Source organism: Crotalus tigris, unplaced genomic scaffold (assembly GCF_016545835.1).
Source record: "Crotalus tigris isolate CLP2741 ecotype Arizona unplaced genomic scaffold, ASM1654583v1 scf7180000018504.2861643, whole genome shotgun sequence".
Taxonomy (NCBI): Eukaryota; Metazoa; Chordata; class Lepidosauria; order Squamata; family Viperidae; genus Crotalus; species Crotalus tigris.
Window position 1 is genome coordinate 935,577 of NW_024097043.1, and position 61,846 is coordinate 997,422.

Sequence of the window (61,846 nt, forward strand, 5' to 3'; positions counted from 1 at the left end):
CAGCGGCATGACAAAGTAGCAACAATGGTGCATTGGAAGATCTGCAAAAAATATCATTTGTCTGTAAGCAAAAACTGGTGGGATCATAAAATAGAGAAAGTCATAGAAAATGATAAAATTAAACTGCTCTGGGACATCAGAATTCAAACAGACAAGCACTTGCAACATAACACCCCAGACTTAACAATTGTCGATAAGAAAGACAAAAAAGTCTGGATAGTGGACGTGGCAGTGCCTGGAGACAGCAGAATAGACGAAAAAGAACTGGAGAAGATAACAAAATACAAAGACCTACAAATAGAAATAGAAAGACTGTGGCAAAAGCAAGCAAGGGTAGTACCAATAGGGATAGGCTCCTTGGGTGCAATCCCAAAACAACTGGAGCACCACTTGAACACCATTGGCATTGACAAATTCGCTATTAGTCAATTGCAAAAGGCGGCCTTGCTAGGAACTGCTTCCATCCTGCGACGATACCTGTAATACCATCAAACATCCACATCCGCCTATCCCAGGTCCTTGGTAAGGACTCGATAGGTAGACAAAATGCCAAATCCAGTCTGAACATCTGGCTGACTGTGTGATGATCCATAATAATAATAATAATAATAAAGTTGGAAAGGACCTTGGAGGTCATCTAATCCAACCCCCTGCTCAGGCAGGAAACCCTATATCATTTCGGACAAATGGCTGTCCAGTTTCTTCTTAAAAACTTCCAGTGTTGGAGCATTCACCGCTTCTGGAGGCAGGTTGTTCCATTGGTTAATTGTTCTAACTGTCAGGAAGTTTCTCCTTAGTTCTAGGTTGCTTCTCTCTTTGGTTAGTTTTCAAACATTGCTTCTTGTCCTGCCTTCAGGCGCTTTGGAAAATAGCTTCACTCCCTCTTCTTTGTGGCAACCCCTGAAATATTGGAACACTGCTATCATGTCCCCCCTCATCCTTCTCTTTGTTAAACTAGACATACCCAATTCCAGCAACCATTCCTTATATGTTTTAGCCTCCAGTCCCCTAATCATCTTTGTTGCTCTTCTCTGTACTCTTTCTAGAGTCTCAACATCTTTTGTACATCGTGGTGACCAAAACTGGATTCAGTGTGACCTTACCAAGGCATTGTAAAGTGGTATTAATACTTCACATGATCTTGATTCTATCTCTCTGTTAATGCAGACTAGCACTGTGTTGGCCTTTTTGGCAGCCGTAGCACACTGCTGGCTCATATTTAAGTGATTGTCCACTAGGACCCCAAGGTCCCTCTCACAGTTACTACTATTGAGCAAGGTACCCCTCATACTATACCTGTACATTTGGTTTTTCTTGCCTAAATGTAGAACCTTACTTTTTTCACGATTTGAATTTCATTTTGTTAGATAGCACCCAGTGTTCAAGTCTGTCCAGATCCTCCTGTATTTTAAGCCTGTCTTCTGGAGTGCTGGCTATTCCTGCCAGCTTGGTGTCGTCTGCAAATTTGATGAGTTCCCCATCTATCCCCTTTTTCAGATTGTTGATGAAGATGTTGAAGAGCACTGGGCCCAGAACAGAGCCCTGGGGCACCCCAGTACACACTTCCCTCCATGTAGATGCAGTTCCATTGAGGACCACATGCTGAGTATGGCTGGTCAGCCAGCTACGGATCCATCTGGTGGTGATGCTATGTAACCCGCATTTTTCTGTCTTGTCAAGTAGTAGGTTGTGATCTATTTTATCAAATGCCTTACTGAAGTCCAAGTAAATTATATCCACAGCATTCCTCTTATCCACTAATTTTGTCACTTGGTGAAAGAATGCAATAAGATTTGTCTGGCATGATCTGTTTTTGACAAATCCGTGTTGGCTTTTAGTAATGACTTTGTTTGTCTGTAGGTGTTCGCTGATTCATTGTTTGATTATCACAACCGTTGTTTGACCTATCACAAAATGAGAATGAGAGATGATGAAAGAGAAGACAGGTTTTCTATCTTTTTTTAACAGTAAATCATAGCTAGTTGTATATCATCTTGTAGGTCCTCCAAATATAAACTAGTGCCATTCTTTATTATATAATTATTGTTTGTACATCCTTGTGTTAGCCATGTATATATTTCATTTGGATTCTACCTTTTCTTTATGGGGTTTACTTCCAGTTTTTAAGGTGGTTCTAAAGTTGGTTTATTCATACACAGTTTTCCTGTTCTAATTTCTGTTTTGTTTTGTTTTATGTTTGTAGTAGCATGATATAACTCCTGGGGGTGGGAAGTTGTTAACTGCTAATGCATGTTTATATTATTATTTTTATTAAAATTAAAGGGTACATTAATTCATATGATTTTGTTATACCCAGTTTTGATTTCTGTTTGGAATAAAGTTAAAGCCTGTAAAAGTAGATTTATGAAGAAAAGTTTTATATTAAATATTATTTTGAATATATTCCAAAATCATGGAAGTGGTCTAAATCTGTTTGCTAATGGCTGGAGAATTGGATGCTACTGTCCTTGATCCTAAACTAATGTTCTAACTTTCACAGAAGTAATCACATAATATTTCCATGTTTACTTCTAAAGAAATAGTTCAATAAGGATGGCTCTCAGGGAAGTCATTTTGGATTTCATCCCATGCATATAGCATCAGTGGAGTAGTTGGCCTGGATTGCCTGGCCTGGATTCAGAAATATTTCTAATGTCTTTCTGGGCAGTGACCATATTAGAAATATATATAAAAAAAAACATTTGGAAATGAATGATGGTCTATAATACTGTAAATTGATAGAATTACTGTACTCTTGGTAGAAACTAGGAAGAAACATGAAGGAAGTCATTGGAAGTCTACATGTTTTAATTTCTCCCTTAGCTCACAGCAACATGTAATGTGGATCAATCTCTATTCAATGACTGGGCACTTAAATTTCCAGATTGAACATCAATAAGTACAAGCTATATGGGAAGATTGTACAGTTTATAATGCAGGTTTTGTACAGCTTTTATCCCCACTAAGGGATAATGTACTAAGCTGTACATTATGGCTCAAGGTTTAATCCAAACGATGGCTGTGGCCAAGAGTTTTGTCTATGTCTAAAGAAGGCAGATATCTTGTCCCAGTTATACATGCTGTGGCTATTCCAGACTAGACTTTGGGACCTATCATGTAAAAATGCCTAGAAGCAGTATTTCATACAAAATACAGCAATGAAACTGATGTCTAATGCTGGGACTTTCATATCTTACTTCAAGTTTTATAGCAGATCAAATGGTTGATAATTATAATTCATTTCTGGACCAAGTCAAATGCTGGGGTTTTTTTCAACCTTCAAAATTCTTAACTAGGTGTACAAAACCTGTGAGCACCTCCACAATATGGCTGAACTACAGCTCCTAGTAGCCTAATACAAAGAGTCTCATTAGGAAGGATTGTGGTTCAGCAATAATCCGAAGAACCTCAGCTGGTTCATCTCTGTCCAAAACTCTTTGGGAACCAGGCAGGTGAAAGATTATCTCTTGTATGAACCTGCCTGTATGTCCTGAGATGGGAAGGGCACTAATGACAGCAGGATCCGTATTACAGAAGTATCTTCTAGTCTGTCCTCTTGATATTTTCCACAGTCTTTTTCCAACCATGCCTCGTCACAATTATTACAAGGTGGCTCCCCTGGTGAAATCCCTGTGTGCCAAGCATAACATTAAGTATGAGTGCAAGCCTATGATCACTGCTTTTGGAGATATATGGCGGTAAGTGCGGGCCCACAGGAAAGTCCATTTGCAGGCATGTCATCATGGGTAGATCAATGGGCAAGAGAATATCTCAAGTGGACAGTGGCGGAAAAGAACTCACTACTGTGAAAATGTGCTTTTGGTGAACATGTCCCCTGTTCTCTTTCCCTCTGCAGCTCCCTCAAGGAATCAGGAAAGGTCTGGCACAATGCTTATTATCAGGAATAAAATAAATACCAGCGAGGAATTGGGATGGCTCCATTGTCATGAAGACCTGCTGTTCTCTCTTAGCCTTTGTGATTTTAAAATAATTTTAATAATAATAGTTTTAAATTTTAGAGAGGGAGAAAAAAAAAACATGACTTGTTGAGGTAAAAAAAAACAACAATTGCCAAGACTAGTTTTATTTTGCCTCCCCACCTCCTCTCTTTCTGAAATCAGACCTTCCCCCCACCCAACATTTTTTAAAAATAAAACTGAAAAAAGAGAAAACTTTTTTTGTACCGCAAAAAAAACAAAAACAACCAAAAATAAATAATAATAATAATAGTTTTTATCTATTGATTGGTTGGCATACAACAACATTATAAAACAGCCATGTACATTTGATGAATACATAAATAATCTTGAAAAAGAATCTCATGCTATCCTCCCAATCAACTTCACGGATGGATGGATGGATGGATGGATGGATGGATACAGGGGTGATGAACCTATGGCACGCATGCCAGAGGTGGCACTCAGAGCCTTCTCTGTGTGCATGCATGCCATCGCCCCAGCCCCGCCTCCCCCCATGGCCCCCTCCTCACCAGCAGCCCTCCTGGAGGAGAGGCACCCCTGCACGCAGCCCACACAAAGCAGAGCAGCCAAGGACATGGCAGCCAGATAGCAGGAACAAGACTCCACTCTCCCGCCTCGACATGCGCAGATGGTGCTGGAGGGTGTGGGTGGAGGCTGTGGCCACCATGGTGCTGCAGGGCCAAGGGGGTAGGTGGTTCTCTGGGCAGGTGGGGGCGGAGTGGGGACAGAGCAGGGGTAGGGCAGGGGCGGTGTGGGTTGGGAGGAGTGTGGGATGGAGAGAGGATGGAGCAGGGGGCAGGGCAGTTTTGGGCCCCTCGATGTCTAAAAGGTTCGCCATCACTGGATGGATGGATGGACAGATGGATGGATGGATGGACGGACAGACAGACAGACTAGAATAACAGAGGCCAAGATGTCAAATGACCTAGACTATTCAGAGTCACAGCAGCCCTTCTCCCAAAGGTATGTGAGCAACACCGATGATGATGTGATCACATTTTGGGTACTTGGCAACTTGCTCACCTTTTACAGCAAGGATGGGGAATAATGTCCCTTTTATGACCTGTGGACTTCAACTCCCAGGCTCAGGAATTCTGGGAGTTGAAGTCCACAAATCATAAATGAACTATAGTTCCCCACAAAAAATGCCCATTGGATAAAACGGATTTGCTACTGCATTCACTTAATGACTGCTGCAATGAAGGTTGCAAAATCAGGTGCGGTCATGTGGTGATTCGCTTAATGACTGTAACAACTTATTACCATAATTCTGGACACAAGCATGGTCATAAGTCAAGGACTACCTGTATGTACTTGATCGCATATACAAGCAAATATGTTTTTGCTACTAAACCTCAGTAACAAATAGCAGCTTCTTAATAAATAGTTTGAACAGTCATTTGCTGATCACAGATTGACATCTCCCATTAAAAGCAGTTGGACTGCTGTCCCCAAGGAACAGAAGCGGCACAATTCCGCATCTGTCTGCTCAGAATTAGGGTCCTATGAGTGAAAAAAGTTTTGTAGCTTAGCAAGGCATAAAGCCCAGACCAACTGTGATTTATTCAATAAACCATTGTTTAGCACACCCTGGCAGTCAACAAATAAATCTCTCAAAAGTGGCTGTTTAGCTTTTAGAGAGCATCTGAAGAGGTTTTTAGAAGATTTATTAACAGCTTCTCCTTCAAGAAATTCTTCTGAGCTCTTGTGCATGTTATCTAAAATTTGGTGAACTGTATAACTTTTTAAGTGTAAAGTGCTTTTTTTTCCCTACAAAGTCCCAAACCTAGTGCCAAAATATCTGAAGGGCTGACTGTCAGTTCCATGTGAGCCTACCCAGAGTCTCAAAAACTATGTCTAAAATCATAAGAGGGCGAGAGAGACAAAATTAGGGTGCCAGCAACTGTGACAGATTCACAAAGTCACTGGGAGTCAGGTGACCTATAATCATAATAATAGAGGTAATCCTCAACTTACAAACACAATGGAATCCAAAATTTATGTTGCTAGGTGAGTCATTTCTTAAGTGAGTTTTGCCTCATTGTACTACTTTTCTTGCCACAGTTGTTAAGTAAATCACTGTGGTTATTAAAATAGTAACCCCGTTGTAAAGTGAATCTGGTTTCCCCATTGACTTTGCCTGTCAGAAGGTTGCAAAATGTGATCATGTGACCCTGGGACATAGCAACCATTCTAAATGTGAGCCAGGTGTCAATCATCCGAACGTAAATCATCACCATGGGATGCTGCCACGGTCGTGTGAAAAATGGTCATAAGTCACTTTTTTCAGTGCCCTTGTAACTTTGAATGGTCACTGAGTGAACTGTAAGTCGAGAACTACCTGTATTAATAGGGACTGCAATCTCCTTTGGGCAGAAGCATATTTTCTCCCCCTTCTGTTACTTCATAAAGTATGATGTGTACATTAGATAACAATACCACTATTATTATGACCAATAATAACAAGGAAAAACACACTGAAGCATAAGACAACTGGTGTTCAAGGACAGACGCTTCCTTTACACATCAGCAAAGGAATAAGGTCCTCGGGTCCTTTGCATCCAATGCCCATTTCTGCAGACAGATAAAGTAGGCTTGATGGGCAATCAACTACAAAATTGCTGAGTTAAAGATGCCACAGCTCTTTTTATCATCTGTTGTACATTTATTTCCCTAGGAATAGGAACACCGTTTTAAACAAAAGTGAAATATTTCCACCTAGTGGCAAACCTCAGGAACTACAGTCCAATTTCATCTTAGACAGGTGAGTGTCTGGTGCAGGGGTGTCAAACTGCCAGCCCGCGGGCTGGACGCGTCACCAAGAAACCATGCCCACCCTATTGCCGGCAATGGAGAAAAAGTTCTGATACGTCATGTGACATCGCAAGTTTGACATGTCTGGTCTAGTGAGTCTCTTCTTAACAACCTCCAGTGATGAAGCTGTTCCACTGGTGGATTGTCCTCATTGTCAGGAAGTTTCTCCTTAATATCAGGTTGCTTCTCTCTTTGATCAGTCTCCAACCATTGTTTCTCATCCTTCCCTCTCGTGTTCTGGTGAACAAAGGAACCCCCTCTTCCTTGTAGCAGCCCTCAGATATTGGAATACTGCTATCATGTCTCCCCTATTTCTTCTTTTCTTTAGACTAGCCAAATCCAAGTCCCACAGCCGTTCTTCATATGTTTTAGTCTCCAGGTCTTTGATCATCTTAGTTGCTCTTTGATTTTTTTCCAAACTCTCAACATTTTTTTTTGTGATATGGTGATCAAAATTGGCTGCAGTATTCCAGGTGTGGTTTTACTAGGGTTTTATAAAGCGGCACTAATACTTTACGTGATCTTGATTCTATGCCTCTATTTATACAACCCATGATTTTATTAGCTTTTTTGGTTGCTGCTGCACAGTGCTAGCTCATAGTCAAGTGATCTTCCACTAGGACTCCAAGGTCCCTCTCACAGTTAGAGTTTTTAAGCCAGGTCTTGCCCAATCTGTACTTGTACCTTTTTTCTGCCTAAATGTAAAACTTTGCTTTTCTCCACATTGAAACTCATTTTGTTGGATAGAGCCTATTGTTCAAGTTTGTCTAGATCTTTTTGGATCCTGAGTTTGTTTTCTGGATGTTGGCTATTTGGTGTCATCTGTAAATTTGATGAGTTCCCCTTCAATTCTCTCATCTAAGTCATTGATGAAGATATTGAAGAGTACTGGGCCTAAGACGGAACCTTGTGGAACCCCACTGCTTATTTCTCTCCATGTGATGGAGTGTCATTGAGTATGGTTTGTCAGCCAGCTACAGATCCATCTGGTGGTGACGTTGTCAATTCCACCTTTTTCTAGTTTACCAAGGAGTAGGTTGTGGTCTACGTTATCAAATGCCTTACTGAAATCTAAGTATACCATGTCCACAGCAATTCGCAGGAGGTTCCAGAAAACATTGAGCCACAGGTTTCAAGGAACAGCGTTTTAAAAGACTATTATCTGCTTCCAAAGGATATTGTAGAAAATAATGGCCTTCCCTTTATCGAAGGATTTCAGTAAGACCACGCTGGTTATTGCAGGAAAATGCTACAAGTCATCACTGGAGGCTGAATCATGAACTAGCAAAAATGCTTAGGGGGGTTGAGCAGGGGGTTTGAGCTAGATGACCTTTAAGGTCTCTTCCAAATGTATTAGCCTCCCTTAATCCCCTAGAATTAAATACATGCAGCTTCAACACTAGCCATCACCAGTGGAGAGATATTTGGGAAAAAGAATGGCCACCCATCCAGTCTTACTTTTTAGCATATTTCTCAGGATCATAAATAGAACAACTACCATCAAGCCATTACAGGTAGACCTCAACTTATGACCACAATTGAGCCCCAAATTTCCACTGTCAAGCAAGACAGTTGTTAAATGAGTTTTGCCCCACTTTACAATCTTTCTTGCCACAGTTGTTAAGTGATGCAGGTGTTAAGTTAGTAACACAGTTGCTAACTGAATCTGGCTTCCCCATGGATTTTGTTGTCAGAAGGTTGCAAGAGGTGATCACATGTCTCCAAAATGCTGCAATCGTCATAAGTACATGCCAGTTGCCGAGCATCCAAATTCTGATCACGTGACCATGAAGATGCTGCAACTGATGTAACTGTGAAAAATGGTCAAAAGTCACTTTTTTCAGTGCAGTTGCAACTTTGAACAGTCACTAAACAAATAGTTGTAAGACCAGGATTACCTATTCTAGATTTCTGGTGTATGACTTTTGGTGGCCATATTTTTATATTCCCTGATGGTTAACCTAACCATGAAATATGCAAATGGCATTGCTCTGTCTTTGCATATTGCTTTGATTACATGTTTAGTGACGTGTGATATAAATAAGCTTCATCATTATAACAAACATAACTGCTGGACCCTCCACAACACAGATGTATGCAGAATAGCTGTGCTGGGGATGTAAGACACGCTATTAGAATATTCCTAGAATCTGGAAGCAGAACAGAGCTGGAAGGGACCGTGAAGGTCTTCTAGTCCTATTCCACAAAGAACCATCCAAGATGTACTCCCAACTGCAGTGCAAGTTACACAGTAACATGAAAACTGAACAATACTGGAAGAACATAATGGAGAAAGAGAAGACACACAACACCAGTGCAATGTGGCAGCAGGATCCGAGAACAAACCACAGCAAAATCCCAGAACAGGAACAGTCATATCATAGTAGCAGATGTACAACAATAGGTCAAGAACATGACGAGCTGGACAGCACATGGCCCAGATATTATTCACACCTAGTAGTTAAAGAAACTAACAGGAGAGCATGAATACCGAGCAGCACAGATGAATAAGTTTCTAGCCATGGGCTCTGGCCCAGGCTGGCTAATTCAAAAAGGGACAGTTCAACTCTGACCATAAGGGAACAGTATCATCCAATTATTGGTCAATAACCTGCCTCCCCACAACATGGAAGTCCTTTCGGGCACCATAGCTACCAGCTTACAACTCAATGCCTCACACATGGATCTGTGAATGCCTGGGATTGTACAAGATCAACAGGAGACTAAAGACCTTCCTTAGGAATTCAAGGGGTCTGTGGAAGACAATACTGGAAATCAACTCAAGAAAAGATCCACACTATCAACACATATGCCCTGTCTGTCATCAGATATCCTGCCAGCATAATGAGTTGAACAAAGCAGGGCATGGAAGCTGCTGATGTGAAGATTTAGAAACTCCTCAGAATGTATGGAGATTTCCATTCAAAGTCCAACATACAGAAACCGTACACCACTTGGAAAGAGGGTGAGCGAGGTCTGATAAGTGAAAAAATTATTGTCTTGGATGAAACCCAGAGCATCCTGAGGTAAATCAATAAGATGGTACCCAAAGGTGAGCCTCTGAGAGAATGCCTGATGCAGCAACAGACATGGGAGGAAGATGAAACAAAGGAAATGCCAGAAAAGACTCTACATGGGATATTCCATTGATAGATATTCCATTGAGGTGGCAGACATTGGGAAATCCTACCAGTGGCTGGAAAGGGATGAGCTAAAAGGCACCACGCTCCAGATCCATAGAAGCAGGGGTCTACCAGACTTGACAGGACCCAAGGTGCAGACTATGCAAAGTCAACTGAATCAAGGTCAACAGGGGAGACCAGTGGGGTAGCCATCCTCCAACTGGGCTCCGTTTTGTGGAATGTGGACTGTGAATGACCCATCTATATGAATGCTAGGAGCATAGATGTTTAAGGGGTTTCTCTCTCTTTCTCTACCTTCCTTTTAAAATAACCAACCACGCTGAGCATGTATAATGTGTTAACATTAAGCAACTAGTGCTTAAGCATTACAGAAGTTAGGTCCTTGGTGTTCTCTGAACTTGGTTGCTTTCTGCAAGACATTTCATTACCAAACTAGGTAATATCATCAATACCTTGGTAGGGGCTCAGAAGTGGGCAATTTCAGAAGTCACCCCACTTCTGGAAATTCCTTACCAGAAGATATTTGATCAGTTTCTTCCTGGATTTTAGAAAAATTGTGAAGTCCTATCTGTTCTGTCTTGTACAGGAAGAGGCTGTATTATGACTTGAGATAAAATTCACTGGCTTAGGACATTTTTATTGCCTGTTTTTAGTCTTTTTAAAAATATAAATGTGGGGTTTGGAGGGGGATGTTATTTTATTTTGAGATTATTAGCCACCCAGAGCCTCCAGGAATGGAAAGCGTACAAGCAATGTCAATCAGTTTTATTGTACATTGTGACAAGAATTTGGGTGTATTACTTGATCACAAATTCAACATGTCCCAGCAGCGTAATGAAACTTTAAAGAATCCCAATGACATGTTGAAGAGCTTTAACAATTGCAGTAGGTAATTATCCTCTCTACCTACCTTTGCCATATCTCTCTTGGAACATTGTGAACAAAGAGCCTTCGTGGCGTAGTGCTTAGAATGCAGTATTGCAAACAACTCTGCCCAACGTCTGGAGTTCGATCTTGACAGGGCTCAAGGTTGACTTAGCCTTTTATCCATCAGAAGTTGGTTAAAGGAGGACTCAGATTGTTGGGGCCAATAATAGAGATTGTTAACTGCCCAGAGAGTGCTATAAAAACTATACTTAGGGAGATATAAAAGCCTAAGTGCTCTTGCTATTGCATTCAGTTCTGTACATTCTATTTAAAGATAATAAACTGGAGCAAGTCCAGAAAAGAGCTATGAAGATTGTGAAAGCATTAGAACCAAGTCCTAAAAGGAACAGTTAAAAGACTTAGGAATGTTTATTTTGCACAAAAGAAAAGACAGACATGCTGGTTGTCTTCAAGTATTTGAAATGCTGTCCCACTATAAAGGATTTTCACTTGCTCTGAAGGATAAGGCTAGAACTAAAAGCATGAAGCTTCAAGGATATAGATACAGATTAGACATTAAGGAGAGCTTCTTGATAATAAGAACTATCAATTAGTGGAGACGCTGACCACATGGAATAGTTTTTTCCTCTTCATTGAAGCTGGATAAATCCTCTGCTGGTGATGGGATAGTGAATCCTGCAGTGTGCAAGGGACTGGATTTGATGGCCTCTTCTTTCCAGCTGTGTGATTCAATGATTCATGTGTGTCAGAGCATGCACAGTCTTATTGCACTGAGATAACCTAGGAGTAAACACAGTAAACAGTGGTCTATATTAAATGGTGGTTTATCTTTCACTATCTACAATATCATACAGCAGGAACAACATACATACACGTGTTAATACAGCAGTGTCCAACACACAGCAGGTACAGCAGGAAAACGGACGAGAGAGAGAGAGAGAGACACTCCAGAAAAGGCTCTTTAAGGGACACAGACTCTGCTGAGTCATTCCTATCATTGCCTCATCCACCTTATATTCCATTACATCATTATGTAAGCTGTTTGGATATTAAGTCATTACCTTGACAATGTGTTTAAACTTGCATTAGCTGTAACAGCTGCTTTTGATTTTGTTATTAAATTGGGTTTACAATTACTTCTTGTAATTATTGTGTCACTGATCTGCACCACATCATAGTTAAATTCCATAATAGCATGACTGATGATGATGAGGATGATGATGATGATGATGATGATGGAATGGTGATGATGATGATTCGTTTAAATTTTCTTATGTGGTTACCCCAGATTAGTAAATTTCCCGACCCAGGCTATTTACCACTCTTTGGTTGTTTCCCATTTTCCCAAAATGTATCTCACAGAGGGAGTGTAATAATGATTGTAGTTTTGCTTTACAGCAGCATCTTCCCTCCCTAACTGAATATCTACTTTGCTGTAACAGTAATGTTTCAGATAAAGGGGCTTTGGGAAACATCATTTCCTGGACTCCTAAAATACCAGTTCCTTTTTCTGGACTAAGGAGCTAAGCGGAGCTGTCTTCCTTGGATGATAGATCACTGGAGAATATTTTAAAATAAAAATAAAACAATATCCAGAATAATCAGGAGTAGAGCTAAACTTAAAGAAAACAACTTCTCCATTTTCTGCTGCCAGTTCTTCAATCACACATGGGACCATACCCCCTTCAATCACTCACTCATTTTCTCATTATATGAACCGGAGAAATAGCAGAGAATTGATTCTTTAGTGCCAGTCTTGTGTTCCCACAGAGTAATCAGACCCATGAAAAGAGGAGGGTGAGCAGAGATGTGTCACACAGAACAGCTTCTCTCTTTCCAGCTCTCTAATCTCACAGGATTAAGGAACTCGTCACCACGTATGATTGGCTTTTCTGCTGCTCGTAATTTGCATCAAATGAGATATTCTCCACCCTATCTTTCTCCTTCCCCAGCTTTGGGTGTGAACAGAACTTTAACTCTACCTTGTTGCCAAAAAAAGAGTAGAGTTGGGAATAAAGTCAGCCCTTCTTTCAGCTGGCACAACTTCCTGCAGGCTGCTGCTCTTGAGAGTGGCACTTAAGTGCTCCTCTGTGTGAGAACCAGTGGTGGGATTTAGCCAGTTCACACCACTTCGGCAGAACCAGTAGCTAATTTTTTGTTGTCCAGGCACAGAACAGACTTCCAGAAGCAGCATCCACACAGAGAACCAGTTGTTCACATATTTGAATCCCACCACTGGAGAGAACCCTAAGTGTCTTGGGGTGTGCAATTTTCATTATTCCTAGTTGAATTGAACCCCAGTTTCACTTTGTTTGCTGCTTAGGTAAAATTGATGTTGCACTGGTATCCATGTAAGCCAACCAGTGTAAAAGGACATTGTTTCTGTTATATCTTCGGTTCTTTAGGCATTGAATGAGGTAGAGTGTTGAAACAGCAAACAAGTTTATTAATTTGGAACAGAAACAGCCCTAAAGGTTGCTGTACAACTATTTATACAATACAGCAATGTAGGTCAGACATAAAGCAAGTGATTTTAAAACAGTTGTAGCCAACACATTACACCTCTTCCCCCTAGGTGGCCTTCTTGACTGTTCTGAACGTCTAAGGGTTGCAGGGGTCTCCTAGTCTACCCGCTCGCCTGTCCGGCTGGGTAGTCCAAGACTCTGAGGTCGAATGAAGTCAGGTTGACTCAGGTCCCTTTGGCTGGCCAGTCCTGGTCGCCCCAAACCGAAGTCCAATCTTGCAGCAAAGTCTGCAGGGTTGTCCCTCAGTGCAGTTTGCCGGTCCTGTTCAGCGGATACTGTCTGTCTGTCTGGGGGAAGCTCTCCTACAGACTTTTCCCCATCTCCTTGAGTAAGAGTTCTTCTGGAGCGTGCAAGCTCCTCTGTTGGGCCGTTGTCGCACAGCCCTTGCATGCGGCCCTCTTGAGAGGCCTGAGCCAGTGACTGGTTCACTAGTCTCTGCTGCAGCTGGTCAATGTACCAGCGAATGACTCGCCCAACTTCCAGGATCACTTCATAAGAGAGTGGTCCTGACACCTTAACAACCACAGCTGCCACCCACAAAGCCCCTTGCCCGTAATCCAAACCCCATTACCCACTTGCAAATTCTGAGGTGCCTTTGGCTGAGTAGAGTCTGAGACAACCCAGTTGGGGTGCAGCCTGTCCAGCTTGGTGATCAAACGTCGGCCCATCTGAGTTTGGCAGAGCTTCTGCCCATGGCAGTAGAGGGAGTTGTGCATTGGCAGAGTAGAAAATCTGCCAGTCTGTGGTGCCAATCCCCTGTGACAATCCGTTTTAGTGATTCCTTGGTTGTGCAGACCATGTGTTCTGCTTGGCCGTTCGAGACTGGGTGAAATGGAGCCGACATGGTGTGCCATATTAGATTTGCCCTGAGGAAAGATTGGAATTCAGAAGCGGTAAACTGAGCCCCATTGTCTGAGACTAACACGTCTGGAAGCCCATGTGTTGCAAAAACTCTGCGCAGTTCCTGGATGGTCCTGGCAGTAGTCATAGGAGAGACTGGTTTGACCTCTAACCATTTAGAATGGCTTTCTACCACTATTAGAAACAGCTGTCCATGAAAGGGCCCAGCTGTGTCACCATTGGTGACAGGGGCTTGCGGCATCTCCGGTCTGGATTGCTGGCCCATGTAGCAACCATGTACTTAGGTCTTGATGGCTTTATCTAGCCCTGGCCACCAAAGGTAGCTCCTTGCAAGTGCCTTCATCTGGACTATTTCCAGATGACCCTCGTGCAGAGACTCTAGGACCCTGGGCCTTAAAGAGCTCAGGACTATGACCCTACTTTCCCAAAGGATGCACCCCTTATAAGCTGAAAGCTCATCTTTTCTCATGAAGAAACTCTGAAATTCTGGCCCTGGACATTTGTCCAGCCATCCTGTGTGTACCCAGTTTAGCACAGGACTCAGCGTTTTGTCAGCTGCTGTCTCAGCAGCTATATCCCCAGAGTGAAGATGAGATTCCAGCAAATCCTGGATATCCAGAATGCATGCAGCCAGAGCTGGAGCTGGCTCCACATGTGGCAGGGGCAACCTGCTCAGGCTGTCTGCATGGCCCATTTCCTTGCCTGGTTTGTGAATCATCCTGTAGCTATAGGCTGACAGGAAGATAGACCACCTCAGCATTTGAGGAGACAGAATCTGAGGTGTATGTTTGTTTGTAGTGAACAACCCTAGGAGTGGCTTGTGGGCCATGAAGACCATGAACTGGCAGCCATACAAGTAGTCATGGAACTTTTTAACTCCAGCCACAATGGCCAGAGCCTCCTAGTCAATTTGCGCATAGTTGCGCTCTGTGGATGATAGGGTCCTGGAGTAATACATGATGGGCTTCTGCCTCCCATCAGCCATTACATAGTTTAACACAGCCCCACCCCATACAGGGATGCATCACATGCAATGCAGACAGGCAGCTGCTAATTGAAATGAGTGAGAACTGAGTTTGACGACAGCAGTGATTTGACTGCTTGGAAGCTACTCTCGTGGACACTGGTCCACTGTCACTGAGCTTGTCTATCAAAGACCCAGTGTAACGGCTCTGCCACTGCGGCCTTGTTTGGGAGGAAAGCATGGTAAAAATTCAAAAGGCCTAGGAAACCCTGAAGCTCTCCCTTTGATTTCGGCCTTGGAGCCTGCTGGATTGCTTTTAATTTGGATTCCGCCAGATGAATGCCTTCGGCATCGATGCAGAAACCAAGGGACTTGGTTGACTCTACCCCAGTCTTGCACTTTTCTTTCTTTAGTTTAAGTCCTGTGTCTCGGAACTGCTGAAGGACGGCCTTAAGCCATTCAGTCAGAATATCAACCGATTCCCCAGCAATAAGGACATCATTGAAGTAGGGGCAAACTCCTGGAATTCTCTTGAGCGTACTCTCCATCACTCCCTGGAACAGTCCTGGGGCTACACTCGAACTGTAGGCGCTTAACTTTAAAAGCACCCCCCATGGGTGACAATGGTCTGGGCTACCACCGTGGCCTCATCCACGAGTAGTTGTTGATAGGCCTGAACCAAATCTAATTTGGTGAATACGCGGCCTCCTTGCAATGACACCAAAATATGGCTGACAACTGGCACAGGGTACGTGTGCTGTTGAAATGCCCTGTTGAGGGTGCACTTATAGTCATTGCATATTTGCACTTCCCTGTTGGCCTTTAATGGCATTACCATGGGGGTCTCCCACACCCTACTGTCTACAGGCTGCATTACCCCTTGTTCCACTAGCTTATCCAACTCTGCATCGATTTTGGGTTTTAACGAGAAAAGCACTATACGAGGCTTGATCCGTATTGGAGTTACCATAGGATCCAGCTTGAGGGCAATCAGAGGACCCTTGTACTCCCCTAGACTAGAACTGAAAACATCCGCGAACTCTTGGCAGACTGCAGACAGATCTGCCGCTTGTGTTCGTTGGATGTCGGCGTGGTGGTTCCAGTATGGCTTGCTGGCAGACCGAGGGGGGGATCATAGTTCCTGTCAGGCTCTGTGATGACCTCACCTCCTAGTGACTTCAAGCTCTCTCAATGAAGCAGCACATTCCACCTTCGTCGCCACTGTTATATCTTCTGTTCTTTAGGCATTGAACTAGGCAGAGTGTTGAAACAGCAAACAAGTTTATTAACTTGGAACAGAAGCAGTTCTAAAGGCTGCTGCACAGCTATTTATACAGTTAGCCTCTAGGTGGCAACCAATAGGTTTAAAGCAGTGGTTCTTAACCTGGGCAATATTGTCCCCCAGGGGGCGATTTCATTTTTCAGGGGGGTGATGGAACAAAAAGGGGTGACATGGGGGTGAAGGAATGAAAAGGGGGCGATATGGAGGTGATGGAGCGAGAAGTTTTGGGGACACTTTTGAGACTTTTTCGTACAGTGAATCACTGTATATCTGTCGTACAAAAACATCAGATTGCTTGCTATTAGTGGATTGAATTGTGTTTTCAAATGTTCCTCCAGCTAGCTTCAGTACAGAATGCCATACATATGTGAATACGCATCGCTTATCTTCATGCACATTGCGCAGCAGCCCCTACCCATACAGTGGTGCGCCATTGGTCAGAATGGGCAGTGATGGAGGGGGGAGCACTTCTTTCAAAACATCGCATGCTGAGTGGCTGTCCCCTGTGACATCAGCTGTAATGTCAACATAACTGTTGAAACTAGGTTTATTGACGTCCACTTGTGTTTTTCTAGTGTTCCAGTGCAGTGGAAAATTTAATTTGCAGGTAGTTCCTTTCATTTTGAAGATCTCTCAACATGGCCAAGAAAAGGAAGTGTCGCCAACATCTGAAATATGACTGAAACCCAGTCACATTTTCAGAATTATGGTTACAAAGCTTTTTGGGTGAAAATGAGGAACACTTACCCAATATTGTGGGAGGAAGTTAAGTTGCTTCTTTTAGCCTTTCCTTCCACTTACTTAGTGGAGAGGGGCTTCAGTGCTGTCCAACAGATCCTTTCTAAGTCAAGGAACATGTTGAAGATCTCTGAGTGCGGTGATTTAAGAATGTGATTAACAAAAATGGTTCCAGACATCAAGAAATTGGCATCAGCTCACAAGCACAAGGCAGCCATTGATGTTAGAGGTTACACCAGTCCATACTATGACTACTGCAAGGACCATCCAGGAACTGCGCAGAATCTTTGCAACACACGGACTTCCAGATGTGTTAGTCTCAGACAATGGGGTTCAGTTTACTGCTTCTGAATTCCAGTCTTTCCTCAGGGCAAATTTAATATGGCACACCACATTGGCTCCCTTTCACCTGGCCTTGAATGGCCAAGCGGAAAACATGGTCCGCACAACCAAGGAATCACTAAAACGGATTGTCACAGGGGATTGGCACCACAGGCTGGCAGATTTTCTACTCTGCCAATGCACAACTCCCTCTACTGCCATGGGCAGAAGCTCTGCCAAACTCAGATGGGCCGACGTTTGATCACCAAGCTGGACAGGCTGCACCCCAACTGGGTTGTCTCAGACTCTACTCAGCCAAAGGCACCTCAGAATTTGCAAGTGGGTAATGGGGTTTGGACCCGGAATTACAGGCAAGGGGCTTTGTGGGTGGCAGCTGTGGTTGTTAAGGTGTCAGGACCACTCTCTTATGAAGTGATCCTGGAAGTTGGGCGAGTCATTCGCTGGTACATTGACCAGCTGCATCAGAAACTAGTGAACCAGTCACTGGCTCAGGCCTCTCAAGAGGGCCGCATGCAAGGGCTGTGCGACAACGGCCCAACAGAGGAGCTTGCACGCTCCAGAAGAACTTTTACTCAAGGAGATGGGGAAAAGTCTGTAGGAGAGCTTCCCCCAGACAGACAGACAGTATCCGCTGAACAGGACCGGCAAACTGCACTGAGGGACAACCCTGCAGACTTTGCTGCAAGATTGGACTTTGGTTTGGGCAGACCAAGACTGGCTAGCCAAAGGGACTTGAGTCAACCTGACTTCACTCGACCTCAGAGTCCTGATCTACTCAGCCGGGCAGGCGAGCAGGTAGACCAGGAGATCCCTGCAACCCTAGATGTTCAGAATGGTCAAGAAGGCTGCCTAAATATCTGCAGGACTATATCCAACAATTGAGAGTTTGAGCCATCTAGGAGGAAGAGGTGTAATGTATTGGCCACAACTGTTTTAAATCACTTGCTTTATGTCTGACCTACGTTGCTGTATTGTTCAACAGTTGCAGTTACTGAAAGCCAGACTGGCTGTCTCCAAGCTGATAATGAGGTTTTGGGCGGGAAACTGTTACTTTAAACCTATTGGTTGCCATCTAGAGGCTAACTGTATAAATAGCTGTGCAGCAGTCTTTAGGGCTACTTCTGTTCTGAGATAATAAACTTGTTTGCTGTTTCAACACTCTGCCTCATTCAATGCCTAAAGAACTGAAGATATAATAGAAACAATATCCTTTTACACTGGTTGGCTTACATGGATACCAGTGCAACATCAATTTTACCTAAGCAGCAAAGGAAGTGAAACTGGGGTGCAATGCAACTAGGAATAATGAAAATTGCACACCCCAAGACACTTAGGGTTTTCTCCAGTGGTGGGATTCAAATATGTGAACAACTGGTTCTCTGTGTGGATGCTGCTTCTGGAAGTCTGTTCTGTGCCTGGACAACAAAACATTAGCTACTGGTTCTGCCGAAGTGGTGCGAACCGGCTAAATCCCACCACTGGTTCTCACACAGAGGAGCACTTAAGTGCCACTCTCAAGAGCAGCAGCCTGCAGGAAGTTGTGCCAGCTGAAAGAAGGGCTGACTTCATTCCCAACTCTACTCTTTTTTTGGCAACAAGGTAGAGTTAAAGTTCTGTTCACACCCAAAGCTGGGGAAGGAGAAAGATAGGGTGGAGAATATCTCATTTGATGCAAATTACGAGCAGCAGAAAAGCCAATCATACGTGGTGACGAGTTCCTTAATCCTGTGAGATTAGAGAGCTGGAAAGAGAGAAGCTGTTCTGTGTGACACATCTCTGCTCACCCTCCTCTTTTCATGGGTCTGATTACTCTGTGGGAACACAAGACTGGCACTAAAGAATCAATTCTCTGCTATTTCTCCGGTTCATATAATGAGAAAATGAGTGAGTGATTGAAGGGGGTATGGTCCCATGTGTGATTGAAGAACTGGCAGCAGAAAATGGAGAAGTTGTTTTCTTTAAGTTTAGCTCTACTCCTGATTATTCTGGATATTGTTTTATTTTTATTTTAAAATATTCTCCAATGATCTATCATCCAAGGAAGGCAGCTCCGCTTAGCTCCTTAGTCCAGAAAAAGGAACTGGTATTTTAGGAGTCCAGGAAATGATGTTTCCCAAAGCCCCTTTATCTGAAACATTACTGTTACAGCAAAGTAGATATTCAGTTGGGGAGGGAAGATGCTGCTATAAAGCAAAACTACAATCATTATTACACTCCTTCTGTGAGATACATTTTGGGAAAATGGGAAACAACCAAAGAGTGGTAAATAGCCTGGGTCGGGATAATTTACTAATCTGGGGTAATCACATAAGACAATTTAAACGAACCATCATCATCACCATTCCATCCTCATCATCATCATCATCATCATCATCATCAGTCATGCTATTATGGAACTTAACTAAGATGTGGTACAGATCAGTGACACAATAATTACAAGAAGCAATTGTAAACCCAATTTAACAACAAAATCAAAAGCAGCTGTTACAGCTAATGCAAGTTCAAACACATTGTCAAGGTAATGATTTAATAGCTAAACAGCTTGTGTAATGATGTAATGCAGGGCTTTTCAACCAGTGGTACGGGTACCACCTGTGGTACATTGGCACCTGGCAGGTGGTACACGACCATCCTAGAAAAGTGGTAGCGGGGGAGGAGAATGAGCTGAACTGGTGGCAGCACCGCACAAGCCTGAGCGAGAGATGGCTGGAGCTGCAGGGCTGTCAGGCTCAGCGGAAGCACCAGGATCAATGCTGCTTTCCAGCTGATCGGTGCTTCTTTGGGGCTGTCAGGGTTCATTGGAAACACCAGGATCAGCTCCAGGCTCCAGCTGGAGCTCAGCGCTGATCCTGGTGCTTCTGCTGAACCCTGAAGAAGCACCAATCAGTTGGAAAGCAGCATTGATCCTGGCACTTCTGCTGAGCCCAGAAGAAGCACCGATCAGCTGGAATGTTGCAGCATCTCCAGGGTTGGCAATTGATTCATATTTATGGCGGTCACAGTGTCCCAGGATTATGTTAAGTGATCAAAACCTGCTGCAACCACCCAGCAGATGGGGGAAATAAAAACCAAACACCCCCCCACCCCACCCCCACTGTCAATTTTCAACAGAAATGCTCATAACAATGAAAACCTCGGACAGGAGAAAGAGCACCACAGGGTGGGCAGGCAGGTGTCTTGGTCGGCTGTGGCTTGGGGGGGACTTTTTTCAGTGCCATTGTAATTTTGAACAGTCACTAAGTGAACTGTTGTTAAGTCATGGACTACCTGTACTTTATAACTTTTTTCCTTTTTTTTTTTGGGTCATCACATTTTTGACATCTTGCTAGGCGACTGGTGGTACTCGGATATTGCCATATCCTAAAAGTGGTACAATGGGTGAAAAGGTTGAAAAGCCCTGATGTAATGGAATATAAGGTGGATGAGGCAATGATAGGAATGACTCAGCAGGGTCTGTGTCCCTTTAAGAGCCTGATATAAAAGGGAAGGCTTTGCTGGAATCTCTCTCTCTCTCTCTCTCTCTCTCTCTCTCTCTCATCCATTTTCTTGCTGTAACTGCTGTGTGTTGGACACTGCTGTATTAACACGTGCATGTATGTTGCTCCTAGTGTATGATATTGTAGATAGTGGAAGAAAAACCACCATATAATATAGACCACTGCTTACTGTGTTTACTCCTGGGTTATCTCAGTGCAATAAGACTGTGCATGCTCTGACACACATGACTCATTGAATCACACAGCTGGAAGGAAGAGGCCATCAAATCCAGTCCCTTGCACACTGCAGGATTCACTATCCCATCACCAGCAGAGGATTTATCCAGCTTCAATGAAGAGGAAAAAACTATTCCATGTGGTCAGTGTCTCCACTGATTGACAGTTCTTATTGTCAAGAAGTTCTCCTTAATGTCTAATCTGTATCTATATCCTTGAAGCTTCATTCTTTTAGTTCTAGCCTTATCCTTCAGAGCAAGTGAGAACCCTTTATAGTGGGACAGCGTTTCAAATACTTGAAGACAACCAGCATGTCTGTCTTTTCTTTTGTGCAAAATAAACATTCCTAAGTCTTTTAACTGTTCCTTTTAGGACTTGGTTCTAATGCTTTCACAATCTTCATAGCTCTTTTCTGGACTTGCTCCAGTTTATTATCTTTAAATAGAATATACAGAACTGAATGCAATAGCAAGAGCACTTAGGCTTTTATACCTCCTCATAGTTTTTATAGCACTCCCTGGACAGTTAACAATCTCTATTATTGCCCCCAACAATCGAGTCCTCCTTTTACCAACTTCTGATGGATGGAAGGCTAAGTCAACCTTGAGCCCTGTCAAGATCAAACTCCAGACTTTGCAATACTGCATTCTAAGCACTACACCACAGAGGCTCTTTGTTCACAATATTCCAAGAGAGATATGGCAAAGGTAGGTAGAGAGGATAATTACCTACTGCAATTGGTTTTTTTTATTTAAAAGTTTTATAAATATTTATTACAATATAAACCCCCCCACCCCTTCCCCCCTCCCCCACTTCCCAGAGCTGATTACAGGATAAAAAAATAAAATAAATATAATCTACAGTAAAAAAACATAAACCATCTATACTATCAATCAAAACCATAACACACTTTAACTCCTTCTCAAAACAAATATTAACAAATTAAGTCAAAAATAATAAGATAATTAAAACTAATAATAATTATCTAAAATCTACTCAAAAGCAAGATAATACTTTTCAATCTCATATTTCTTCTGAATGTACCTACTGCAATTGTTAATGCTCTTCAACATGTCATTGGGATTCTTTAAAGTTTCATTACACTGCTGGGACATGTTGAATTTGTGATCAAGTAATACACCCAAATCCTTGTCACAATGTACAATAAAACTGATTGACATTGCTTGTACGCTTTCCATTCCTGGAGGCTCTGGGTGGCTAATAATCTCAAAATAAAATAACATCCCCCTCCAAACCCCACATTTATATTTTTAAAAAGACTAAAAAACAGGCAATAAAAATGTCCTAAGCCAGTGAATTTTATCTCAAGTCATAATACAGCCTCTTCCTGTACAAGACAGAACAGATAGGACTTCACAATTTTTCTAAAATCCAGAAAGAAACTGATCAAATATCTTCTGGTAAGGAATTTCCAGAAGTGGGGTGACTTCTGAAATTGCCCACTTCTGAGCCCCTACCAGGGTATTGATGATATTACCTAGTTTGGTAATGAAATGTCTTGCAGAAAGCAACCAAGCTCAGAGAGCACCAAGGACCTAACTTCTGTAATGCTTAAGCACTAGTTGCTTAATGTTAACACATTATACATGTTCAACGTGGTTGGTTATTTTAAAAGGAAGGTAGAGAAGGAGAGAGAAACCCCTTAAACATCTATGCTCCTAGCATTCAGATAGATGGGTCATTCACAGTACACATTCCACAAAATGGAGCCCAGTTGGAGGGTGGCTACCCCTCTGGTCTCCCCTGTCGACCTTGATTCAGTTGACTGACAGAGTGTTAGGAGGTGAATTACTGTGGGAAAGCTTTTTTTTCTAAAAATATTAAATATAGATTCATTATAGATTCCCCCCCCATTACAGTCATAACTAACAAACTCATTGGAGTTGAAGAAAAGGGAATTCAGAATGCTTCTGGTTGCAAGTTCAGCTTCTGTTGAGAAATCTCCCAGTGATGCATTAGAGTAATTCTTATGGGAATACCATTTTATGCAATAGTTGTTTAATATATGCAGCTGTACTGATAACACAAGAAAGTTGATTGGAGAACTGATGTTGAAATCAGAGAAGGCAATGCTATTCACTTGTTCATGTGATGTATAAAGATAGCCAAACACAATTACTTTATAAATGAGTTATTTAATATATAGTAGCAAGTAAAAACCTGTTTTTATATACAAAGATCGTATAATTCCAGCAAGAAATTGGACTTTGGGAATTTCCTTTAAAGCTTTCTATAGGAAATAAAACTGAAAAAAGTTTAACTCCTTTTCATTACGGATATTTCAAAAAAACAAAGTGCATACATACATACATAATACATACATACATAATACATACATACATACATACATACATACATACATACATACTCTTTGGCAAAAGACTTTGAAGCAAATAGAAAAAGAAAACTCTTTTGATATTTTATACAGTAACACATTTATTTTTGTATATTCTTTCATGGATCACAGTCTACTAGTTGAGTGTTATTCTGAACAAATAATAAATAAATATGAATACCAGCTTTGTGCTGAAAACACCAGCCTGAAGATGACGAATGGGACTTCGTCGAAACGTCGCCAAGACACTTCTAATTTTACGCGGGAGAAAACCCGAACAACCAAAGACCTACATACAAATACCCGCGAAAACCTCAGAAAACATATATATATGTTTTTATAAGATCAACTGCAAAAACTGCGAAGGCAACTATGTGGGAGAAACAGCCAAACGCTTGAAAACTCGCCTCCATGAACACAAACTGGCCATAAAACGAGGCGAACCACACTCACAACTTTGGATGCCTATGGCACAACAAGGCCATCAGTTTGACTTCAATAACACCCTTATCATAGCCAGTGATGCCACGAAGGAAGGTCGGCTGCTAAAAGAAGCCTGGTTCTCGAATAACAACTCAATCAATCATCACATTGACTTGCACCCAGCACAACAAGCGCTACGAAAATGGAACTCAAACCATCATCCTTTATATCACAAACCTTACAATCAACATCCACAACATTCTAAACCAGGAGCTAAACCTCCTCCCTACCAGAAACAATCTGATATAGACTACCCAGAAACCCCCCAACAATATCAAGGGGAAACCACACCCCCTTTAATTGGAGAAAACAACAATAATGACATTGGAGCGCTTAAGAAATTTGAGGATAGAACCACTAAATTTAGCACTACCCATAATAATAATAAAGGTGGATATCCCATACAGAGAGGGGAGAAAAAACATGTGATGACGACCCGTTCGCTTGATAAAAGGGAAAGTAACATGAGCGGGGAATCTGCCCAAATACCAACAGACTTTTGCTCACAGAAATGGGGGGGATTTAACTTGAATATTGACCTACGAGGGAAGATGAGCATGGGGGACACCATGATGGAGGAGGATGATTCAAACATTGAAAAATACCACATCCAGTTGATGCTTGTACATGCGAGCGAAGATAAATACGGGAGCACGCAGCAGAGGAAAGATGTTAAATTGCAGCCGATGAAGCCCCGCCTCCATGGTAGGATACACAATGACATCAAACTAAATCCCCCCACTGCAACGAGAGCCAGTACTGCCGGGAGAGGGCGGAACATAACTTTAACAATAGCCCCTGAGGTCGACGGAAATGTGAACAAAAGTGCTCGAGAGAATGACAGAAGAAATCTTTACTCCGATTCCCCCTCCCACCTATCAGCTGTTCAGCAGGGAATGCTAGCACAGTCTAGGAACCACATGCAGACGTCTATGGAACCCGTTTGAATCACCTTGTTAGAAACGGTCTCTCAGCCCTGAAGATGTTGGGGAGTTTTCCCAATGAAAGCTTGGCAACCTTTTAATATAGTAAAATACTTTAATTAAAGTATTTTAACTTTAAACTCTCCTGGTGAACGCGCTTTATTCATTCCATTTATAATTATGCCCGGGAGTCGCATTTTCACCATCATTATTGAATATATATATATATATATATATATATATATATATATATATATATATATATATATATATATATATATATATATATATATATATATTCCTATAGTATTGTGTATTTGCTGCATAGCTGGTACACTCTGCTTGCTCTGATTTGTTTTCTGCACCTGGATGTGACAATACAACAGCTCAACTCTCATTTCTGTTGAAATATTTTGCTTCTCTAGGACATTGCTATGCAGTGCTTTTTTTGTAAAAAAAAAAAAAAGTGCTGGAACTCACACACGTCATACAACCTGCCTTGCCTACCCTATAAGATTCCATCCAAAAATGGTGCTGGAACTCCATTCTGGGCATTCTATGACAAAAAAAGTCCTGTTGCTATGTATTATTGCAAGAAAATACTCATACAATTTTCTTGGCAACAGCATGGAAGTGATTTTGAATTGCCTTCTCCGGAAATATTTTTTTCAACTCCATGATGTAACCTACACATATTTCTTCATGATGCCTTCCCCCCCCAAACTATTTATCTAGCCTGATCTTACTTAACTTTGAAATCAGTTGTGATGCATAAAAAACATTTGCACTATATTTGACTTTATTCTCTTTCTCTCTCCTCCCAAACTGTATTCTACTTTCTATTAATATCTTTCACACACACACATTCCATTCTCACTCCTATGGGTGGTGTAAGTCTTCCCCAATCTCAGGCCCTCTACTAGAGGCCTGAGAGTTTTAAGGTTCTATGCAGAATCTTAGCTGTTCCTAGTACTGCACTCTTCTTGACATAGAGCTCTGATGTTGTTCCTAGGATCTATCAGAGCCACTCTCCCAGCTTAGGAGTCACAGCCCCCAGTGTTCCTAATGTTACTGAAACTACTTTGACCTTTACTTTTCACATCCTCTCCAGTTCCTCCTTCATGTCCTGGTACTTCTCCAATTTCTCATACACCTTCTTCCTGATACTGCTGTCACTTGGCACTGCTACATCAATCATCACTGCTGTCTTCTGGTGTTTGTCTACTACCATGGTGTCTGGTTGATTGGACAGTACCTGCTTGTCAGTCTGGATCTAGAAGTCCCACAGGATCTTAGCCCTTTTATTCTTGACAATCTGCTATGGAGTCTCCCAACTGGCTCACCTTTTGCATGGCTGGCTCAGGAATTCTGGGAGTTGAAGTCCACAATTCCATAATTGCCCATCCTTGCTGTAAAAGGTGAGCAAGTTGCCAAGCACCCAAAATATGATCAAATCATCATGGGTGTTGGTTACATACCTTTGGGAGAAGGGCCACTGTGACTCTGAATAGTCTAGGTCATTTAATATCTTGGCCTCTGTTGTTCTAGTCTGTCTATCTGTCCATCCATCCAGTGATGGCGAAACTTTTAGACATCAAGTGCCCCCAAACAGCCCTGCCCTCTGCTCCACTCTCTCCCCACCCCACACTAGGCCCAACCCACACTGCCACTGCCCCACCCCTGCTCTGTCCCCACTCTGCCCCACCCACCTGCAGAGCCACCTATCACCTGTCCTGCAGCACCATGGCAGCCATGTCCTCCACCCACACTCTCCTCCAGGAGGGCTGCGGGGAGGAGGGGGCTGCAGGGGGAGGTGGGGCTGGGATGATGGCACATGTGCCCACAGAGAGGGCTCTGAGTGCCACCTCTGGCATGCATGCCATAGGTTCACCACCACTGCATCCATCCATCCACCCACCCATCCATCCATCAATCCATCCATCCATCCATGAAGTTGATTGGGAGGATAGCATGAGATTCTTTTTCAAGATAATTTATGTATGTATTCATCAAATGTACATGGCTGTCAAACTCATGAAAAACGGACTGTTTTATAGTGTTGTTGTATGCCACCCAATCAATAAGTAAAAACTATTATTATTAAAATTATTTTAAAATCACAAAGGCTAAGAGAGAACAGCAGATCTTTATAACAATGGAGCCATCCCAATTCCTCGCTGGTATTTATTTTATTCCTGGTAATAAGCATTGTGCCAGACCTTTCCTGATTCCTTGAGGGAGCTGCAGAGGGAAAGAGAACAGGGGACACGTTCACCAAAAGCACATTTTCACAGTAGTGAGTTCTTTTCCGCCACTGTCCACTTGAGATATTCTCTTGCCCATTGATCTACCCATGATGACATGCCTGCAAATGGACTTTCCTGTGGGCTCACACTTCCCGCCATATATCTGCAAAACCAGTGATCATGGGCTTGCACTCATACTTAATGTTATGCTTGGCACACAGGGATTTCACCAGGGGAGCCACCTTGTAATAATTGTGACGAGGCATGGTTGGAAAAAGACTGTGGAAAATATCAAGAGGACAGAATAGAAAATACTTCTGTAATATGGATCCTGCTGTCGTTAGTGCCCTTCCCATCTCAGGACATACAGGCAGGTTCATACAAGAGATAATCTTTCACCTGCCTGGTTCCCAAAGAGTTTTGGACAGAGATGAACCAGCTGAGGTTCTTTGGATTATTGCTGAACCACAATCCTTCCTAATGAGACCCTTTGTATTAGGCTACTAGGAGCTGTAGTTCAGCCATATTGTGGAGGTACTCACAGGTTTTGTACGCCTAGTTAAGAATTTTGAAGGTTAAAAAAACCCCAGCATTTGACTTGGTCCAGAAATGAATTATAATTATCAACCATTTGATCTGCTATAAAACCTGAAGTAAGATATGAAAGTCCCAGCTCTAGACATCAGTTTCATTGCTGTATTTTGTATGAAATACTGCTTCTAGGCATTTTTACATGATAGGTCCCAAAGTCTAGTCTGGAATAGCCACAGCATGTATAACTGGGACAAGATCTGCCTTCTTTAGACATAGTCAAAACTCTTGGCCACAGCCATCGTTTGGATTAAACCTTGAGCCATAATGTACAGCTAGTACCTAGTAAAATACATAAAAGATGTACAAAACCTGCATTATAAACTGTACAATCTTCCCATATAGCTTGTACTGACTGATGTTCAATCTGGAAATTTAAGTGCCCAGTGTACCAGTCATTGAATAGAGATTGATCCACATTACATGTTGCTGTGAGCTAAGGGAGAAATTAAAACATGTAGAGTTCCAATGACTTCCTTCATGTTTCTTCCTAGTTTCTACCAAGAGTACAGTAATTCTATCAATTTACAGTATTATAGACCATCATTCATTTCCAAATGTTTTTTACATTTCTAGTATGATCATTGCCCAGAAAGACATTAGAAATATTTCTGAATCCAGGCCAGGCAATCCAGGGCAATTACTCCACTGATGCTATATGCATGGGATGAAATCCAAAATGACTTCCCTGAGAGCCATCCTTACTGAACTATTTCTTTAGAAGTAAACATGGAAATATTCTGTGATTATTTCTGTGAAAGTTAGAACATTAGTTTAGGATCAAGGACAGTAGCATCCAATTCTCCAGCCATTAGCAAACAGATTTAGACCACTTCCACGATTTTGGAATATATTCAAAATAATATTTAATATAAAACTTTTCTTCATAAATCTACTTTTATGGGCTTTAACATTATTCCAAACAGAAATCAAAACTGGGTATAACAAAATCTTATGAATTAATGTACCCTTTAATTTTAATAAAAATAATAATATAAACATGCATTAGCAGTTAACAACTTCCCATCCCCAGGAGTTATATCATGCTACTACAAACACAAAACAAAACAAAACATAAATTAGAACAGGAAAACTGTGTATGAACAAACCAACTTTAAAGCTACCTTAAAAACTGGAAGTAAGCCCCATAAAGAAAAGGTAGAATCCAAATGAAATATATACATGGCTAACACAGAGATGTACAAACAATAATTATATAATAAAGAAGGGCACTAGTTTATATTTGGAGGACCTACAAGATGATATACAACTAGCAATCATTTACTGTTAAAAAAGATAGAAACCTGTCTTCTCTTTCATCATCTCTCATTCTCATTTTGTGATAGGTCAGGTTATCTATGCAGAAATCATCTGTTATTAATGTTACAACAACTATATGCTGTTTTTCTTGTTAACTTGCATCACTGTGATCAGATTTCAGGTATCACCTTTAAGTTCCCTAATGCTTGCCAGAGGACTGTTCATATAATCTGTTCATTTAGACTCATCCCTTAATTATCTTGCGTAAACCACAGTGTTAAATTGTAGTGTTACAAACATAGAATGTATCTAACATAATCTCCAGTCCCATAATATTTGGTGCAAAGCCCTAAAGAAAAAGGGCACCAAGAAAGCATGGAAAAAAATGCTTAAAAAATGAAAGAATCATTGGGTTGGTTTTTTTCCCCACATGTACACAGTCATTCTACACTTTCTGGGGAGATTGCTGTAACTACCACCAGGAGCATTAGACTTCCTCCAATATGTTCTTCCCTACAATATCAAGAGAAAATGGCAGTGTTTCTTCCCTCGCCATCAATGTTTGGCCACTCCTATCTGGAAACAATATGTTAGTTTTATGGCTCTATGTTCTCATTCTGTAGATCAGAGCTGTCAGACTTGCAACATCACGTGACGTGTTGCGACATATCACAACTTTTTCTCCATTGCTGACAATGGGGTATGGGTCGGCATGACGCATCCGGCCCACAGGCCTGCAGTTTCATACCCCTGCTGTAGATCAATGCATCTTACAAAGTTAATTTCTGATGCCACTGAAAATCTGGTTCATAACCACAAAAAGAACAATTATGTGAATTGGAGTATACTTGTGGGGACTTGGAATTGTACACTGTCCTTTTGGAGGATGAATAGTATTGGTGCTATTCCTGCCTTACTGAATTGTCATAAGAAGCAAGGCAATGTACTACATTGTTTATCATCTCATCATCTACCATGGACAATGAGATCATTGTTGGTCCCCCTAACTCTTCTCCATGAGAAGAAAAAGGGCCTCACTGAGCAATTGGGGTTTTCCCGGAAATTGCAATATGAGAAGAGATTTCTAGCTGCCAGCATAGACGTTCCATTTGCATTACTTGCTCTTTATAAGACCATGTTCCCATGAAGATAAGGGCATGAAATATTTAAGAAAATAGCAGCATAATCTCTCCCTATGTTTCAGAACTAAGGACCCAACATTTGAGAATAAGGTGTTGTGTCCTGAGCCTGCAAAGGAAGGCTCGGGATGTTGCAACAGTCCCGGGCAGTTGCAAGCTGCCCGGGACCAGACTGGCTGGCGCCGGCACTCGCACGCATGCGTGAAGTGCGAAGCGCGCCAAATGTTGCTGTTTGGCCCAGGGATTGCCTTTAAGAGAAGCAGAGAGGCTTGTGTGCCTCGGCATTGTAATGGGGCTACTGAACAACAATAAAGAGGCTCCTGAAACTACCAAAGGCTTTGTGACATTATTGCCATTCGCTGAGGACTCAACACTGGCGACGAAGGTGGGATGCCTTACAATTTACTCAAACAATTGTAAGCTTACCCTGGAGTCCTGAAGCAGCAGGAAACGGCGTTAAACTCAGCAACTGCCTGCCAATACAGCAAGCGTTGGAGGTAAGCTGGCTGATAGATCCTTCCTGTACTACTGGAAAATGGCAAAGATAGGAAGACTTTCCGAGTTCGATGTTACGCATCCGGAAAGATGGGAGTCTTATGTGGCCAGAGTAGAGAATTATCTCAAGGTAAATCAAGTGAGAGAAGATGGCTTAAAGGCCGCCACCCTGCTGTGTGTTTGTGGTCAAGATGCATTTGAGATCGCTGAAAATCTAGCAGCACCTGCACCTCTAGAATCTGTTACCTACACAGATTTAAAGAAATTGCTAAAGGAACATTTCCAGCCCAAGTTGTCTGTCATTGCTTGGCGCCATACTTTTGAACAGAGGGATCAACGGGCTGGTGAATCAGCTAAAGAGTACATTGCTGCATTGAGAAGAGCAGCTAAGCCTTGTGAGTTTAAAGATTTAGAAGAAAGGCTGAGAGACAGATTTGTATGTGGACTGAGACACAGAAACTTGCAACAGAGACTTTTTGCCAAAGAAGACTTATCATTCCAAGATGCCTTGAGAGAGGTTACTGCAGAAGAGGCAGCAGGTGGGGCAATCAAGAATATGAGGCCTATCAGAAGTACTCCAGAAGCTGTGTCCGTGCACCAGGAGGGAGTCCAAGGGAGCTCGGAAGAGGATCCTGATGAAGAAGTAGACCGTCTCTACCTAACAAAAGAAGGGAAGCAGAAGGAAGGCAAAGAAAGGTCTTCAGCTGTCCCCAAGTGCTTCGGGTGTGGAGGTCACCACAAGAGGACCGACTGCAGGTTTCGCTCTGCTATCTGTAGAGCATGTGGAAAGCAAGGCCACATTGCAGCTGTGTGTCTGGGCCGTCAGAAGGTACAATCCCGAGAAGAATTGCGCCTGAAAGGTACCAGTGTCCCCAGCCAAAACAGGGTGGGTTTCTGTGCTTCACGAAGAAGCATTTATAGGACAGGCACACACAAGCCTATCAAGAAGAAACTGTCACTTAAGGTGAAGTTGCAAGGAGTTCCATTGGTCATGGAACTAGACACTGGGTCTGCACTTTCAATCATTTCCATACACACATTCAGAAAGATTTGTTCTGGTAGTGGATTTCAGGCCAAGGTTAGGCCTTCTGATATAGTGTTAACAGACTTTCAAAACTCCAGAGTGTGTGTTAAGGGGGGAGGCCACCCTTAATGTACAGTATAAGGATTTTGAAGGTCCATTAGATGTATTGATAGCGAGGGGTGAGCGTACGAGTCTCATAGGACTCGATTGGTTTGAGGCCTTGGGAATACATGTTACAGGGCTCAATAGCTTGCAAACAGTAGATTACAGGAAGTCTGCAAAGAATTTGCAGATGTTTTCAGCCCACAGCTGGGCACATACAAAGGGCCCCCTGTGTCCTTAAAACTAGACCCCACTGTCACTCCTATCAGAGTAAAAGCAAGAAGGGTTCCTTTTGCTTTAAAAGGGAAAATTGATGCTGAATTGGACAAATTGATTCAGCAAGGAGTCTTAGAACCTGTTGATTCCAGTCCTTGGGAGACCCCCATAGTCACGCCTCTTAAGGCTAATGGGGACATTCACATCTGTGCAGATTACAAATGCACTCTAAATAAGGCATTGCAACAACATGCCTATCCTGTACCTGTAGTCAGTCATATTCTGACCTCCCTCAAGGGGGGCGTGTTTTTGCAAAGCTTGACCTAGCTCAGGCTTATCAACAGTTGCCTGTTGATGAAGCTGCTGCTGTAGCACAAACCATTGTAACCTACAGGGGGACATTCAAAGTAAAAAGGCTACAGTTTGGAGTAAATGTGGCTCCTGAAATTTTCCAAAGCATAATGGAAAATACACTGAGGGGTATACCAGGGGTTTGCCCCTATTTTGATGATGTCTTAATTGCTGGAGATTCCACTCAAAATTTAGCTGAGAGATTGAGGGCTGTTCTGCTGCGGTTCTGGAAAACGGGCCTCAAACTCAAGAAGGACAAATGTAAAATTGGAGTGCCTTCTACAGATTTTCTGGGATTCAAAATTGATGCCAATGGGATTCATCCTGCTGAGTCCAAATTAAAGGCTATCATGCATGCTCCTAGGCCTAAGTCCAAGGCCGAACTACAAGCTTTTCTGGGCCTTTTGAATTTCTATAATTCATTCATTCCTAACAAAGCTAATGCAGCTGAACCACTTCATAGGCTTCTGGACAAACAGGCAGTGTGGCAGTGGTCACAAACACATGAAGCAAGCTTCAATGAGGTTAAGGCCTTACTCACATCTAACAATGTGTTTGCACATTTTAATGAAACTCTGCATGTGTGCATCGCTTGTTATGCTTCTCCTTATGGGGTGGGAGCAGTACTCAGCCACCTTAGGCCGGATGGAACTCAGGTTCCTGTTGCATATTACTCCAGAACCTTGTCTTCTGCTGAGCGAAACTACGCCCAGATAGACAGGGAGGCTTTAGCTGTTGTTGCTGGAATTAAAAAATTCCATGATTTTTTGTATGGCAGACATTTCATGGTCTTTACTGACCATAAGCCTTTGTTGGGGCTGTTTACCACAAACAAACAAACTCCCCATATCATCTCCCCCAGAATGCTGCGATGGTCAATCTTTCTGTCAGCCTATGATTTTTCTCTAATTCACAAACCTGGGAAAGAAATGGGCCATGCTGATGGCCTCAGTAGATTACCCCTAAAAGTAGTAGACGCTGATCCTGCCCCTGCCATTAAAATCCTTTCAATTCAGGCATTGCCTGAGTCACTGTTAAATGCCAGGGATGTGGCTGCTGAATCAGCCACAGATCTCACACTCTCCCGTGTCTTATCTTGGGTTTTGTCTGGATGGCCAGAGAGTTGTCCTGGCACTGAGTTTCAGAGTTTCTGGCTTAAGAGGAACGAGTTATCCACTTTCCAGGGTTGTCTGCTGTGGGGCAGCAGAGTTGTCATTCCTACCTCAATGAGGTCTAGGGTCTTAGGTTCCCTTCACAAGGGTCAGCCTGGCATTGTACACATGAAGGCGCTTGTGCGCAGCCATTTGTGGTGGCCTGGGTTAGACAAGGAAATTGAAGCTAAGGTGAACGCATGCCACCTTTGTCAGCACTCACGCCCAGAAATGCCCCAGGGTCCTGTGCATAGATGGGAGGAAACACAGTCTCCATGGTCTAGGGTGCACATCGATTACGCTGGGCCCTTTCAGGGTCAATTCTTCTTGGTCCTGGTTGATAGCCATTCAAAATGGCTTGAGGTTGTACCTGTCTCTTCCACCACCACTGCAAAGACTATTCAAGTATTGAGGGGGATTTTTGCTGCACATGGGCTTCCGGATGTTTTGGTGTCTGACAACGGCCCTCAATTCACTTCTTCCGAATTCCAAGCTTTCTTACAGGCCAACATGATTCGTCATGCCACCTCTGCACCCTTCCACCCTTCCACCAACGGTATGGCTGAACGGATGGTCCGCATCACCAAGGATGCTTTAAAGAGACTGACGTATGGGGACTGGCATCACAGGTTGGCAGATTTTCTACTTGCTTACCGCACCACACCTTCAACTTCTACTGGGAAAAGTCCGGCTGAACTTCGCTGGGGGCGCAAACTGACTACTAAGCTTGACCGGTTGCATCCAGACAGACTGCCTTCTAAGTTTACACAACCCAGGGCACCAAGGCAATTTCTAGTGGGTGCCCCAGTATGGACCCGTAATTACGGGCCAGGTCACTTGTGGGTCCCTGCTATAGTATGCAAGGTTACAGGTCCCTTATCTTACGAGGTTTCCCTGGATGACGGTCGTATCCTGCGACAGCATATCGACCAGCTGCGTACGAGAATGGACTCACCTTCAGAGACTCCTGTGTCTTTTCCAGGGGGGGAGGGGGACCTCTATGGGCAAAGGGAAGGGTGTGGGCAGCAGTCAGACACCAACAGAGAGGCCACCGATGGCCTATTTCAAGATTCTGCGAGTGCTCTGAACAGGAATTCGTGGGAACCAGCTAGAACACAGGCACCAGTGCCTATTCCAGCCAGGGAGTCACCCCAGTGGCATAATCATTACACACCAGCACCATTCAGCACTCCAGTCAGGGAGAATAACCGGGAGCATCCTAATAACTCACACATTGCAAGAGAGCTGGCACACCGTCTAGTTGGCCCAACACTGCCACTGTTCCCAGGAAGGAGCATTCACATAGGGAGGTGGTCGGAGGGCCAAACCCCAATTCTGACACCTCCGGCATAACAGAGGGGGCAACTGAGTTTTGGGACACTACTGAGATCCCAGACAGCCCTGCTATGGAACTGGGGAGTGGAGGAAGGCAGCCTCATGATAGGTCTAGGGTAGACCTGGGAGGTTCTACAGAGTTGCCCAACAGTGGCTGCCTTCTAGAAGGGCCAGAGAGTCTGCAACTAGGCAGGTCAACCAGGTTATGGAGAGAACAAAGTCCTGGCCTGACGAGCCCGGTGGGCAAGCAATCAGGCCAGGCAATGGGGCATGGTCCATGGGGACCACCAGGGTCAAAGAAAGGGGGCAAACACATAGCACCCCCCGGACAAGATGTGCTTGGAGGTTCTCAGGGAATTCGGAGATCACAGAGAGCTAAAAGATCTCCTAAATATCTTGAAGATTTTGTAACTCTGCTGGCAAAGAAGAAACAATAAGAGGGTATTCCTGTGAAAGGTTGGAAATAAGGAACACTGGGAAATGAAGCCCAAAGGCACAGTTTGGTATCAAGGAGCTAGTGTGGCTCCCACGCTCATGTTGAGGTCGCGTATTACTATTCATGTAGTTGTAGTTTTAGCCGGGGGGGGGGAAGGGGTGTTGTGTCCTGAGCCTGCAAAGGCAGGCTAGGGACGTTGCAACAGTCCCGGGCAGTTGCAAGCTGCCCGGGACAAGACTGGCTGGCGCCGGCACTTGCGCACATGCATGAAGTGCGAAGTGCGCCAAATGTTGCCGTTTGGCCCGGGGATTGCCTTTAAGAGAAGCAGAGAGGCTTGTGTGCCTCGGCGTTGTAACGTGGCTACTGAACAACAATAAAGAGGCTCCTGAAACTACCAAAGGCTTCGTGACGTTATTGCCATTCGCTGAGGACTCAACAAAGATTATCCAAAGAAAGGAAACTTCCCCTTTAAATAGAAACTATCTCATCTGGCCAGAGAACCAATCTAAATTCTGATCATAGTCAATATTCATTGGAATGTGGTTCATCTGTGAGACCCAGATAAACCATGCATATTCTAAATACCTGTGTAGACATACAAGCAGTAACAATAGTGATTCAAACAAATTCTTTAAACAGTTTACTCACTAGAAAAAATATTTTGCTTTTATTAGCCAAAAACATGATAATTACTATTACCACGTCATTGCATTAACAGACTATATGGAAAAGTAATTTTTATAGGTAAAAGCAGAGAATTAAAGCTATGGTGTTTTGCAACAATCTTGTAGATTAATCTATCACACTTTAAGCCCTAATATCCAGTTAGAAGTTTTCAGTATTATAAAGCTGTATAAACTCACATTCTTCAGAGTTCTCAATTAAGCAAGTAGTATTATTCATTACATAAGCTGATGAACTGCCCACATGTGGATTACTTATTGGGCAAGAAAGGTGGAGGAAAGTGCTTAAATTCAGCTTAGTTTCTAAAGAAGGGATAAAGATTTGTCTGTATTTGCTTTCACAACTCCTTTTCCATCATCAGTCTTCCCATTTGCAAATAATTCTCAATATATTTTAAAACCAGCCTGATTTCTCCACTGTGTTCCCACTATCAATTGATCAAAACACTTTTAGCTCAATGTTAATTATATATTTGCAAGTTTAGGTTTTACACATTTCACCCTGAGCCAATTGTTGCCCAGTTTGAACTGGCCAACAGCTAACACCAAGAATCTCAGTCACTCAAGAAATATCAGACAAGACACAGAAATTAAAGGCTTGGAGATTAAAGACCAGAAATATAAATTACAGGCCTTTGCGGATGACTTGGTCTTCATTCTAGAGGATCCGTTGCAAACAGCTGATAAACTCTTGCAGAAAATTGAGAAATTTAGAGCAGTGGCTGGCCTGAAAATAAACACGGAAAAGACTAAAGTAATAACAAAAAATCTAACAGACAAACAGAAAACTCAACTTACTAAAATGACAAATCTTCAAATAGTTAAAAAAGTTAAATATTTGGGTATTTATTTAATGGCGAAATATACTACACTAAAAGAAGATAATTATGAGAGATTAATGAAACAAATAAAAATGGACTTGGAAAGATGGGAAAATCTTCAATTATCACTTTTAGGAAGAATAGCAACGGTTAAGATGAACATTTTACCAAAGCTAATTTTCTTATTTCAAACAGTGCCTGTTAAACTTACTAAGAATTTTTTGGATGGTTTAAATGCAATGATTCTAAGATTTATACGGCAAAAAAGTAAAGCGAGAATCAAATGTAAATTGTTACAAGAATCTAAGGATAGACGGGGCTTTGGACTTCCAGACTGGAGACTTTACTATCAAGCGGCTATTTTGCTTTGGCTTAAAGAATGGATTACATTGAGAAATAAAAGATTGCTTTATTTAGAGGGACATGACCTTCAGCTAGGTTGGCATGCTTTAATATGGTATGAGAAATCTAAAGCACATAAGTACTTTCAAAATCATGCAATAAGAAACGTACTACTTTCAGAATGAGAGAAAATTAAACATAAATATATATATGAAAATACCTGAGTGGCTTTCAACAATGGAAGCATTTGCTTATCCAAATTTGATTAATTATGACAAACTGGTTAGTTATAAAGACATTTTAGACAAAGAGGAAAAACTTAAGGACAGGCAAACTTTACAACTACAAGGTATTGACTTGACATGGTGGTCCTACTTGCAAATTCAAACAAGATACAAAAAAGAATAAAATCGACAGGTTTTTACAAAGAACAGACCCCATTGGATAAAATTTTGTTAAAAACAGATGAGAATTTGATTAGAAAACTCTATAAATTTCTTTTAAACTGGAAGATGGAAGAAGAACAAGTGAAAGAAACAATGATAGTATGGGCAAAGAACTTTGGATATTCTATAGATCTGGAAGACTGGCAAAAACTTTGGGATAAAAATATTAAGCTTACAAAAGCGGTAGCATATAAAGAAAACTTATATAAGATGTTTTATAGATGGCATATGACACCAGTTCACTTAGCAAAAATGTTTAAAAATGTTTCGGATATTTGCTGGAAATGTAAACAACAGCCAGGCACTTATTACCATGCCTGGTGGACATGTCCTATCACTAAGAAATATTGGTCTAAGATCCATAGATAGTTGGAAAAGATGATGAAACTACAAATAGAATTTGAATAGAATTGTTTTTGTTAGGAATATTAAGACCTAATTATGGCAAAGAGAATGACTACTTGATATTGCATGTTTTAACTGCTGCAAGGATAGTATTTGCCCAATTTTGGAAAAATGAGAATCTACCATCTGACCAGATTATTATTACCAAAATTTTAGAGTATGCAGAAATGGATAGACTAACATTAGAAATGAAAGAAAAAGATGATTCAATTTATTTTAGAACTTGGGAAAATTTTTACCAATGTTAGAGACACGTTAGAACGTGAAGGATTTAATATTTTAGAATAGATGTCTGATTTTTAATCGAGTTCTAACATTTTGATAATACTATTACTTTTCCTGATTTACTGATTTTTATTTGTTACTTCCCCTTTATGGATTACTGCCTTGTCGTGGCGAAGGGGCTTGCGTAACTCAATGAAGCTATAAGCTATGCCGTGCAGGGCCACCCAAGACGGACAGGTTATAGCAGAGAGTTCTGACAAAATGTGATCCACTGGAGAAGGAAATGGCAAACCACTCCAGTATCTTTGCCATGAAAACCCCATGGACAGTACTAAAAGGAAAAAAGATATGACGCTGGAAGATGAGCCCCTCAGGTCGGAAGGTGTCCAATATGCTACTGGGGAAGAGCAGAGGGCTAGTACTAGTAGCGCCAGAAAGAATGAAGCGACTGGGCCAAAGCCGAAAGGACGCTCAGCTGTGGATATATCTGGTGGTGAAAGGAAAGTCCATGCTGTAAAGATTTTTTCTCCATAGGAACCTGGAATGTAAGATCCATGAATCAAGGCAAGCTAGACGTAGTCAAAAAAGAGATGACAAGACTGAACATCGACATCTTAGGAATCAGCGAACTAAAATGGACAGGAATGGGTGAATTTAACTCAGATGACTATCAGGTATACTACTGTGGGCAAGAATCCCTCAGAAGAAATGGAGTAGCCTTCATAGTCAATAAAAGAATAGGAAAAGCAATACTGGGATACAATCCTCAAAATGACAGAATGATCTCTATTCGAATCCAAGGCAAACCATTCAATATCACAGTAGTCCAAATCTATGCCCCAATCACTGGTGCTGAAGAGGATGAAATTGATCGGTTCTATGAAGCCCTACAGCACCTTATAGAATTAACACCAAAAAATGATGTCCTTATCATCATGGGGGATTGGAATGCTAAGGTAGGAAGCCAAAAGATAACCGGAATAACAGGCAAGTTTGGCCTTGGAGTACAAAATGAAGCAGGGCACAGGCTAATAGAATTTTGTCAAGAGAATACGATGGTCATAACAAACACTCTTTTCCAACAACCCAAGAGACGGCTCCACACATGGACATCACCAGACGGTCAACATAGAAATCAGATTGACTATGTGCTCTGCAGCCAAAGATGGAGAAGCTCTATACAGTCAGTAAAAACAAGACCAGGAGCTGACTGTGGCTCAGATCATGAGCTTCTCGTTGCAAAATTTAGGCTTAAATTGAAAAAAGTAGGGAAAAGCACTAGGCCACTCAGGTATGAACTAAATCATATTCCTGATGAATATACAGTAGAGGTGACAAATAGATTTAAGGAACTGGATCTGATAGACAGAGTGCCTGAAGAACTATGGATGGAAGTTCGCAACATTGTACAAGAGGTAGCAACTAAAACCATCCCAAAGAAAAAGAAATGCAAGAAAGCAAAATGGCTGTCTGAGGAAGCTTTGCAAATAGCTGAGGAAAGAAGGGAAGCGAAAGGCAAAGGAGAAAGAGAAAGATACACCCAATTGAATGCAGAATTCCAGAGAGTAGCTAGAAGAGATAAGAATGCCTTCTTAAATGAACAGTGCAAAGAAATAGAAGAAAACAACAGAATAGGGAGGACCAGAGATCTCTTCAAGAAAATTGGAGATATGAAGGGAACGTTTCATGCAAAGATGGGCATGATAAAGGACCAAAATGGCAGAGACCTAACAGAGGCAGAAGAGATTAAGAAGAGATGGCAAAACTACACAGAAGAACTATACAAGAATGAGCTTAACATCCCAGATAACCACAATGAGATGGTCATTGACCTCGAACCAGACATCCTAGAATGTGAAGTGAAATGGGCCTTAGAAAATCTGAGCAACAACAAAGCTAGTGGAGGTGACAGTATTCCAGCTGAGCTATTCAAAATCTTAAAAGACGATGCAGTAAAAGTGCTACACTCAATTTGCCAGCAAATTTGGAAAACTCAACAGTGGCCACAGGATTGGAAAAGGTCAGTTTACATTCCAATTCCAAAGAAAGGCAATGCCAAAGAATGTTCAAACTATCGCACCATTGCACTCATTTCACATGCTAGTAAAGTTATGCTTAAAATCCTACAAGCTAGACTCCAGCAGTATGTGGATCGAGAACTACCAGAAGTACAGGCAGGATTTCGAAGAGGCAGAGGAACTAGAGATCAAATTGCCAACATACGCTGGATCATGGAGAAAGCTAGGGAGTTCCAGAAAAACATCTACTTCTGCTTCATTGACTATGCAAAAGCCTTTGATTGTGTGGATCACAACAAATTGTGGCAAGTCCTTAAAGAGATGGGAGTACCAGACCATCTCATTTGTCTCTTTAGAAACCTATATGTGGGTCAAGAAGCAACAGTGAGAACCGAACACGGAACCACTGATTGGTTCAAAATTGGAAAAGGAGTCCGGCAAGGCTGTATACTGTCGCCCTGCCTATTTAACTTATATGCAGAGCACATCATGAGAAAGGCAGGGCTAGATGAATCAAAAGTTGGAATTAAGATTGCCGGGAGAAATATCAACAACCTAAGATATGCAGATGATACCACTCTGATGGCAGAAAGTGAAGAGGAACTAAAGAGCCTCTTGATGCGGGTGAAGAAGGAGAGTGCAAAAGTTGGCTTGAAACTCAACATTAAGAAAACCAAAATCATGGCATCCGGCCCTCTCAATTCCTGGCAAATAGATGGGGAAGAAATGGAGGTAGTGACAGATTTTATTTTTCTGGGCTCCAAGATCACCTCAGATGGGGACTGCAGTCAAGAAATTAAAAGACGCTTGCTCCTGGGGAGGAAAGCTATGGCAAATCTAGACAGCATTCTAAAAAGCAGAGACATCACCCTGCCAACAAAAGTGCGTATAGTCCAGGCCATGGTTTTCCCAGTTGCAATGTATGGCTGTGAAAGTTGGACCATAAGAAAGGCTGAGCGCCAAAGAATTGAGGCCTTTGAACTATGGTGCTGGAGAAGACTCCTGCGAGTCCCTTGGACTGCAAGGCGTTCAAACCGGTCAGTCCTAGAAGAGATCAACCCCGACTGCTCTTTAGAAGGCCAGATCCTGAAGTTGAAACTCAAGTACTTTGGCCACCTAATGAGAAGGAAGGATTCACTGGAGAAGAGCCTAATGCTGGGAAAGATTGAGGGCAATAGAAGAAGGGGACGACAGAGAATGAGATGGCTGGATGGAGTCACTGAAGCAGTAGGTGTGAATTTAAATGGACTCCAGAAGATGGTAGAGGACAGGAAGACCTGGAGGAACGTTGTCCATGGGGTCGCGATGGGTCGGACACGACTTCGCAGTTAACAACAACAATTTGTTACTTTTGATTGTTAGGATTTATTTTTTTGAGATTTTATTAGTAGTGTTTACTTAATAAATTAATGTATTTGTTTACTAATTGTTTTTAATATGTTACAGTTTAAGCTTTGTTAAAAATGGTTGAATATGATATTTACTCATTATGATTTGGACGGTTGCTTGTTTGTTGAAATATGTGATTGTACCTATCCTTATTTTACCCTAATTCCTTATTTCCTTCCCCTCCCCCTTTCCTTTTTACCCTTCCCTTTAGCATACCTGTATTGTTCCTATTTTTCCTCACCTATATAAATTTAATAAAATTTTGTTAAAAAAAAAAAGAATCCCAGCCATGGAACATTAATTCTTCTGGCTCGAAAATCACTACGTGCATTGTCTCCGGAGCTTTTAATGGGCATATGAGTTACAAACAGCTCCTTCCTCTAACTCAGGAGTGTCAGACTGCCAGCCTGCGGGCTGAACACGTCATGAGGAAACTGCGCCCACTCCATTGCCAGCAATGGGGGAAAATCTGCAATACTTCGTGCGATGTCACATGACATCGCAAGTTTAACATGTCTGCTCTAACTTGACAGAAATGTGTACCAACCTGCTCATAGTCTAAGATCAGGGTTTTAGATCCAACCTCTGGCAATTAGTGAAGTACATTTGAGACATAATTAATGGCTGTAAAGGTTTTGGTAAATAATAGTTTGATAATTGTTGATGACCAAACAATAACAGGAGTTTGTTAAATATCATTGTGGTGAGCTATGTTCTTTTTAATGGCATGGTTATTTTTCATTTACTTTCATTTTTATATGTTATAAACTAGTTTGAGGTGAGGTTGAAGAAGGATGACATATCATTTTTTTACATTAAAAAGCCCAAACAATATAGACATAGACATTACATGTTGCCCTTTGGTGGCATGCATCTTGTGGAAGATTTGTATTGCATCTCTCAAATCTATGTTAAGTAACTACATCCATAGCAAATAAAAGCCTTGTGATTATAATGGGACTTGCTCTCATGTAGAAACCATTGTGTCATGCTAAAAGGACAGTAATAGTGTATACTAATTTTAATAGAAGTTTATTTGTTTTACATCCCCATATTAAATTAACAAGAAATGGAGACCTCATTGGGTATTTTTTGGCTGGTAAACAAAGCTATGTATATATTGAAGGTCTCCTTTTGGCTTCACAGTGTTTAAAAGCATCAGTTGGGTGATAGCAGCAGGGTAGAGTTTTACATTATTATTATTATTATTACCTGGCTAACCAGTAGTAAACCATAAAGCTCTTAAATCCCATTAAAGGTGTTATGTATTAAGCAATTCATAAGGTCTCTATAAAAACGGTTAACTGATTGTTCTATTTGAATTATAGACTGTCTGTCTGTATAATTTTAAGCCTTTGTTTTAGGTGGGAATGAGTACTTTAAATTGATTGGCCACCGCCTAGTGGTGGTCCATATAAATATAAGTCAAGCAGCTGCTAGAGCTTGCTTTGTGAGAACTAATAAAGAGCTGTTAATTCAACTTCATGTCTTCAATGCCTCGCTGTTCCCACCACACAGCAGTGGCAACGAAGGTGGGATTATGTTGTTAGGAAGAAAGAGCTAAGTCACTAAAGGGATAAGACCAGGCATCAGCGCCCTGGTTGGAACCACATTTCCCCCCTTGTGCCTGCCAGTACGCAAACACTGGAGGTATCATCTTCCTAAGGGACCCGTCCCTGAGAAACTCACAGAAGCCCTAGCAGCATAAGGCATCGGAGACGCAGTAACAGCCGAGCCATGGCCAAAGTTGGCAAACTTTCTGAGTTTGACATGACATACCTGGAACAATGGAGTTTGTACATCTCAACAAAGACTCAAGGAGCACTTTGAACCAAGACTGTCCATTATCGCATATAGACACGCATTCGAGCAGAGAGAACAGCAGCCAGGTGAAACTGTTGCTGAATTTGTGGCATCCCTATGCCAAGCGTCCTGGCTCTGCAAATTTCCCGACCTACAAGATTGGCTCCGGGACCTACTAGTATGTGGCCTGAGAAGCAGAGACTTACAGCAGAAGCTGTTTGCTAAAGAGACCCTGACATTCCAGGACGCACTGAAAGAAATGATGGCAGAAGAGGGCGCAGGTGGAGCCATCAAGGGTTTACATCCCTCAAAGAATTTCTCCAGCCAGACGGCTGTGCATCATGAAGAGTCAGAGAGAACAGAAGACCTAGACATAGGCATTGAGATCGACTGGGTGCAAAAGATCCCAGAAAGAAGGTAGTGATCGCTTGACAAGGCAGCCTTCTTCCCTAGCTGTCAGGACTGTGGAGGATGACACCAGTGCTCAGAATGCTGGTTCCGTGCAGCTGTGTGCTGAGCATGCAGAAAACAAGGCTACATTGCTATTGTCGGTAAAGATCGCCAGAGAGAATCTCCATGAGAAGACTTCCCCAGGAGAGGTAATGGGGCCCCGGGGCAGAATAGAGTAGGATTTTGCTCTGGAAGAAGGAGCATCCTCAGAACTAGAGCCCATTGCCCCCTAAAAGAAAAGCTTAGACTAAAAGTCAAGCTACAAGGAGTTCCATGCTCCATGGAACTGGACACTGGATCAGCTATGTCTATAGTGTCTTACAGGACTTTTAACTACATCTGCAGACATGGCGAGAAATGAATCAGACTCAAGCTGTCAGATTTAATTTTGACAGATTTTCAAAATTCTAGTATAGCGGTTAAAGGTAAAGCCACGTTAAAAGTAAAGTTCAAAGAGTTTGAGGGTCCCCTCAATATCATGGTGGTGGAAGACCAGCGAACAAGCCTCATTGGCTTAGACTGGTTTGATGCCCTGGGCATCCATGTGACTGGCATCAACAGAACCCAAACAGTGGATTTGGCAGCTGTCTGCCAGGAGTTTGCGGACGTATTCAGCCCCAATTTAGGGAAATACAAAGGAGCACCAATTGCTCTCTACCTTGATCCAACCATAGCACCAATCTGAGTAAAGCCTCGTAGAGTGCCTTTTGCCCTTAAACCCAAAATTGATGCAGAGTCAGATAAACTAGTTTAACAGGGAGTCTTGCAACCCATTGACAGCTGTGTATGGGAAACCCCCATAGTTACACCAGTCAAACCTAACGGAGAGGTGCACATCTGCACTGATTATAAGTGCGCTATTAATAAGGCACTGCAGCAGCATGTGTATCCGGGATCTGTAGTTAGCCATATTCTGGCATCCTTACAGGGAGGTCGCTTGTTTGCAAAGCTGGGCCTGACACAGGGTTATCAGCAACTGCCTGTGGATGACATCTCTGATGAGGCTCAAACAATAGTTACCCATAGAGGGGCATTTAAGATTCGTCGCCTGCAGTTTGGGGTCAGTGTAGGCCCAGGGCTCTTTCAGAGTGTGATGGAATGCATGTTAAAAAACTTTCCAGGTGTGTGTCCTTATTTCAATGACATTTTAATTACTGGGGAGTCAGCAGAGATACTTGCAGAACGTTTAAGGGCTGTTCTTCAGTGTTTCTGCGAAGTGAGCTGAAGCTCAAAAGAGAAAAATGTCAAATAGGAATCAACTCCACAGAGTTTCTTGGTTTCTGGATCGATGCTGCCAGAATACATCCGGCTGATTCAAAGCTCAGGGCTATTTTGTAGGCTCCCAAACCAAAGTCAAAGGGAGAGCTGCAGGCATTGCTGGGGTTACTTAACTTTTATCATGCCTTTCTCCCTCACAAGGCTGCATTAGCAGAGCAGTGAGGGAGTGGCAGTGGAATACCGCCCACAAAAACAGTTTCAAAGCAGTCAAATCACTGCTGTCATCAGACTCTGTGTTAACACACTTTAATGAAAAACTGCCTATCAGTATTGCATGTGATGCATCATCATATGGGATAGGAGAAGTTTTGAGCCATATAATGGAAAATGGGCAACAAGCACCTATAGCTTACTGTTCAAGGACACTTTTCCCCATGGAAAGAAATTATGCTCAGGTTGATAAGGAGGCTTTAGCCATAGTTGCAGGAATAAAAAATTCCATGATTTCCTTTATGGTCATTCAGAGGGATAGAATCAAGATCACGTGAAGTATTACTACCACTCTACAATGCCTTGGTAAGGCCACACTTGGAATACTGCATCCAGTTTTGGTCACCACGATGTAAAAAAGATGTTGAGACTCTAGAAAGAGTACAGAGAAGAGCAACAAAGATGATTAGGGGACTGGAGGCTAAAACATATAAGGAACGGTTGCTAGAATTGGGTATGTCTAGTTTAACGAAGAGAAGGACAAGGGGGGACATGATAGCAGTATTCCAATATCTCAGGGGCTGCCATAAAGAAGAGGGAATTAAGCTATTTTCCAAAGCACCTGAAGGCAGGACAAGAAGCAACGGGTGGAAACTAATCAAGGAGAGAAGCAACCTAGAACTAAGGAGAAACTTCCTGACAGTGAGAACAATTAATCAGTGGAACAGCCTGCCTCCAGAAGCAGTAAATGCTCCAACACTGGAAGTTTTTAAGAAGAGACTGGACAGCCATTTGTCCGAAATGGTGTAGGGTTTCCTGCCTGAGCAGGGGGTTGGACTAGATGACCTCCAAGATCCCTTCCAACTTTACTACTATTACTATTATTTACGGTCTTTATGGATCAAAAGCCTCTTCTAGGTCTATTTACTGCAGACAAGCAAACCCCTCAGATGCCGCCCCAAACCTAATTACCAAGAGGTAATTACCTAATTGGAGGTAGCAAGTCTGGCTTGAGTAACAGTAGCCGTTACAAAACAACAGAATCTAGGTCAGACATTCAAACAAGTGATTAGACATTAAGCAAGTGATTCAAAACAGTTGTGAGCAATACATTACACCCCTTCCCCCTAGATAGTTCAAACCCTTAATTGTTTGACATAATCTTGCAAATACTTAGGTGGCCTTCTTAACCATTCAGAATGTCTAAGGGTTGCCAAGGTTCCCTGGTCTACCTGCTTGCCTGCCAGGCTGGGTAGACCAGGACTCAGAGGTTCAGTGGTGTTGGTTTGACTTGAGTCCCTTTGGCTGGTTGGTCTCGGTTGGCCCAAACTAAGGTCCACTCATGTAGCAAAGTCTGCAGGGCTGTCTCTCGTGCCATTTGCCTGTCCTGTTCAGCCGATGTAGTCTGTGCATCCAGAGAAGGCTCTACTACGGCCATTCCCCTGTCTCCTTGAGGGAGGATCCTATCATAGCGTGCAAACCCTTCTCTTGGACTGCTGTCATGTGGGCCCTGTGTGTGGCCTTCTTGGGAGTCCTGAGCCAGTTAGCTGCTGATGCAGCTGATCAATGTGCTGGTGAATGACTCGTCCACCTTCAAGGACCACCTCATAGGAAAGTGGCCCTGACACCTTTACAACCACTGCTGCCACTGACAAATAATTCCAGTCATCCACTTGCAGACTTCTGGGCACCTTTGGCTGTGCAGAGTCTGATGCAACTCGGTTGGGGTGGAGACTGTCCAGCTTAGTGATCAAATGTCGGCCCCAACATAACTCAGCTGGGCTTCTGCCCATGGCTCTGCAGAGTAGAAAGTCTGCCAAACTGTGGTGCTGGTTTCCTGTGACAATCCATTTTAGGGATTCCTTGGTTGTGTGGACCATGCATTCTGCTTGGCTGTTCGAGGCCAGGTGAAAGGGAGCCAACATGGAGTGCCTTATGAGGTTTGTCCTGAGGAAGGATTGGAATTCTGAAGCAGTAAACTGAGCCACATTGTCTGATATTAAGACATCTGAAAGTCTGTGTGTTGCAAAGATTCTACGCAGTTCCTGGATAGTCCTGGCAGTAGTCATATTGGGAACTGGTGCAACCTCTAACCATTTTGAATGGCTATCGACCACTATTAAAAACAGCTGTCCCTGAAAGGGCCCGGCAAAGTTAATGTGGATTCTTGACCAGTGTGTGAGTGTCCTCCCATTGGTGGACAGGGCTTGCGGCATCTCCAGTCTGGATTGTTGACATGTGATGCAACCATGTACTTGGGCCTTGATAGCCTTATCTAGCCCAGGCCACCAAAGGTAGCTCTTTGTGAGTGCCTTCATCCGGACTATTCCTGGATGGCCCTCGTGCAGAGATTAAAGCACTCTGGGTCTTAACGAGCTGGGAATTATGACCCTACTTCCCCAAAGGATGCACTCTTTATGAGCTGAAAGCTCATCTTTTCACATGAAAAAGCTCTGAAATTATGGGGCTGGACATTTGTCTAGCCATCCTTTGTGCACCTAATTCAATACATGATTCAGTATTTTGTCAGCTGCCATCTCAGCAGCTATGTCCCCAGTGTGAAGGTGAGACTCCAGCAAATCCTGGATAGCCAGGATGCGTGCAGCTGGAGCTGGCTTTACATGTGGTAGGGGCAACCTACTAAGGCCGTCTGCATGGCCATTTCTTTGCCCGGATTGTGAACCAGCCTGTAGTTGTAGGCTGACAGAAAAATAGACCACCTCAACATTCAAGGCGACAGAATCTGGGGTGTCTGTTTGTTCGTAGTGAACAACCCTAGGAGTGGCTTATGGTCTGTAAAGACCGTGAACTGGCAACTGTACAAGTAGTCGTGGAATTTTTTAACTCCAGCCATGATTGCCAAAGCCTCCTTATCAATAGTTGCACTCTATGGACTACAGGGTCCTAGAATAGTAGACGATGGGAGACTGTTTCCCATCATCCGACAAATGGCTCAACACAGCCCCAACCCCATATGGAGATGCATACACACAATGCAGACTGGCAGCCTTTCATTAAAATGCGTGAGTACAGAGTTCGAGGATAGCAATGATTTGACTGCTTGGAAGCTCCTTTCATGGACGCTGGTCCACTTCCACTGGGCTTATCTGTCCAAGAGCCGATGTAACGGATTTGCCACAGCGGCCTTGTTTGGAAGGACAGCATGGTAAAAATTAAGAAGGCCCAAAAAGACCTGAAGCTCTCCCTTGGACTTCAGGCTTCGATGCGGAACCCCAAGAACTCTGTTGACTCAACCCCAATCTTGCATTTTTCTTTCTTTAATCTGAGTCCCGCTGTGCACAACTGCTGAAGGACGGCTCTAAGCCATTCAGCCAGGACCTCTGCGGTTTCTCCAGCGATGAGAACATCATCAAAGTATGGGAAGACCCCTGGAATGCCCTTGAGCATTCGCTGCATTACTCCCTGGAAAATCCCTGGGGCTACACTCACCCCAAACTGTAGGCGCTTGACCTTGAAGGCCCCCCGATGGGTGATGATGGTTTGGGTGGCTGCCACGGCCTTGTCCACTGGCAGCTGTTGATAGGCCTGTGCCAAATCTAATTTAGCAAACACACGGCCAACTTGCAATGACGCCAAAATATGGCTGACAACTGGCACTGGGTACATGTGCTGCTGAAGTGCCCAGTTAATGGTACACTTGTAGTCAGTGCATATTCACACTTCCCCGTTGGCCTTTAGTGGCATTACTATGGGGGTCTCCCACTCCCCACTGTCTATGGGCTGCAATACCCCCTGATTGACCAGCTTGTCCAGCTCTGCACCAGTTTTTTGTTTTAAAGCAAAAGGCACTCGACGAGGCTTGATCCGTATTGGCGTTACCATAGGAACAAGCTTGAAGACTATCAGAGGACCCTTGTACTCCCCTCGGCATGAACTGAAACATCTGAGAATTTTTGGCAGACTGAAGACAAATCCACCGCTTGTGTCCGGTGAATGCCAGTTACTTGAATGCCCAATGCGTTGAACCAATCGAGCCCTATGAGGCTCATGCGTTGGCCTTCTACCACAACAACATCAAGTGGGCCTGCAAACCCCTTGAAATTCACTAGGGGCTTTGCCCTTGACTGCCACTCAGGAGTTTTGGAAGTCGGTAAGCATTAAATTAAATGGCTGAAGTTTTGCCCATCTATTGCTGCAGCTGCATATATGCCTAAATGTTCCTATAGAGATGATCGACATGGCTGAGCCTGGGTCTAGTTCCATCTTACATGGAACTCCCTGAAGCTTGACTTGGAGTCGAAGCTTCAGTTTAAGGGGGCGATGGACACCAGTGCGGAGAATGCTCCTTTGGCTGATGCAGAACCCTACTCGGTGTTGCCCTGGGGCCCTGGTACCTCTCCTGATTGAGTCTTCCTGTGGACAGTCCCTCTGGCGACCTTGACAGATGATGGCAATGTGGCCTGATTTGCCATGCACCCGGCATGTTGTTGTACGGAAACAACATTCTGCGTGTTGATGACAGCCTCCACAATCCATGCACCTAAGGAACCGAACTGCCTTTTGTCAGCTGGCCTCAGTCCCTTCTCTTGGTGCCTCTGTAGCTTGTCAACTCATAGTCTGAGTCGGTGTCTTCCCTTCACTCGGTGTCCTTGTGGTGGACTGCTTCAGTGCTTGACATGCTTTTGGAGGGCCACAGCACTTTAACGGCCCCTCCGGTGGCTTTGTCCACCATGACCTCCTTCAAGGCCTCCTATAGCGAGAGAGTCTCCTTAGCAAAAAGTTTTTGTTGGAGCTCTTGATTCCGGAGGCCGCAGACTAGACGGTCCCTTGGTCTCTCCTCCAAATCTGTGAAATTGCAGACTCGGGATGCTTGATGAAGAGCAGCGATGAATTCTGTGGCCGATTCACCAGGTTGTTTGCTCTCGCTGCTCAAAAGCATGCCTCCACGTTATCACGGATAATTTTGGCTCAAAATAGACTTGGAGCCTTTTCTTCAAGTCTGTGTAGGTGACGGACTCAAACGGCGTCAGAGTGACCAATTTTTCTGCAATGTTGAAGGTGGTGGGGCCGCACACGCAGAGGAGGGTCACGACCTTGAGTCCATCTTCGGTGACCTGATTGGCGTGGAGGTAGTTTTCTATGCAGGAAATGTAGGACACCCATCGCTCTGGGTGGTTGACGTCGAACTCTTCGAGTTTCTCCACTTTCGCCATGGTGAGTTGCTTGCTTTTCTTGTTGCTTGCATTGCCTTGTGCTGCTGGCTTCTGCGTAGGCCCTAGGATGGATCCTTAGGGCGTGGATCTCCAGCTTGGCTTCCTTGGCAGACCAAGGGAGGGAAGGTAGTTCCTGCCAGGCTCTGTGCTGGCCTCACCTCCTAGTGACTTCAGACTCTTATGATGAAGCAGCACATCCCATCCTCATCGCCACTGTTAAGTACTCGGTTCTTGAAGGCATTAAGTGAGACAAGTGTTGAAACAGCAACAAGTTTATTTAACTCTGAACAGCTATTTATATGGTGCAGCTCTGTGCAGATATTTATATAGTTAGCCTCCAGGCGGCAGCCAATAGGTTTAAAGTAACAGTTTCCCATCCAAAAACTAATTACCAGCCTGGAGACAGCAAGTCTGGCTTAAGTAACAGTAGCCATTACAAAACAACAGAATCTAGGTCAGACATTCAAACAAGTGATTAGGCATTAACCAAGTGATTCAAAACAGTTGTGACTAATACATTACACTAGGTGTTCCAATAAAAGTAACCCTGTCCTATATGGCATTGGTTTCTTAGTCTGTTCTGCTTTATAGTGCTGATATATGACTTTATTGGTTATTCTCCTCCAAATTTAGGCTCCTGTGAACATGGTAAAACACTTACAGGCAAAGTAATTATGTTGGTACTGGTAAGGCATATACTTCTTTTTCTTCCTTCCCAGCTGAACATGGAGAAAGAGAGCAAACAGTTAAATTGACAACTATGTAAATTCCACATCAGGGTCATGTTGTCGTGACCCATTCTCTACAATATAGATTCTTGAAAAGTTTGATCTTTGCATATTACTATGTCACAGATTATTTGATCTGTGTCTCTTTAAATTCTGCCATACATAGAGCTTTTGTGGGCTGAGGGTTGCACTTGATCTTTGAGAGAAGCTACCTTTCCAAAATAAACAGGACCAAGAAAAAAAACACAGACAAGACAATAGCAAAATTAAATGTGATTTCATTTTAATTTGATTCAAGTTAACTCAGTATATTTCAATTCATACATTGAACCCCCATGACTTAAATTACTTAAACTTTTTTGTCAAATTAAAAATGATAGTTTCTCAATTTTTGGAGAGGCAGCGTGTTTTATTTCAGCCCCAAATAGGCACAAAAAATTGGCTAAATTCTTTGACTTTGCATTCATCTAAGCACAACTTTTGGGAAGGGGAATACATATTTAGACTGCACTTTGCAAGAAAATGTGGATCAAAACATGTTCTTTGAAAAATAGTTTTTGAAAAATGTACAGATTAATGCAGAAGTGCAATGGAAGTTTGTTTCATTAAATCAGAATCGTTAATAGATCTACCCTTACAAGTTGGTTGGGGCCAAGACAAAGAGAAATGTGAGAAAACCAAAATTTAAAATAACTGTAAAATTGATATTTTGGTTGTAAATTTGTACTATGAAATGATGCTCTGAGCAGGAAGGGAGTCTGTGCTGGGGAGCTATCAAGATCTGTTAAGATAGGAACAACTTTCTAATCATGGGGGCCTTCTCTTGTAAGCCTCACTAGTTGGGAGAAAATGAAATGTAGCAACAGATTGTGATGTAACTGGCAGGCAAACATGAAGGGAATTGTTCTCCAAAAAGAAAAAAGAAAAGAAGTTTGACAGATTCATTACAGAAAATAAGGTAGTACCTGAACCAATCAGCAGCAGCAAGAGTTGCTGTAAAGAAAAATGGGAGATAGAAAGAATCCCTTCTTCCTACTTTCCTAGATTGCTCATCAGAGACATGGTGGTGTTTTATTTTCCTTTTAGGACTGCTAATATTTTTTCAGGGTCTTTTGTCTGTCCAGGACACAGGTCGGCAACCTGCGGCTCCGGAGCCGCATGCGGCTCTTTGAGCCTTCCCCTGTGGCTCCCAGCCTCCTCTGCCTTTGCAGAGAGAGACAGAGACAGAGAGAGGCAATTGCGCTTCCCTGCCCCTCTCTCTCTCTCTCTCTCTCTCTCTCTCTCTCTGGGTGTGTGTGTGTGTAAAAGAGAATGCACTCATAGTGTTCTCCGAGGAGCTGAAAAGCTTACTGGGCAGAGCTCCTCCCTTTGCTGCGTCTCTGCAGGAAGCAGGAAGCAGGAAGGGCAGGAGAGAGCTAGCTAGCCCAGCTAGGCTGACTCAGAAATTCTGGGAGTTGAAGTCCATGAGTCATAAAAGAGACTAGGTTGCTTACCCCTGAGCTTGTTGGACAACAGCTTGAAGCTTGCCAGGTGAGCAGCAGATAGGAGGGGGGGGGGAGAAAGAGAGAGAGAGAGAGAGAGAGAGAGAGAGAGAGAGAGAGAGAGAGAGAGAAAGAGTGGAGGAAGAGGAGTGGCAGACCAAGGGAAGATAGGGAGGGAGGGAGGGAGGGAGAGAGACAAACAGAGAGAGACCCTTTTGACATCTAAAATGAAGATAACACTGCATATATCCTTTTTTTACCTGTGTGTGTATGTAATTTTATTCTCTTAAAGCATTCTCTTGATCATTGTTTTAATAGTATGGATATTCCCAAGAGTGATATTTTTACTTTTATTTTTAATGTGTGTGTGTGTGTGTATACACACACACACACATACATACACAAACACACACACACCTATAATAAAGGTAAAAAAGGATATATGCAGTGTTATCTTCATTTTAGATATCAAAAGGGTTTTGCGGCTCCCAGTGTTTTGTTTTTGCTGGGAAATGGGTCCAAGTGGCTCTTTGAGTGTTTTGGGTTGCCTACCTAAAGTGGGAAAGAAATAGAATAACATAGAATAAAGAAGAATAAAGTAAAATAATAATAATAATAATGAAAAATCACTAAAAGCAAAAATCATGTGTCTGCATAATCTCTGAAAAGAAAGCTGTGTTAGCCAAAAGCTGTATTAACAGTACGTGAATGACCTAATGCATATTTAGAAACATTGTATAAAAGTAAAAACTGCCTTCATTGTATTCCCATGAGAAATGGAGCTAATTGTGAGAAACTATCTGAATGTTACACAAAGTAGATTCCATATACAATGTAAGATTCCATCTATGCTTCCTTTGTTCCTGAGAAAAAGAAACCTATAAAGCTTTAGTTTAGACCCTCCCCCTTGTTCAGAAATTTGTTGATTGTTAAATCACTTCTGAACCTTTTGCGCAAAAATAAAAATCTCTCTTTCACCCTCGGAATTTCGTAAAAGTCCTTTATTTTTTAAGGCTTTATTTTTCCACAAGATTTATAGCGACTTCTCTGCCGAGACATTTTTAAGGGCTTTTAAGAAAAAGGATTTAACCTTCCAAGACGGATTGCCCTGGTGGCCCCCCCCTCTCCTACACGACGACAGCTCCAAAGCCGGCTCCGTAGCTCTTGACTACAGGGAGAACTTGACGGGAGGAAAGGGAATTAACCCATCAGCGAAGCATTCCTGTCTAAGGATCCGTGAGGGTGACAGACAGGTCTTAAATCAACAAAGGAGTCTGGAAAACGCCTGCAGGCAAGTATTGTAAAACAGGGGAAACCTGATCCCTTTTGGATCGGAAGAAGGGATTGATCACCCCTTAGAAGGCAAAGGTGTCGTCCTTAAGCCTTCAATAGGCAGGATTGTGTGGGAGGTTAAACCATTGTAGCTCATGCTTGAGTGATCAATGGTAGTGTATTAGAGAGATGGGTGGGAAAAAGTCAAAGGAGACCGTTGACCAGACGCCACTCCAGTGCATGCTAAAGAATTTCAAAAAAGGTTTTTCTAGGGATTATGGAGATCCAAAACCAAATCCAGCCATGTTAAAAAGATTCTGTGAATCTGAGTGGACTGCCCTGGGCGTAGGGTGGCCAAAAATGGGATCGGCGAATCCCGAACTCATTGCACGGGTTCATCAAATTGTGACTGGAAATGGTTATTGGGACCAGTACCCCTATATTGACCAATGGAAAATCAACATTGCAGAAAGACCGAGATGGTTAGCAAAATGTCAGATAGAATGTGCAAAGATATATTTGGCAAGCCAAAAAGCCAAGCCTCAAACAAAAGCTAGACTTTCAGCCAGGAAGATAGAGAGGAAATTGCCAGACCACCCCCCTACATTCCTAGAAGAGAAGAAGGGAGAATAAATCAGCAAATTCCACCCCCTCTGCCTGAAAGAGAAGCCCAATTTCAGCCAGAAGCCGGTGAGGAAGGAAAATTAGCAACAGCTGGATCCCTTCAAGAAACAGATAAAAGCTTGAATAACTTTGAAAATGAAAGCAAGACATCAGTTTCTAGCTGAACCAGGACTAAGGCAGAAATAAAAACAGAAGAAAATATAGCCCCTCTAAAAGAGGTGTTGGTTCCTGGACCAGATAACCCTAATATTTCAATGCTACAATATGTTCCATAACCATGACAGGGAGGAGGAATACAAATCAGATCAAAAAGAAAAAAAGAAAGTTGAAATGTTAGCCGTGGCATTGGGAGGAACATGCCTAGGACCCAATCAGTGTGCCATCTGTAAACAAGAAGGACACTGGCAAAGGGAGTGCCCCCAGAGGAATGGCCAACCCAGGGGACAATCTCACCAGTATGGAAGAGGAAGAGGAAGAGGATTTAGAGGGACTTTCCAGAGAGGCTTCAGAAAGAGCTTCAAAGGAAGAGGGCATCCAGTTTATCCCAATCAGACAGAGGAAAGAGAAGAAAACATGATCGGCTTAGCTGACATGGAATGGGAAGACTGAAGAGGACAGGGTTCTATCGCCCCACCCCCAGAGCCCATTGTTAAAATAAGGGTGGGAGGACAGGTTGTCCCGATGCTAGTTGACACGGGAGCCACCAGATCTGTCCTAAATAAATCTATTGGCAAGCAATCAAAGCAGACTATTCAAATTCAGGGAGTATCTGGAGAAACTCAAATAAGCAATCAAAGCCTTGTGGTAGCCGTATATTTAAAACTTCGCCAATGTGCTTTAGTCAAGCCCTAGCCCAAGATCTTGCTTATCTGAAGTTATTCAGACAAGAGGATTGTTGCCTTCAATATGTTGATGATGTCTTAGTAACTGGCCAAAGCAGGGAGGATTGCTTTGAAAACACATCCAGACTGCTCCAATTGTTACAAGACTGTGGTTATAGAGCATCCAAAAAGAAAGCACAATTAATTCAAGAGACTGTAATGTATTTAGGCTATGAACTTTCACAAGGACAAAGAACTTTGGGCCCCCAGAGAAAGCAAGCTGTGTTACAGATTCCCATCCCACAATAAAACAGGAAGTTAGAGCCTTTTTGGGAATTACAGGCTTCTGTAGAATTTGGATTCCTAACTTCGCTCTCACAGCTAAACCATTGTACCAAGCTTTAAGGGGACCAGAAAAAGAACCTCTTTTGTGGCAACAGGAACAAACCCAAGCAATGAGACAATTGCAACAGGCTCTCACCACAGCCCCCGCCCTAGGACTACCTGATATATCTAAGCCATTTTCACTTTATGTGGATGTAAGACAAAATGTAGCTTTAGGGGTCCTTACCCAGAAGCAGGGAAGTTGGAACCGCCCTGTCGCTTATCTGTCAAAACACCTGGACATTTCTTCACAAGGCTGGCCCCAATGTTTAAAAATTCTAGCAGCAGTTATGCTATTACTGCAGGAGGCAAACAAGTTAACCTTTTCAGCTCCAGTGGCTGTTTATACTAGTCATACCTTGCAGACAATCATTGACAATAAAGGACATTTATGGATAAGTAATCAACGAATGCATAAAATACAGGCTCTTTTATTAGAAAATCCACAAGTTACACTGCAACAATGCTCAACTTTAAACCAAGCAACTCTAATGCCAATTCCTGATTCAACCAAACCTGTTCATGACTGCATGCAAACAATAGAACTACAATATTCTTGCAGACCTGACCTTACAGACCAACCCTTGCATAATCCAGACTATCAATGGTTTACTGATGGTTCTAGCTTTATGGATAAAGGATGTAGATACTCTGGTTACCGCAATAGTTTCTCAAACTTCTACTGTTGAGTCAGCACAGTTGCCTAGTTAAGCCAGGAGATAGAGTGTGGTTAAAGCACTGGAAATCAGATCCCTTGAGCCCAAGATGGAAAGGACCATATACTGTTGTCATGTGTTCTCCTTTGGCAGTGAAAATCTTGGAAGGAAAGTCTTGGATCCATTGGAGTAGAGTGAAAGCAGCTGCACCTGCAGATCCGGTGACCTACAAGGTGGACAAGACTGACAAGCCTTTGGTGTTGAAATTTACAAGAAATACAGCAACGGGTTCCCAAGACACGGTGTGATCAACAACCTTGCTGAGACACCCCAGGAAGCTGTTTCTCTACGCACGGTGGAAGATATGAGGATTCTACAGCTCGTAATATTTGTTAATTATTTAATATGCACACACTTTCCTACACAAATCAGTACAATGGCTACACGAGAGGTCATAATGCAGAAACCCTCTAATAAAGAATTATTGAGTAGCACACACCAAGAAAGAGCAGAAACACAGGGAAACCAAGGTTGTCAAAACTGTATCAAAACTACAAAACAAGGAAACCAGATAACCAAGACTTTGATTTACCATATAGTTAAACCAGAAGGGTGCCAAGATAGTTCTCCTGACTCTTGTACGTACAATAGAACTACATATAAAGTTTGTAGAAAAGGTGTCCAATATCAGTGTTATAACCCGAAGTCTGATCCTGATCGTTGGGCCTTACAAATCAAAACACATAGAACAAGAACTAGCTATAAGGACCAGGCACTCTTAGGGATCTCCCAATGGAAATCCAATCCACACTCCAGTTTTAGCGTCACCTTTGATGTTTGCAAAGCAGCTAATTATTGGACTCCAACATATGGTTGCGGAGGGATCAGTAATATTCACAACTTTATCCCAAAACATAAGTACTTGTGCCCACCAGATGGATGTGCGGTCAAATGTAAGTGGTGGTCATGTATTAAGTGGCATACCCAAGACCCAAAAGAGATAGACCACATCTTGTTTGAAAAGAATGAAACAAAAGCAAATTCCTGTGGAACGGATAACTGTAATTTGGTGACTCTCACAGTCAAGAATGGCAGTTGGTTCCTAGAACAGAATAGGTGGGAAAGTAAGAAATGGATGTTTGGGATAGGAATAGATACAAATGGCTATGACCCAATGTCAGAAATAGAAGTCAAAATTATAACTGCAACCAAAAGACCAGAACAAAAATCATTATTTTGGTCATATTATGAGGAAATGGAGAACCTACATATTCCTGAAGTACCTAGACATGTAACCAATACCTTTGTTAAGTTAGCAGAAGACATTGCCCATACTTTAGGTGTGTCTAACTGTTTTGTGTGTGGTGGAACAAACATGGGAGAAAGGTGGCCATGGGAAGCACAAGAGTTAAATTATACCAAGGTACTAGAAATGTCTAAAAATAATAATTTAACCTATACAAGTGGGAAAGATGGTGATTGGGCTCTCACTTCCAACTTGGTAGGACATGTATGTTACTCAAGAAACAAAACAGAATCTTGTGTAGCAGTAGGTGACCTCCTATGCACAGGGACATGGGAAAACAGTAAATGGTGGTCTGGAACCAATGAGACCACTGCTATAGATCCTGGAATGAACAAAGCTGCTATAACTATGAAGGTTTGTAGGCCTGCAAGTTTTGTTAATTCTAGGATGTATCTTAATTCCTTGCTTGCTCCCCTGTCTTATAGCCATGATTCGGAGGATCTCAGAAAGTACAGCCCAATTAACAGCAAAACATGAAACAATGTTAGCCTTATGGGAATATAAAATGGTACCTTCAGGAGATCCGGAATCAGAGGTAGAATAATGGAAGTTTAAGCTGGAAAACTTCCAAAAGGGGGGAGTAAAGTGGGAAAGAAATAGAATAACATAGAATAAAGAAGAATAAAGTAAAATAATAATAATAATAATGAAAAATCACTAAAAGCAAAAATCATGTGTCTGCATAATCTCTGAAAAGAAAGCTGTGTTAGCCAAAAGCTGTATTACCAGTACGTGAATGACCTAATGCATATTTAGAAACATTGTATAAAAGTAAAAACTGCCTTCATTGTATTCCTGTGAGAAATGGAGCTAACTTGTGAGAAACTTTCTGAATGTTACACAAAGTAGATTCCATATACAATGTAAGATTCCATCTATGCTTCCTTTGTTCCTGAGAAAAAGAAACCTGCAAAGCTTTAGTTTAGACCCTCCCCCTTGTTCAGAAATTTGCTGATTGTTAAGTCACTTCTGAACCTTTTGCGCAAAAATAAAAATCTCTCTTTCACCCTCGGAATTTCGTAAAAATCCTTTATTTTTTTAAGGCTTTATTATACACACACACACACACACATACATACACAAACACACACACACACACACACACACACACACACACACACACCTATAATAAAGGTAAAAAAGGATATATGCAGTGTTATCTTCATTTTAGATATCAAAAGGGTTTTGTGGCTCCCGATGTTTTGTTTTTGGTGGGAAACGGGTCCAAGTGGCTCTTTGAGTGTTTTGGGTTGCCTACCCCTGGTCTAGGACTTTCTATTTATTTACCTCCAAAGAAAGTTTCTTCCCCAGGCTGAAAATGAATGGGTGTGTCTTGAGATCAGGGTCCTTGCGGAAGCAGTTGGGTTTGGCGTGATGCTGGTTATGCATGGGGTTCCATTGGCTCACCGGTCCTCCCTTGAGAAGCACAGAAATACAAACATGAATTCCATCTATTTGTGAATAATGCTGTATTCTATATATTCCCCACTGACTATCTACAAACAAAACAAAAACAGCTGCAGGTCAGTTGGTTTATATTTCCTTCCATCTAGCAGGAATTGAATTGTGTACAATGAGAGCACTCTGACCTCCATCACTTCCATGTATGCTAACCCCATTTCTTCTTATTATTAATCATCTGAAAATACTGCTTTCAAGACTGCCTATTGAAAATCCCAGTTTTGATGCTAAATGTATTTGTGTGAAACAAAAACAGACTAGAAATACTCCACTAGTTTCTCTTCAGTAGTGAAAAAGTAAAGCAAGTATAGTGCAGTACTGTTAGCTATGAAATATAGACTGGCTATATTTTTCTTAACCCCATCTCTCCTTTATATAAGGAAGTACTACTAGTGCGATCATTTTTTACAGGGTTGTGGCAAAAACGATCTTATATTTTCTTATATTGTCAGCACTTCAGTGCTTAAAGTGTGCTATATAAATGCATTGTCCTTATCCTGTTTTTCAAAATCCTAGAGACAGAAAATAACAATGGATTGGCAGACCCAATTTCAAATATATAAATCATCACAAATCATCACTTAAACCATCCCTTCTCTTGGGTGGATTCTGACCTTAAGAATGCCAAGCACCACATAGGGAGCTACTCTGTTCCACTTGAGCTTTTCAAAGACTGACACATGGCCAAGATCATGCTGGAGAAAACCATATTGTATCTGGAAGTAAAAATCAACAAACATGACACATATGTATGTAATTTCTCCATATTTTTTCTGAATGGAGTAATTGGTAGAGGAACATCATTAATCACCATTAATTAATCAAAAAGAACCCCTATTATACTACATATATTGTGTGATTATATACTGTATGTATAGGTATATGTGTATGTCTGTGTGTATACACATCCGCAACTACATAATACTTTATATGCTGTATGCTGTCAACAAATACTATTATCTTGGAGAAGCGTGCCTTCTTTCCAAACACTTTAATTTCAGCAGACAAAACAGATGAAGCAATATCATTCATATTCTGCAATGTAATTTGCTCAGGCACTTTTCCTAATCTGAAGCAATAGGAATAGCAACTTTCTAAATCTGTGTGTAGTTGTATTACTACATTAAGGTTCAACAGCTGAAAGAATTGAAAATCTAGATAAGTACACAAGATGTTAAATTACTAAAACAATTAAATTGTGTTCTGCTATGCAAAGAGGTTACCTGTCCAATGGTGAACATTGCTACTCCAAGAAGGAAAGGCATCCAGGATTTTCCAAAATACCAGATAGTAAACCAAGATGTAATATCTAGTAGGAAACATGAAAACAAAAAAGCTCAATCTTGACTTCAAGAGCCCCATCTTCTCCACTGTTGCACGCAGTTCATGAAAATCCTTTACCAGCATTTCCTACAAGAAGTGATGACAGTTTTTTTACTTGCTTCAGAACATAAAAACCCTTTTGGTAGATTAGACCAAAAGCCAATGTTGAGTCTTATGTATTAAACGTAAGGTTGGATTTGCACCAGGATGAACCACTTGACCATACATCTTATTGGGTGACTTAGGACCAGTTGTTCTCTCTCAGAGCAAGCTGTAACACAGACTTGCTGGGATAAATTAAGAAGACCCAATTTATGACATCTGGAGGTTCAAAGAAAGTGCATGATATAAAGGCAAAGTACAGCTAAATAATGATCTATTCTATCATCTTGATTCCACAGCCAGAGGATTTTGGATTCTCACATGTGGGGCATATCTTCTCAATCATATCTCCTCAGCAATGGCAATTTGAGTGTTTTCAAAAATTACTATGCATTCTCCTTTCAACAAAATAATAAAGGGAATGGAGTTAATACCCAAAGATTTATTTCAATGATGTGACTTGATGACTAGAAAATATGATCTAGGGTCATTGACTAAAATTCATTTAACATATGAAGCATCAGCTAATTGCAATAGATATAAATTGGATGCTTGCCTTTATAATCAGGAAAGAAACAGCAAGGGCAATATTTGGGTACAATGCAGTCCAGAACTGAATAAGGTTGATTAGACTTCATATACAACATTTTAAAATGACAGACATCCAGGTTTATGATCTAATCCCTGATGCAAAATAGGTGGTTGACAAGTTTTGTGGTAAGCTTCAGTCCTGACAGAAACTGGAAACTGGAAGTGTTACCTATAGTTGGGGACTAGAATGTCAAAATTGTATTTTGTATTGTATTGTAACAGCAAGGAAGGAAATATAACTGAACTATATCATCTAGAAAACAGAAATGAAGTGCTATAATGGTTCATCATTTTCTTCCAATCCAGTTATTTCTCTGGAGTTGTCTGGAATTCTCTGAATTTTCCCACTCTCCAAACTATCAAAACAATGCCTACACTATATACATGCCTATCACCACATGAAGTGCACAGAAGTAATATTGACTATATTGTTGTTGCAAAGAGGTGGAAGAGTTCAAGTATAACAATAAAGACATAGCTAGAGACTGATGGTAGACAGACCATGAACTTCAAGTTCTTGCTCATGTGCAATTTCCAAGTCAAGCTAAAGAGGAA

General features: G+C 42.3%; 1 pseudogene; it reads right to left on the reverse strand.

Annotated features, from left to right (window-relative positions):
* Window positions 1-27,201: 27,201 nt before the first annotated feature.
* Window positions 27,202-60,682, reverse strand: LOC120312492 (annotated as a pseudogene).
* Window positions 60,683-61,846: the final 1,164 nt, after the last annotated feature.